The sequence below is a fragment of the Rhinolophus hipposideros genome (assembly GCF_964194185.1).
Source record: "Rhinolophus hipposideros genome assembly, chromosome: 9".
In the NCBI taxonomy this organism is placed as follows: Eukaryota; Metazoa; Chordata; class Mammalia; order Chiroptera; family Rhinolophidae; genus Rhinolophus; species Rhinolophus hipposideros.
Window position 1 is genome coordinate 71,009,439 of NC_138055.1, and position 72,089 is coordinate 71,081,527.

The 72,089-nt window shown below is 37.6% G+C and overlaps 1 protein-coding gene and 1 pseudogene across 12 annotated transcripts; both read right to left on the reverse strand.

Moving 5' to 3' along the window:
- Positions 1 to 11,727: 11,727 nt before the first annotated feature.
- On the reverse strand, positions 11,728 to 43,436 carry NAP1L1 (nucleosome assembly protein 1 like 1). Of its 11 annotated transcripts, XM_081059114.1 has the most exons (17): positions 43,116 to 43,284; positions 33,955 to 33,991; positions 30,118 to 30,304; positions 29,642 to 29,727; positions 27,596 to 27,698; positions 21,416 to 21,557; positions 21,080 to 21,160; positions 20,215 to 20,343; positions 19,346 to 19,417; positions 18,390 to 18,529; positions 17,821 to 17,966; positions 17,710 to 17,729; positions 15,990 to 16,112; positions 15,200 to 15,229; positions 14,644 to 14,691; positions 14,021 to 14,064; positions 11,728 to 13,305 (listed from the first exon to the last, which is right to left on the reverse strand). In XM_081059114.1, the coding sequence occupies exons 5-16, from the start codon at positions 27,676 to 27,678 to the stop codon at positions 14,029 to 14,031; spliced, it is 1,050 nt and encodes a 349-aa protein (XP_080915240.1). In that variant the 5' UTR covers positions 27,679 to 27,698; positions 29,642 to 29,727; positions 30,118 to 30,304; positions 33,955 to 33,991; positions 43,116 to 43,284; the 3' UTR covers positions 11,728 to 13,305; positions 14,021 to 14,028. The 11 variants fall into 11 exon arrangements, 8 of the variants coding, with proteins under 8 accessions (XP_080915240.1, XP_080915237.1, XP_080915238.1 ...); XR_013993981.1 differs by having other exon boundaries at positions 11,728 to 14,064; positions 14,644 to 14,967; XM_081059111.1 differs by lacking the exon at positions 30,118 to 30,304 and having other exon boundaries at positions 43,116 to 43,306.
- A 3,527-nt stretch (positions 43,437 to 46,963) lies between these two features.
- LOC308501929 (small ribosomal subunit protein uS5-like) lies at positions 46,964 to 47,815 on the reverse strand (annotated as a pseudogene). The gene has a single exon. The product of its transcript is annotated as a small ribosomal subunit protein uS5-like (transcript).
- Positions 47,816 to 72,089: the final 24,274 nt, after the last annotated feature.

The following is a 72,089-nucleotide window of genomic DNA, read 5'->3' on the forward strand; positions in this document are numbered from 1 at the left end:
TTCACTTTGAGTATTGCCATAGCTGAGAAACATCCAAGCCTTTGTCCTCCACTAAGAGCCCCAAAGCACGGAATAGCTTTCCCTAAGTCCTCTTCTACTCCAACAAGGTAAATGCTCCTGCTGTTTGCAACTCAAGTATCTTATGGATAGCCACTTGGGCAAATCTCTCCACTTAACGGACTTGATTCCAAGGGCAACGCTCTCTTTTGCAGTCTTCTGTTACAACATAGCACGCAGTATGAGAACAGACTATTCAATTTGGTCATTATTGATATCTGTAAAAGAAAAAAATTCAGTAAATGAGCAAAGGCCTTTTTCTAGGCATTAGAGGAAGAAAAGTAGCAGTGAACATGGATAATTATTTTCAAAAGTTTGAGGACGGGGCGGCGGGATGGTTCAGTTGGTTAGAGCGCGAGCTCCCAACAAGGTTGCCAGTTCAATTCCCACATGGGATGGTGGGCTGGCTGCGCCCCCTGCAACTAAAGATTGAAAACGGCGACTGGACGTGGAGCTGAGCCATGCCCTCCACAACTAGATTGAAGGACAACTTGACTTGGAGCTGATGGGTCCTGGAAAAACACAGTTCCCCAACATTCCCCAATAATAATAATAATAATAATAATAATAATAATAATAATACTCAAGGATGCTATAACAAATTTGTAAATGGTAAGTTTACGGTAGAAAAGGACCTCAGGTTTGTTGGCCAAGGACTGGAGTATGGTTGTTGCTTCAGATTAGAGAATGTCAGAGCACCAAAGAGTGAAAGGGATGAAAGAATTCTGTACGGGAGCCAGCCCCAGAAAGGTAGAGGGATGCTTGTACCAAAGATAGAACTCAGGAAATCTTCTGACAAGCTGCCACACTGGTTCTCAAAAACCTATTGGAAAAGGCAAAACCCCATGTTAGAGACAACAAAATCACCACACAGTTCTTAACAACTACCTGACTCAAATAAATCATTGTTATTAGAATAACTTAGCACCCCTTAACAGCTCAGAAACTAGAACCTGTTGCAATTGCTTCTAACGAGATTCCAGTTACACCTTTAAGTCATTGTCCCAACCTCATTAGTGTATGCATGGTTCTAGGAAAGGTAACACACAAGACAAAGTGAAAAGCCTTGAGGACTCCAGTCAGAATGCACCTTTTGGGCTGCATTCCTTAATTACCGTTCCGGGGCCCATTTACCTACTTTTGAAATAGTTCTTTGCCTCATGTGTTCCAGGAAATTCTCCATCAAATAATCCTTTTGTAAACCTGAAGTTCTTCATTATATGTGGCCAACGTGCTTGCCAACCCAACCTCCACTATCCAATTCCAAACAAATTCAACTTTGGCTCTAGATGTCCAGGTCTCCATCCACCAGGCAGCCTTTTGGGTGCTGTAAGCATACATCATAGGCTCTTCCTTAAAGATGGTTGGATGCCAGGACTCTTTTGCCTCTTTCTGCCCCATGCACTGCCTAGATAGAACCTGGACATGGCAGTGAAGAGCCGCAGCAGCCATTTCAGACAATAAAGCAACTTTAACTGGAAGAAGCCATATGCCGAGGACAGCAAAGCAGGGGATGGAAGCCTCTTTCTCTAACTCTAAAATGAAGTCCAGTTTAATTCTGGTCTCTAAAAGATATGATATTCTGAAATCTCTAGCTTCAAGAAAGTGCCTATTTAACCACTATTTGTGCACGTAGGAATATCTGCAAGGAAGCCAGGGCGGGGGCCTCTCAGAGCAAGTAGGATAGGCAGAGGCCAAAGAAATACTGACTCCAACTTGTGGCCTTGTTATTTAACTTCTATCCTTACATATAGAGAGGGAATTACCATCCTCAAAGTAAGAAGATTAAATAGAGGATAATCCCTATTATCTTAAATGGTTAAATGCCCACATGGGTCCTTCAAAAATGTTTATTAAAATACATAACGCTATAGGAGCGGGGGCAGTGACATGGCGACTTGGACACGTTTGTCGCGCGGCTGTGCACCGCCCACACGATACAGCATTTCACAATCTAAACTGGCATTCAAGAGCAAGGCTCCTGACTACAGGTTCAAGATGGCAGAGGAAGATCCCAGGCTCAGCTCTTCTCATTGACACCAGAACTACACCTTCATATAGAACAGTTCTCTCTCGGAGAATGACCTTGACTAGCAGATTTCCTACAACTAAGGATATAAAGAAACCACACTGAGATGGGTAAGAGGGGTAGACTCAATCCAGTCAGGACCCACCCTGCCCTGACACCCCACGTAGTGACCCACAAGCGGGAGGGATATCACAAACCAAGTCCCACCCCCCAAAGAGCAACAGGTCCCAGACCCAGCCCGGGGGACCTGCAATGCATGGGGAAGAGGAGCCCCTTAACATCTAGCTTTGAAAAACACTGGGGCTTATGTCTGGGAGTCAAACAATTGCAGGAAACCAAGGTTGCACTCTTTCTAGGTCCCAGGGCAGAGGCAGCAGTTTAAAAAGAACCTGGGTTATACGTGAAAGTGACACAATGATTAATCTCAGTGTGTTGGAGGAGCAGGGATCTGTTCACTTTCTCCAGGGACAGAAGTGCTGGTGGGTGCCATGTTTTTTTCCTTTCTTTGCTCTCCTTCCACCTACCTGATCTGACACTGGCAGGCACCATTTCTCACACTCCTCACTAACCTTGCGAACACTGTTCACCCCACACTGGCAATTCCCTAAGGACCCACCCCAACGAGCACCCCTCCAAAATGGCTCCTGCCCTGCCGCATCCAGTGCGCAGCCTCAGCCGTCACTGGTATCCTCAAAGCAGCCTCGCCACACCTGATGGGCAGCCTGTCAGCACCAGCGCACAGCAATGTGTCTGCAACCACTGAAGTTGGGCCTCACAGCCAACCACACCAGAGGTCCGTCCTGCACACCAGAATGCCAGCAGCAGCAGCAGTCAAACCCACCAGCCAGCTGCACCAGGGGGGCTGCGCTGCACAGAAGCGCACCCACAGCAGTTGTGGTTGAGCCTCACAGCCAGGGACCAGCCTCGCTGGCCAGTGCGTCGACAGCAGTTGTGGCCCACCTACAACAGGCCACACTAGTCCACACAGGGAACATGTCTGGACCACCTGGTTCTGGTGACTGGACAAAGGGTTTGGGGGGGAGGGGGGGATTGCACCGCTGTGCCCCACAGGACACCTACTACATTAGGCCACTTTTTCAAGACCAGGAGATCTACCTAATACACAGAAACAAACAGGGAAAATGAGTGAGGAGACAAAATAATGTTCCAACCAAAAAAGTAAGACAAAACCCCAGAAAAAGAACTAGACGCTGGTAAGCTGTCTACCAGCTAGACTTCAAAGTAAGTCATAAAGATGCTCATCAAACTCTGCAGAACAGTGGGTCAATGCATTGAGAACTTCAAGTGATAAATAATGTAAAAAAGAACCAATTAGAAGCGAAGAATATAACTGAAGTGAAAAATACTCTAGAGGGAATCAACAGATCAGATGACGCAGAAGAATGTATCAGCTGTCAGGAAGACAGGATAGTGGAAATTACCCAATTGGAAGAGCAAAGTGAAAAAAGAATTTAAAAGAATAAGGATAGCACAAGGGAACTCTGGGACATCATCAAGCATACTAACATTCATATCATAGTTGTCCTGGAAGGAGAAAAGATCAAGAGATAGTAACCTATTTGAAGAAATAATAGCTGAAAACTTCCCTAACCCGGTGAAGGAAACAGACATCCAAGTCCAGGAAGCACAGAGAGTCCCAAACAAGATGAACCCAAAGAGGCCCACACCAAGGCACAGTATAATTAAAATGTCAAAAGTTAAAGAGAGAATCTTAAAAGCAGCAAGAGAACAACTAGTCATGTACAAGACTATTGGCTGATTTTTCAACAGAAAATTTGCAGGCCAGAGGGAGTGACAATATATTCAATGTGATGAAAGGGAAAAACATACAGCCAAAAATTCTCTACCCAGCAAGGTTATTGTTCAGAATTGAAGGAGAGATAAAGAACTTCCCAGACAAGCAAAAGCTAAAAGAGTTCATCACCACTAAACTGGCATTACAAGAACTTTTAAAGGGAATTCTTTAAGTGGAGAAGAAAAGGCCATAACTAGAATACATGAAAGAAAAATATTCTTACTAGTAAAGGCAAACACATATAAAGGTAGTAGGCAAACCATTTGTAAAGCCAGTATGTACAGAAAATGACAAAAGTACACATGTACCAATAATTCCTTTAAATGTAAATGGACTGAGAGCTCCATTCAAAAGACAGGGTGGTTGAATGGGTTAAAAAAAAAGACTTACCTATACGCAGCCTACAAGAGACTCATTGCAGATCTAAATACGCACAGACTGAATAAGATAGTCTATGCAAACAAATGAAAACTGGGGTAGCAATACTTGGACAAAAGAGACTTTAAAACAAAGACTGTAACAAGAGACAAGGGTAAGACAATGATAAAAGGTTCAATCCAACAAGATTACACTTGTAAACATCTCTGCACCTAACATAGGAGCACCTAAATACATATAGCAGATGTTAACAGACATAAATGGAGAGATTGACAGTAACACAGTAATAGCAGGGGATTTAAATACCCCACTTACATCAATGGATAGATTATCCAGGCAAAATCAACAAAAAAACATTGGCTGTGACATATTAGACTAGATGGACTTAATAGATATGTACAGAGCATTCTCTGCAAAAACAGTACAATACGTCTTCTTTTCAAGTGCATGCGAACATTCTCCAGAATGCATCACATTAGGCCACAAAATAAATGTCAATAAATTTAAGACTGAAAAATATGAAGCATCATTTATGAACACAATAGTATGAAACTAGAAGTCATAAGAACACTGGAATAAAACGTGGGAGGCTTTACAACATGCCACTAAACAACTAATGGGTCATGAGGAAATAAAAACTATCTTGAGACACATGAAAATGGAAATGTTACAAAATCTATGGGACACAGCAAAAGCCTTTGTAAGGGGGAAGTTTATAGCAATAAATGTTTATAGCAATAGAAGCCTACCTACCTCAAGAAACCAGAAAAATCTCAAATCTAAGCCTAACACCTAAAGAACAAAGCAAGCCCAAATATTAGTAGAAGGAAAGAAATAATAAAGACCAGAGAAGTAAATGAAATTAAGTTGGTGACCTCACTCTGCCTTTACTACAAAGCTTTAGTAATCAAAACAATATGGAACTGACGCGTGCGCGCGCACACACGCACGCACGCGCGCGCACACACACACACACACACACATACACACACTCAATGGAACAGACTAGAGCCCAGAAATAAACCCATGCTTTCACAATCAATTAAATTTACAACAAAGGAGGCAAGAATATGCCATGGAGAAAAGTCTTCAGTAAACGGTGTGGAAAAACTGGACCACTCTTACACCATATACAAAAATAAACTCTAAATGGATTAAAGTCTTAAAAATTTAAGACCTGAAACCATAAAAGTTCAAGAAAACATAGGCAGTGTGCGTTCAGTGTTAAAAATATAGTTTGGAATGTGTCTCCTTGGGCAAGGGCAACAAAATAAAAAATAAATGGGAATACATTAGACCAAAAAGTTTTGCACAGCAAAGGAAACCATCAACAAAATGAATGGGGGAAGATATTTGCAAATGATGTATCTGTTAAGGGATTAATATCCAAAATATAAAATCAACTCAACATAAAACAAACCCCAAATAATCCAATTCAAAAACTGGCAAAAGATCTCAATAGACATTTTTCCAAAGACCCATCCACTGCAGACACATGAAAAGGTACGTAACTTCACTAATCAGGGAAATGCAGGTAAAAACCATGACGATATCACTTCACACCAGTCAGAATGGCTGTCATCAAAAAGATAAACAAGTGTGGGCAAGAATGTGGAGAAAAGGGAATCCTTGAGCACTGTTGGTGGGATTGTAAATTGGTGCAGCCAATATGGAAAACAGTATGGAGGTTCCTCAAAAAATTAAAAACTACCATACAATTCAGCAATTTCAGTTCTGGGCCTTGATCCTAACCAAAAAAAAACTGAAAAAAGATATATGCACCCTTATGTTCATCAGAGTATTATTTACAATAGCTATGACATGGAAGAAACCTCAGTGTCCATTGATAGATGAATGGCTGTATTACACACACATATACATACAATGGAATATTACTCAGGCATAAAACAGAATGAAATCTTGCTATTTGTGACAACATGGGTGGACCAAGAGGGTATTATGCTATGTGAAATAAGTCAGAAATACAAATACTATGTCATTTCAGTGGAATCTAAACAAAATAAACAGACTTAGATACAGAGAACAATAAGTTGCCAGAGTGCTGGACAGTGCATGTAATGTACAAAAAAGGTGAAGGGGATTAAGAGGGGCAAACTTATAAAATAAGTCATGCAGGTGTAATGTACAGCTCAGGGAATAGTCAGTATCGCAATAACTTTGTACAGTGAGATGATTACTAGACTTCTCATGGTGATCACTTCGTTAGGTATATATATACACGTGTTAAATCAGTATTGTACACCTGAAATATGTTACCTATAAAGAACTTCATGTTCAAAAAAAAAAGATAATGCTATAAAAGCAAAAGTCTCACAATTTAGAGAAATATTTACTTAATGGTCACTTATACTTACCATTCTAAGGTTTCTTTACTAATAAAACTTGATTATTTTTATGATTCACAATGATGTAATTATGTGTACATTTGGGAATCTCGACTGTGCAGATAAATTCAAATGATAAAATATTCCAAGACGATAAAGTAAAACACTTTTTCTCCACATACAGGCATACAATATATAATTTAACCTTTCTTGATATTTCTGGTCATTCTGGAAGACCATTGCAACTTCCGCTATGTCAACACTATTCCGGCCAACAGTCTTTTCCAAAAAAGACAACTTATTGCCACCAGAAGATTCCAGTTCACTTTTCTAAAATCTTATCCCTCCAGCAAGATGTGGAGTCCCCTCCCATTTAACAACCTCAGTGGGTTTGTGGCTGACTCTATAACCAATAGAATACAGAAGTGATGACTTCCCAGGGTAGGTCATAAAAAGGATACACTTTTGTCTAACTCTTGGAAACTGCCACTGTCCTGTGAGGCAGTGTCTAGGTAGAGTTCTGGCTACATCCCAACTGGTTTCATTTAGCATCAATCACCTGTACAGGAGGAGCCTTCAGTAGAGTGAAAATGAACTATCCAAGCAGTCAGCAAAATACATCTTGTCAGTGGTTGAAGTTTTGGTAGTGGTTTTGTTATGCAGTACTAGGTAACTGCCACAATTACTGATATAGTCCATTCTGATAGTTCCATTGAGTTTATGAAACAATATACAGTCCAGCCGTTTTGGTTTTCCTCAATACAAATGTGTAGAAATGTGACTACAAAGGATCTTGGAGTATCTTGGTTGAGTTAGGAGACTGAACTAATGAGAATCAATCATTTTACTTGCTACAAGGCCCCATACAGTATTATGATTGGTACACTGGGAAGTTGTTCAGATAAATCCTAAGGAATCTACATATACAAAAGCTTGCTATACACCTACCACGTTCCAGGCCCAATACTGGAAGTTAGGAAACACAATAGCAAGCAAGTATCCCTAGGGTCCTTCCTGAACGGGTAGAACCAGTTCAGAACTGAAAAACAAAAGAGTGGGTATTAATTCAATAAAAAAGTGACTATGTTGAACTAGTAAGATGCGCACAAAAGACCAGTGGCAGGAAGTGAAAGAAAAAGCAGCCAAGCAAAGCTGAAAAAGAGCTCAAATGCAGGTTAGATAGGTCAGGTTGTTGATGTTCAAGTTGCTCTAAAAGTTCTAAGTCCACTCACCAAGCCAAATGAACAGCAAGACAATAGATCCAGCCTCTACTTTTGAAACATGTATTGATTAGCCTAGGCCAAGCCTAAAATTACATCTCAGGACACCTCTCCTTGTCTACCCCTAGGCTGTCCTCCAATGTCCAGGGCTCCAGGGAGATGTTAGGGCCGTGCAGAGCAGACTTACTAATGACAAGGTGGGTGTTTTGGAGCATAAGCTAGCTAATTAGACTTCATTTATTTTTACCCTAAATCACTTCTAGATTCAGCCAAAGGAAAAATAAATCAACGTATGAAGTTTTAAAAATGAATCATAAAAAAACTTTAGGTTAAGGACAGCAAATTATTTTCTTCAACTTCCATATGTATGTATATATATTTTACAACATCAAAACCCTTCAAAATGGGGGCATACATTTCTAATTATTATGCAATTTTAGTCTCTGTGGTCTTTTGTAACCAAGTATGGCACTTCCTGGCCACAAGCAATTTTATCTTTAGAACAAAAACCCACCCAATTCTGAAATTAAGTGCCAAAATCAATTTAAAAGGTGACCCCAACTAAATTCTAGTTTTTCTTATGTTAAGCGCGCACACACACGTAATCAGCTTTTAAGTACTCTTCAAGTACTCCAAGTACTAATATTCTCTGCTCACCATCTTTCACAAGATGAATCAAAACATCGAGCTGAATGAACAAGTGGTCAATAGACTCCAAAGCATTTAACCCTCCTACTACCTAATGTTATCAGCTATTTTACTATATTTTATCATATATAGTAAAATATATGATATAGTATATAAAGTAAAATAGTACATAAAATAGTATAAAAGTAAAATAGTTACCAACTATTTTACTTTAATGTTCATTAAAGTCATTTGTTTAGGAATTACAAGGTTTCAGTATAAAATTAGACCTTTCCCATTTTGATTAATTTCTTATTTCTATATAGAGCAACCTCACCTACATTTCTCAATTGGATCAGCTACTAACCCTACCTATTTGAAGGTAGTTGCAAACATGGACTAGGGTAAGACTTCGAATCCTGTGTTGGGTTAACTGAAGTATTCAGAGTGTATTTAGTTTTTGATCTATTTCCTAAGTCTGTCACCTGCAAAGGCCTAGGAACAAGGACATCCCAGAAATAAGCATATCCAGCACCCAGACTTGGTTTCTAAACACCATCCCCAATTAAAAGAACCAGGGATCCTAGGAGAAAAAGCCTAAGAAAAGCCCAGTGTTTCGGCTGAAGTACGGTAAGTGCTCAAACGATGTATACGACACAAAAGTGCAGAGGAACCAGCTTGAAAAGGATACCACTGGTCATATCTGGATGACTTAAGCATCAAAATGAATCATGATCACATCAAGATTTCCTGATTTTGATCCACTGTACTGTGATTCTAAGAATGTCTTCGTGCTGAGATATCACAGCATTGAGGGTAAAGGCACGATGCCAGAAACTTTGTCAAAGTTTTAAAAAAACACTGTGTGCATGTTCGTATAATATAAATATAGCAAAACCAATAAATGGGAATTTAAGTATAGATCTCAACTATTACAATTTCAGAGAAATTGTTAACACCAATAAAGTTACTACCCACTACCCCAAATCATGGAATTTGACTTGAAGAGGATTCCGAGTACATAACCCTGAATCCACTGAAAAAGATTCACCCCTTACTTTTGACAAGGTAGATAGACTACTTCAGACCTAGCCTTTAAATAGCCCTGAGCATAAATGCTATTACCTTCAAATGGCTCTTGTTAGTTTAGCATGTCTTAGTTTTAAAATTACCTTCATGGAAAGGTCATCCTCACTTGAATTACTCTGAACAGGTGGTTTTCCGTTTTAAAGCCTTTAAAAGGATTTCTATGGCTATGTCTTCATAGCTTGGCCCCTTGTATTTCCACCCATTCTTTCAACACCCTGAATTGCCCTAATTAAGGACCCTCATTTGTTTCCTCCATTTGTTGCTCTCTGCTCAGAGGCTCCATTCCATCCCTCACTACACAAACTCCTACTCATTCTTGAAATTCCAGTTAAAAGTTGACACAAACTGAGTATACTGGCACAAACTATTTTACCACTCCATGGAAAGTTAAGATCCACACCGCCTAACTTTAGTATGACCGACACAATTATGACTGTCAATACCATTAACTCTTGCTGAGATACGTTAACTTCTGGCACTATTTTTGATCACTTGTCCCCAGTTCCTCCTTGCTTTTAAGTTTAAAATACGTGAAGAACTAAAAAGTACTGCTTTTATTTTAAGCAACATTTTATCCTGAGTTTCAAAATCAAACAAGTGGATTAGGACTTATTTCCTTCAGTCAATTTATTATTTCTAAATTGTTACACTGTTTCTCATTTCATACTTAAGAAAATTAGTCAGTAACTTTTTTTTTAATCTAAAAAACCTAACAGCATGGTATGTCAAACAGAAGAAACACAAGATACAAAGCATGCTGTATTTTTTGAAAATATAATTAACTGAATACATCAATTAGAATTTCTCATGGATAAACACTTATCCTTAAATAATTTCACATTCCAACAAAGATGTTTGCATTTCTCTGAAGTGGTCCTTAACCAGTTCAATAAGTTGTTTTTTTATCCAAGTTATAGTTTAATACCTGGATTTTAAAACCAGTACACAAAATCACTATACAATGATTAAGTTAAATTCACTGTTATTTACATTTTCAGCTATTAGAGACTTAGGGCTTTAAGTAGCAAATTACCTAAATTATGAACACATTATTTTCAAAACAAAATCCAGTTTATAATTACCAAATATATATACAGTGCAGATTTGTTAAAAAACTAAATTTGCCATGTGAATTTTCCTTTCTAAGTTCCTATAAAGAATGTAAGCTATCCGTTTATTCTGTACACTTAAAATAACATCTCACTTGATTTAAAGTAAAAAATATAAAGGCTAATATTTTTATGAGACTAACCCACAAAAATGGACTCGAATTCTAATTCAAGCCCTGAAACCATTCAAAGTATATTTGAACATTAAATTGTTTAATATTTCTGCATGGTACAATAAGGTTTTCACAAACAATAATTCCAAGTTTTACTTTGTCAATAGAAATGGTCTACAGCTCAGATAAACCCACTATTACAAGCAACAGTAGTATAAAGTTAATTCAGTTATCTTGGGGACTTATTGTATACCAATCAATGTCATTAACCTAGTCACAGAATGAAAATATTTCTATCAAAGCCATTGTCTCCTTTTCAGGTTTATCTGTTATTAAATGAACTAAAAAAGGAAAGAGGTAGAATTCCTGCTCAATTCCATACAGTTACTTTTTTCACAAACACTAATACTGCTTCAGTGAACCAGATAAATTTATGTAATTTCTCAGAATTCTTTTAACTTCCAGACACCCATATTAAACTACAAAATAACAATTTATGGAACTGTTCTGTTTACTTACCAAAGTTGACTGACCATAAAATGTCAAAAATGTTTTCAGTGTTACTTTTTAGGTGATCATATTGGATTTTACCATTTCTAGAGGGAAAAAATGAGAGAACTTCTTGGTAGCCAGTGCCAGGACTAGAGAAAACTATAAACTGAGAATGTAATATAAAGATCAAATTTGAAACATCTCAAAAATGTCTATGGTTAGGCTCAAGTAAAATTTGTAGAACTGCGGAATTCCTTTCTAGTTTCCCAGTAACAAACTCCATTTAGCAAGATTTGGGAGGTTGTTCATAATTCGAAATTATGCAAATTTACAGGCCACCATGGTCTAACTGAAGAATAGTCTATTCTAAACATCTCTACTCTTTGTTCTTCCAAAAAACCACATATAGAAATTTTTTTTTTAAAAAAACCACCCAAAATATCACCAGTACATTTTATAAAATTAAATGCAAATTTTATTAAGGATTTCAAATTACATATTTCAAATTTCTAAAATGGAATAGAACCATTTTGGAACTGGAGAGATGGCATAGATGAACACTGATAACCCTTGAAACTCCAACTTTATTAAGAGAACAATTCCTCTGCAAACCACATCACCTTTATAACAAGACGAAACAGTATCTACTCCTTAACTTTGGCAATAGCTATTTCCTAAAGGAATGAAAAAAACAAAAGTAGTGGCTTTGCTACTTTAAGGTCATTAAAAATGGAATTCTATCTTTAGATTTAAAAAAACTTTTAAAAAAATTTCAGCTGTGTTCAAATGAGCTATAGGTCCCAAAAAAAAAAAAATCTACACAGAATGTCTAATCAAAGCAACCAAAATCATTTTGAAAATGAAGAGGAAAAACATAAGGTGCTTTCATAGCATTTTTACCCGCGACAAACTATTTCAATTGGTTAAGGATTTCCAGTAGTTAATTAAAATCTCAGGAGCAGAATGGATAGTACTATAGAAATGGCAAAATATGTTCACATTCCAAGATCGTAATACTAAATTTTCAAAATGGAAGCTCTATTACCTCTAAAAATGAATCTAATGTAATTTTACTGAGTGCAGAAACTCTAAGCTGTCCTCTAATTACAATCCAATTAGTCCACTCTCACTGTCAAAGCTTTAAGTTCACCACAAAAAATTAACAGTAATTAGCCTGAGGTATTTTAAATGTGGCTCCAGTCTCAAACTTAATGGCATTTTTTCCCCTAAAAATGGTCTTATTTCTATTTTAGTCCCATAATTCTAGAATATGCTTGTAACTAAAATACCTAAAAACAATCCTTGGACCTTTTGAAATAGTTGGTTATCCATCTAACTTGTATTAAAATAGGAGCCACACAAAGGCCAAGAGTGTTGTCTGACCAGATCCAGAATAAAGTACTTATTTCCCAGTTTATTTATCAAACCCTGGTATGAATAAAATGGTGAATATCATACTTATGATGCAAATAGGTCCAAATTGTTACGGTTGAGAAACATTTCATAAAATTTAACTTAATGTGCCTAACACATCTGTGAGGTAGTTAAGTAAACAGTACTACCCATTTTAATACACAGTAAACAGAAGCATGGGTAAATAACATGCTTACACTTGAAGCACTAAGAACGGGAATTAACCATTGAGGCCTGGGGCCCTCTCTCATTCTCACCAAAGGAAATAAAACTTAACTATTTTTAATTTTTTTAAAAAAAACATTAACATCATTGAAGATTTTGTCTCTCTTTTTTACTTTCTTATTAGGAGATGCAGTACACCTCTTTCCAAAGTTGGCACCCTTTTCTTCAACATGGTAAGCTGGGTACAATGCTTAATTCAAGCTAGGACTTTGCTTCTACCTGAATTAGTACAAAATTAAGACATTACCTTGTGAGAACTAAAATTATATTTGACATTTTTATTTTAGGCTGCAAAAACAAAAACAAGCAAACAAACAAACAACAAAAAAAACTTGAAATACGCTTGTCAAATGATGAAAATTCATCCTTTCCAGGGAAGCAGAAGGTAGACCCTACCACAAAGAAAAGATGCTTAGTTAATGGAAGTTAAATTTAAAAGTATGGTTAAAATAATGAAGCTTTACTTCTGAAAATACTACGTTTTATTCACCTCTCTGTGGCAACGAGTAACCATACTACTGAGTTAGGGTTCTTTAGTTAACTATGTCACCTAAAATACCAAAAATCCATTAATAATCTAAGTTAGTGGGTATGGGCTTACTGGAAATTCTTAACCATATACTTGTCTCGACAAGCTTTGTTTTTGTTTTTTGTTTTTTAAATGATGAATTGTCTTAGTATGAGCACTGCATTTCTAAAACTAATGAAAGGCAAAGCTAGTGCAAGCAAACAAACCCATTTCATTACCAGCTGAAAAAATACTTTGGTTCTTCAGGAAAAAAATTAGCAAAACAAAAAATGTTTCATTTAACAGTTGTGTTTATTTTCATAGCTGTAATCTAATAGTTACAGGATAAAAATACTCCAGAAGAACCAAATTATGTAGCAATGAATGAAAATGTGTAAATTTCTACATTCAACATATCTGGCAGAAAAACTAAAATTAAAATGCTAGTTAGAACAAACTGGTCTTTGAAATATCAATTCCCTTCCTTTAAAAAAAAATTCATTACTGAGTCTACCCAGAAAAGACAAACACATAGGCTGTAAGTAAATCACAGTTGTGTTTAGGCGATTACAGTGCAGGTTATCCTGAAGGCCACATACATCCTGCTTCACTGCTGCTTGCACTCTGCTGGCTTTTGATCCTTCTGTTAAAGGAAAACAACAAGTCAATCTACCTTTTTCTACCTGCTTCAGTTAACTTTTCAATAGTAATTAACTTTATTCAAAGATTAGCAAGTCACAAAAATGCTAAAATAAAGCCCAAATTTTACATTGTAGACTGAGACTCCGAGATGGAGAACAGAGGTCGTTGTTCCCAAGCACGCCTGCATGCCGATGATTTAAAAACTGAACTTTGTTTATAAGAAAGGTTGTTTTCTCTCCAAAGGAAAACTAAGACCACAAGCTGTAAAGTAATTTAAAATGCTTCTAAAAAACCATTAAAAATGTCCAAGATGACGTGCCATTAAAATAGAATCCTAGGGTTTACTTAGCCTGAAACTATGAAAAATACCAGGTCAGAAGCAAAAATAAGTTTCTTAGAAGAGGTGCACTGAAATTACATGTATGCTGAAATGCCACTGAAAGTTAATATATATATAATCTCCAGTCGATGGGCTTATTAAAGACTTTACTGGACAAACATAAAACTGTATATTCAGAAACAGCAACTCTTATTTACACCTGCCTTAAATCTAATAGAAAGCGGGACCAATTCTGCTCACCTTTGAGTCATAATCTGGATCATTTTCCTCATCTTCTTCTTCCCCTTCCTATATCAAAGTTCAAAATGCATCCATGAAGTAGGTACACAGTAGCAAGAAACGGCTCATAATGTAGGGAGAATTTAATACAAGTTACTCTATAGGTCAACAGATTTTCATGATTACAGAGTTTGGTGACAATGCAATTTAATCTGAAAGCTTCTAATATGAAAAATTTCCCAACACAACTTGAGACATCCAGACAGCTTTTATTGAAAAGATTTACTGCAGCCAACGTTGAAAAAGTTTACTGCAGCTTTTGACTTCTTCAAAGAGCTGATAACCCTGCAGCAGAACAGAATTATTTGAAATAAAAAAAATGTTCTGAGTTTCGCAATTTATTTATTGAAACCTTATACATACATTGTTTGGCTGTAGAATTCTAAAACCATAATGTTTCCAAAAATGCTTTTATTCCGTATCACAGAATAATGATTATAGCAAAGGAATACATAAGTCATTCAATTTGCTTCTCAATGTGTTAAACAGAATTATTTGCTCATTTGGTAAACATTACCTCATCCGCTTCTTCACCTTCTTCATCATACTAAAAAAAGGAAAAAGGATCAAGTTTGAATGAAGCTAACAAACATTTGAGAACAGCACATCCATCACTGTATCCACTAATATCTAAAAAAGAGGAGAAATACTTCCCCTAAGGTGACTGATTATAAGTTAAAACAAGAACAATAGCTGTAGGAATCACTCAGCTCAGCGCCATTATTATAAACCTGACAATCTGTAAAATTAGAGCACAGTAAAATTCTGAATAAAGTATGATCAGACAACCATTAGTGTAAATAATTTACTTGCCTATACTTATGTGTGGAACACAATGCACAAAAAGCACCTAAAGCCTAACTGAATAACTGCCATTTAGCAGTACATATCCAAAAAATTTGAATTTGAGGGCAGCCTAATTTTACCTTAATCACTACTTAACATTCCTCCAGATAAAAATTCTATGCTTCCTAATAAATATTGTAATTTTAAGTACTAAAAAAGTCCTAGGCATGTTTTATTTGGTCCAAGACAAGAACATAACAGATCTATAACAGTAAGCAAACACAGTATAAGTTTCATTAATTTAGAGTAGTCTTCTTATTAGCAGCAAGATAAAAACAAATGAACCCAGAAGACCTATTTAAAACAATTCAGGAAAATTACCTACAGGACATCAGTAATTATCTTAATTGCATTATCTGTCTTGCTTTCTAAAAAATACATCTATTCATTAAACCCCTCACCAATTCTGACCATCACAACCCTCATCAAATGATTTTATTGTAGGACTCAGATTCACTCACATCATCATCATCATCTTCAATAGCTTCTCCAGTAAAGTATAACACTGATCTTGGGATTATACGCTCACGTAAAAAGTGACCAATTTCAAAGTCTGCAGCAAGGATAGCTTCAGCATCATCATCCTGTTTAAGAAAAAGAAAAGCACAAAATTTAATAACTTTGTTATTTATTTTGGCATATGTGAGTCTTGGGTGTAAATCACAAAGAAACTCTCAACTTCACTTTTACCTTCCCATCACTTTTAAACTAGCTTATGTGGATGTGATCAAATAGTCATCTACATATGCCCTAGGTTTACAATACAGGTTTTTAATAAAGTTAGCAGGTCAGTGTACATACTCAGAGAAACTTTGGGAAATAAAAATCAGAACTGGTTATTATTGCTTTTGTTTTCTGGCTTAAAAGACATTTAAAAAAAGCAACTCTGTTATATGATTGCAGTTTTCCTTTAAAAATATTAGTTACTGAAAACATCAAACAGAATTAACAAGAATCGCATGCATGCTTTTGTACATAACATTAAGTATATGACACATAATAAAAGACTACAAGAGGATCATTTCACACTTTCTACAAGAAAGCACCCAAGCAGCTGTATAATGCTAAAAGAGGAGACAGAGTCCTACTTGATAAAGACTAAGCCTATCTAGGATTTCTATTTAACGGCAAAGTACAGCACAGAAAAGCACAGCGCAGAAACAGCAGTGACATTATTCAAAATAAAAATAACCCCATTTAAGTTGTATGACATTAAAACTGACTACACATTCTGTGAATTCCATATTTATTTTGATTCATCAACAAAATCTACTAATAAAGCAACAAAAACACAAAAGGGGGATGCAGACTTTAAAGGAAAGAATTACATTATAATCAAAGGTAGAAGTATTCTACCAATAACTACTCAAGATTGTTTTGTTACCATCGATATTTGGTAAAAGACTTAAATTCTAACCCATCAGCTGACATAAAATAGTGCAGAACTTAATAAAGGCTTGTTAAGTAGTCCTTTTGACCTAAAATACACATGCTGCTTTATATTCCCCATTTTTGTCCTATAAAAGACATTTTGAGCCAAGCTAGTTACTGCTCTTTACAACATACAGAAATATTTGCCTTTTGTAGATCTAGTCTAAGTCTTAGCTAAAACTATTCCAAATCAAAAGTATTCACAAACATCATTTCTAATTCCATATATGTATAAAACTATTTAAAAACCTGGCCATCAGAAAACCAAATTCAAAACATACCTAGCCTACCCTGCATGGATAGACTTCTTTGAGGTTGTTCCTCATTCCAGGCTGTATGCCAGGCACATCGTAGGTCCTGGCTATATAGCCATATATATAAAACTGTATTTCCATTGGAATAATAAACAGAAAAAGAGTTCTAACTAGAATGTGGTTAGACAAGTTTAGTAAATAACATACATAATTTAATACATTTTTGTTTCAATAAGGAAGAGAACTATTGTCTTGAAAACTTGTATCCCTCACAGCAATACTTGTCTCAAAAGAAAATCTTTAGCTTTTCTTTAGCATTTCCCAGTGGAGGGTCTATGAACATTTTGAATGCAGTAACTTTACAAATGCGTAATTTCTTCCCCATGCATTGCACGCCTCAGCACAAAATGCTAGTAGCAATTACCTTACCCCACTCCCCACTTTTGAGAACCAGACCTTATAGTGAACAGTTCAACAAATAAACAATTTAGCTTACCAGATCTCCACTCTCAGGAACTGTAAAATTAAGAAGAGAAATTCAAATGAATAAAAAAATTAAAGTTTATAATAAAACAATCATCGATACCCACACTAAAACACTATTTACCTTCAGGAGGGGCAAAAAAGTTAAAGAAAGAATCATTGGAAACTGTTTTGGTCACAGTACGAACTGTTCCACGTCCCTTGTGTTTCTGCTTCTTTTTAATGGTTTTCAAAGTGACATTCTTCCCCTTTTTCCAATCTATCTGACACCTTCCAAAACAAAGGGGGGAAAAAAAATCACAATTAACACATTACTTTCCATTTCGAGGAGCACTAAGATTTTTTCTAATTAAATGGTATATTAACTTCAAATTTTAGAGAGCAAAATTGATTCAAATGTTTTATGGAGCAGTGTAAAGAGAAAATATTTCTAAACAATATTTTTCTAAATAAATATATTCGCAATTACCACAAACTCACAGTATAATTTAAATGTACATTTCCTTTGGAGACACATCTATCATAGTCTACAGGCCAAGGAGAATTCTAGGAAAATCGATAAGCTCTTCTCAGAAAACATTTTACTCCAACTATGTATATGTTATCAAGAACACACTAGGAAATACCAACTGTCACAAATCATGAGTAAAACAAAAACATAGTATTCTACTATAGTAGTAAAATTAAACTCACCCTGTACAACCCATAATTTCTGGTCCATCAAAAGAAAAGGGATCAGAATCATCTGGTTCTGATCTCATCCTGTATGTCTTTGTCAACACTTCATTTGTGAAATATTCATTGGGTTCAAAGTGAAATTCTAAGACAAAACTCTTTTAAAAAAAAGTATAAGAACAAATTAAATTCCTACATCATCAATTTTGATACTTTAGTAAGTAAAGCTTAAAGTGATTTTATAAACATAAAATTCTAAGTGATCATATTTTTCCTACTCTGGGAAACGACCAGATAAATCCTAAATTATGTTAAAAGCAAAATGAGGCACAAAATAAACGGAATAAAATTCAGCTTACACCACTATTTAGTAACATGTTTTCGAAATAGGTTAGGCACACCTGAATAAAGTGACCAAGTCCCTCTTCCTCACAAAGAGGACTTTAAATCTTACACTAGAACCTGAGTTTGACAGAAAAAAAGCCCAATCTCATTACATGCAATACATGAAGCTACACCTGTAGTATAGCTCTACCGATACTTTACATTATACTGATAGTTCTGGAGAGAAGCTGTTGATCTTTCATAATGGGGAAGTGGGCCCTTAACAGCTTGTTTTATGTAATTCCCAGACATATGCCTTTTAATACAGAATTAAATATTTTCTTGCTTTTAAAAATTCATTTTTAATTCAGGATGAAGGATAGACTATACTTTGAAAATAGTTATGTTCAGCGGGAGGAAAAGGAATAAATGTTGCACCACATTTATTCCATAGTGTGTGTTGCACCACACACTATCAACATCCAAACATTTTTTTCCTACCAACAATTAAGTATACCAAGTATCAGTTTCAATTTCCTTTTACCCCCATCTCTAACCCTTGCATATCACACCTCTTTTTAAAAAGTTCCATTTATCTACCTGCTAACATCTAACGTTACAAAACTAAAAGTATTTCAAAGTTCTTTTACCATTGGCTGGCCAGCATCTGAGAACTTCACTTTAATATCTTTCAAGTGCTTCAGAATAGGTTCATCATGTTCCTTCAAATGAAAAAAATATTAAAGTAAGTATCTAATATGGCATTTTAGGATTTGTGCTGTTATTGGATAATAAACCTTTGGCTGACTGATATTTTATAGTGAAGTTTTATGTAACAATGACTACGTCATTATACAGACTGAATGGACTGACAAAAACAGAACCAAATCTAAGAAAGGCATACCTGCTTTTAAAAACATTTCCTGACTGTTACTGCCTTTAGCTGTTCTTGTTCCTTTCCTTCTGCCTGATGCTTTCCTACTTTGCTAAAGTAGAAATTCAACAAGCAATCATTGTTTTGAGATAGTTTTTCTTGCTGTTAAACTTCCATCACAAGTACTACAATGTAGATGCTAGTGACTCAAGAAATGCTTAGGAAAGGCAGTTTCTAGAGAAAGTAACAATCATAAGAGTTAAAGATATTTATAGTATTCTTTTAAAATGCAAATGTCCCTTGGAACAGTTGTTTCAGACTGAAAAGGTCTTTTGGATAAGACAACTGAAAGTGCTAAGTCTCTGTCATCCTATCTCCACACTAAGCATGTAAAGACAAGGCTATGAGAAAGCACCAGGCAATAATGAGCCATTATCAAAAGGACCATTTCATTACCTAATTTTTGAAAATGAATTATAATTTATTTGATTATATTAATCAAAGCTGCAATTTTCCCTATACAGATAACAGCTATTTCAAAAGAAAGCAATCATTGTACAAAGGTCAACAATGAAGAGACTAGTCATTACAGAATTTAAATTTCAAAGGTTTACTGGGGTAAACTGGTGCTTTAATGAATATTACCTGAACCATATCACTGAGCAAGTCAACATTCTTAAAAACAGTCAACCAAAATTCAGGAATTCCCTTGGGGTCTTCTTTTTCTTCATCTTTTTTCTCATCTTCAATCTTGGCCTTTTCTTTCAGCTCCTCCTTGTTAAATGACAGCATACATTATTGAATACCTAGATCAGACCTCTTGATATAATCTTATACATGCCTGTAACTTAAATGCAGTGGCAGTTTAGAAACCAACAAACCCTTAATCACTAATTAGGTGGTAAAGGGGTTCAGAAGTTCAGCCCAAATAGTTCTAGTCTAATTGTGCAAACACTGCTGTTATCCATACCAAACTTACTTGTGTAAATATTACTACTATGCTACCCCTTCCCAAAAAGAACCACTATAATAATGAGCTGTAGGAAGGCAGTTTTAGGGGGGAAAGAAATTTTAACTTCATGAAAAATAGAGACTTTTAAACATCGTAAACAGGAAAAGTGAAAGAAATGTATAAACCCTGTCCAATGCCTCATTCCTTGTTTTATTTGTTTACATATTATATTAATTTAATTACATTAAAATAGCAATTGTGGAGAGACAGGTTCATGCAACAAGCACTGGATTTATGTCACGGCTCTGCCATTTATTAGTTCTGGGCAAGTCACTTAGAAGCTTCCATTATTTCACTTAAAAAGGGAACAATCCTTTGTATGTCCATCATGAAGTTCAAAGAAGTTTATGTAACTCTATATACATTAAAGACTATAAAAATGTAAGGAAAGTCAATCTGGACATAGATGATGGTGCCAAGTTGAACACTGGCTCATTTGCACTCTTATAATAAAGAAAATATTTCCAAGGTATAAAACATATTAAAGTTAATACCAACCGAAATTTCATCTTCCTCATCTAGTTTCCATTGACATTCTTCTTCTGTAGGTTCATAAATTGCATTAATGATCTCAAATCGCTAAAATGATTTAAGAAAAAAAAAAAAGCTTGCATAAAAACACTGGCATCCAAGCTAAAAACCAGCTACTTCTCATTAAGAACTCAGAGATTTAATTAATGCATACCACAACTTGAATTGCTATTACTGACAGTTTCCCCAAATACATCTAATACTGGTAACCACTTTGCTGAGAGGTTTAAAGCAAGTTTATGTTTCCAGAGCTTTATGTTCTCTAACTTTAGATAAATAAAACAAAGTAATAGAAAGCATTACCTTATCAAATAAAGGCTGATAGAGAACAGCATACTTTCTTTCAAGATCATGAACTTCCTCATAGAACTTGGCTTCTATGTGTGCACATTTAACTTGAAGGTTTTTGAGAGCATTCACTCGTCTTTTAACTACCCTAGGCAAGCTGAAAGGTTAAAAAGCACGAGTTATATAGCATCACAGTACAAGTCACACTTCTTTTATCATATTGAAATCGAAGCATAAAAGTTAGTGAATGATAGGTTTCCTATTTAAAGCAAAAGATACACAAGGCAGAATAATAAAAATTCAAGAGATATTAGTACATGAACCTCTGGACTGTAAGAGTTCTAAAGCAGAAATTTAACCAGATACATACAGTGAACTAGTAGGAAAGTATAAATCATATCATCAACCCAAATTGTCCACTGTACTGAAGTTCAGCTTTGTTCTTATCAGTGCTGGCATCTAAGCTAAATGTAAAATGTAGTCTTATAAAGCTAAGAAGTCATGGAATGATGATTCTAACCTGAATTTTTAAAAAACATAAGTATCTCACCTGTAACCAATTAGTACTAGAGAAAAGGAAGGGAACATATGTATATTGCAAAAAGGACAGTACCGTACAGCATTATTTCCTATTTTAGTCTCTAATTTGGAATTTGAAACCATATTAAATAAGAACGTAATGTTTTATTAAGAGGGGACTTTTTTTTTTTAAACAACAGCTTGAGATATAAATCATAGAATACAATTACTATTGGGTATAGACTTTTGAAGGGTTATACACACGTAGTCTGTAAGCCCCTTAAAGAATGTTTAAACGTATGACCCCTCTATCAACAAAATATGTTCACACGCAAAATTTACCTAACTTCAGGGAATCTGTGCAACAGATCCAGAATCTAAGTTAGAATTTCCTGCCATAGACAGATACTGTAAATCAAGTAACTATCTTACTTAACCAAAACTTAAGATAATCAGAAGTAAAAAACAAATACCTAAAGATATCAACTTTTTTATTTCTTACAATTAAAAATAAAAAGCTTAATGTTGGAGCCGGCCCGGTGGCTGAGGTGGTTGGAGCTCCGTGCTCCTAACTCCGAAGGCTGCCGGTTCGATTCCCACATGGGCCAGTGGGCTCTCAACCACAAGGTTGCTGGTTCGACTCCCACAAGGGATGGTGGGCTGTGCCCCCTGCAACTAGAAACGGCAACTGGACCTGGAGCTGAGATGCGCCCTCCACAACTAAGACTGAATGGACGACAACTTGATTTGGAAAAAAGGCCTGGAAGTACACACTGTTCCCCAATAAAGTCCTGTTCCCCTTCCCCAATAAAATCTATAAACAAAAAAGAAAAAAAGAAGAAAAAAAAAGCTTAATGTTCTGTAAAGGTCAAACAGCATGGGTTGCAGGGCTCTCCTCCCACCCTCATTTAAAAAAATAACCAACCCTAGAAACTTTAGAACCAAGAAGGAAACTATTTCAGTGTACATGTACATACACGTACATATGCACAAACACACCATGAGCAACTTCTCAACAAGACTGAAGCTGTCTAACTGGGACAGGGTGAGCTACCACCTAGGGAGAGAACGGGATGGTCAGAGTGGGCAGCAGTGAGGATAGTTTGGAAGAAAGTTTTTTACGTTCTGTGTTTGCATTGCAACACTCACCCCTGTCCCCTTCACCCTTCGCAAAGCCCAGTGCCAGTGTTACTAGGGTAACATGAAATAGATGAAAGCTGGACTGGCTCAGAGTCCACACTCACTCCTCTAGCCCTCCAATCCAGGTACTATGGATTACAACCAAAGAATACTTTAGCATACTTTAGCCCAGATTATTCAGCATACTTTGAATCTGAGGTGACTGGAGCTCGCCTTAGCTTAGACTCATCTTATCCCCTTCTTAAACTCCACAGGACTTCATAAACCTGAGTCTGATTTTCATTCCTCCCTCAATACTCATTACAGAGCTCAGTATTCCTGAGCTCTAAGCCAAAATAACTAGACACTTGAGGAGTACAATTTCTATGACAGAATGAAATACTTATTATCTGAAGGAGCATTATTAGACTAAGACTTTCAGCAGAATGTAAACATATGTAAAGAGATGAGGGAAAAAGAGACAAGACCAAGAAATCTAAAACAGGGTGGGAATATTATGAAAAATACAGTAACTAAAATAACCAACAAACAGGATAAACAAGGTTGAACTGAAGAAAAAGTCCGTAAGACTAAAAAGCTCTCCAGAAAGACAGCAGGAAAGACGGACAGAAAAAATATGATATGGATGACAAATTTACCAACAGCTGAAAAACAAAGGGAGGTGGATAGCTGAAGAAATGAGAATTTCTTAAAGCAATATGAAAATCCTTACTTGAACCCCAGACATGTTGCGATTTATCTCTATCTAAAAGAAAATTCTAAGAGTCCAATGAAGAAAGCAAAAAAACCTACAAAAGAAAAGGAATCAGACTTCAAAAGAAAACACTATATACAAGAAACGAAGTAAAATTTAAAGATAATTAAGAACCTCGAACTTACAATTTTATAGGCAAATTATTATTCTGATCTGAAGGCAAAATAAAAATTGTCTGAGGTATATCAGGCTTCAGAAAGTATGTCAGATACTCATTATACTCACTAAAAATAATTTTTAAATTAAAAAAAAAAATCCAGGAGATTCTATATATAAGGAATGGGTAGTCAAACATCTTGGTAAAGTTTACTGTTGCCTTGAAGAAACAGTAAACTAGAGAAGTTCTTTATAAACAATACAGATAGGGGTAAATTTAAAAAATCACAATAGGGTTAAATAAACTTAGGTATTAGGTTATAAGCCACTTTACCATAACAACGGCAAAAAAGGAATGCCTTAACTTTAAAACCAGCCGAAGATGGACAACTCTATCTACTTAATGGAAACCAGAGAAGGACAAAAACCAAAGTACAATAAATTTAAAAATTCAAGCTGGGGTAGCTATCTTAATAACAGACAAAACAGAATTCATGAGACAACCCAGAACTGATAGAATGACATGGAGAAACAAATAAATTAAGTAGAGATTTAAAAACTTCCCAGCACTGTTAGATAAAGCAAAAACTCAATCAATAAGCAGAAATAAAGAGAACCTGAACAATACAGTTACTAAGCTTGAGCTATTAATTTCTACATATAGCTCTTCACACTTACACTCACAGAACAGAGTACTAAGGCTACAAAATATACAAATTAAATGAACTAAGCAGTCACTTAAATAAAATAGAAAGAGGAATAGAGCAAATACAGATTAAGAAAATAACATTAAATCCAGAAAGAAAGCAGCAATAACAAAAAAAAACAATATGGAAATGGAAAAATCACAAGCTGGTTCTAGAAAACATTAACATTAAGATACCTGGCAAAATTAATGAAGATTCAAAATACAGAATATAAAAGGAAAACAATTGGATTTTTTTAATATCATGAATTGTATACTAATCAATTTGAAACCTAGATAAAATGCACACATTTTTAAAAGAATATAAAACTCCAAAATTGGCATGAGAGAACTTGAAGAGCTCAATATCCATGTTTTCAAAAAAAAAAGGACTGCTGTGAGCAGTTCAATGACCGAGTTCAATACCTCAGCCAGGGGGAGCGCAAGGTTCCTAATACCAGCATGGGCCAGGGGGCTGTGTCCTACACAACTAGACAGAAACAACGGCTTGAACGGGAGTGGGGAGGCAGGCGGAAGGGGGGAAAAAAAGGGAAAAATTCCCCAAGACCTCTAGTTCCCAAATCCTAAAGGCCCAAGCTAATTTTAAGGAGTTCTAACAACTATTCAAGGAACAGATAATTCCAATCTCAACACAAGTTGTTCCAGAAAACAAGGAAAAAGGTGAAAGCAACCATGTTCATTTCATTAGGCAGTTGAAATCTTGACTCCAAAACCAGGGGATACAATTACCATCCCTGAAAGCTTTTTTATTGTACACATATACATGCACACATGTATATGCTCATTTCACTAATAAATAAGGACCCTGAATAGACATTAGCTACCCAACTCAATGGTGTTAATAATACATCATGATTAAGCTTATTTCAGGAATGCAAGGCTAGTTTGATATCCAATATATGTACTTCCAAAAAAATATATACTTAATAGGTTCAAGAAAAAGTCAAAAGACCAACTGAATTGATACAGTAAAAAAGGGTCATAAAAATCATAAAGACACAAAATTTAATGGAGATTTTATATTTATCCCTAGTTAAGATTGGAAATAAGACAAAAATGCCCACTTTAACACTGTTTACATAATACTGGAAGTCCTGGCCAATGTTATAAAGAAAGAAAAGTAAACATGCAGCGTAGTGTAATATGGAAGATGAGAGCCAAAACTGCCATTATTTGCAAATAGGATCTTTTTCCAATGGGAGAAAAAAAACATAACAAATCACTGTTAAATGTAGCAAGACTTCTGGATACAAAAATTAACTTAAAAAATATCAACAGCCTTCCTTCTCTACATCAAGAACAGATAAGCAGAAAACACACTAAAAAATAAAATACCAATCACAATAGCAACACAACTAACGTATACAGGGATTAACCTAGAATAGATTATGAAGAAAATTCGTAATAAAAGATACAGAATATGATCTGAATAAATACAAGAATATGGATAATCTAATATTAAAAAGGATTTCTACCATGTTAATCTATATTGAATGTAATTGCTATCAAAATTTCAGTTTAGAAAACCCCGATAAACATATTGTTAACCAAGTGTTCAATAAATGTCTACAGACAGTTAGGTCAACCATGGGAGGTTAGGGTGGTGAAAGAAAGCAACTCACCCTGCCAGATATGAAAACATACTATAAAGCTATGTGTGACATGGCAATGACAATGACAAAAGAGACAAAGATCAATGAAACAGAAGAGGGCTGCTCAAAGACAAACACAGGTGTGTATAAGAAAATGATATGCAATAAAGGTGGTACCATAAATAAAGAAGGAAGAATGAAGTATTTAGTGAAGTGTTATAAAAACTAGCTCACTAAAAAAGAAAAAAGGAACTGATGCCTATTTACATCAAATACAAAGATGGATTCTAGAGGGATGAAAGACCTAAAGGTGAAAGGTAAAACTAGTCAATAGGAAATGGAGAAGGAACATATATAAGAAGGACTTAACTTCAAAGAACAAACCATAGGTCAAAAAATTTAATGAAAATAAAAACTAACAATTTGTTTAATGAAGGATGCTATGGATAAAGTTAATAGAAATGACACAATAGATTATTTACAATGTCTAAAACCGGTAAAGGATTGATGCCTAGAATATATAAGAACTTCTGCAAAACAAGAAAAAGACAGTAAACTCCAATAGGTAACAACAGGCAAAGGTTACAAATGAGCATAATCATTATGAAGAGAAGCTCAAAACTCATTAGAAATCAGAAAATAACAAATAAGCCTGCACCTGGTAAAAAAAAAAAAAAACCAAAAAGCTATAAAGCTGAATGATGCCAATTATTGGAAATGACACATGGATAAAGCAACCTCCATGTACCAGATAGATACAGTCATTCTTGAAAGCAAGCTGGAAGTACTTAAGGCTGGCAAACCCCATTAACTAGCAATCCCAGATAAGTACATATCCCAAAGAAATACTTACAGTTCCTTAACAGGACATGTACAAGGATGACCATTATAATAGATTTTGTGTTGATGGACTAATCTTGGTGTCCACCCAAGAAAAAGCATATAATAACATCAGAGAGTTAGGCCAACAGGCTAGAAGCTACTAGAGATACATACAGATAGCAACATGAATGGATCTTAAAATCATAAAGCTATGAAAAAAAATTATAAGCAGAAGATACTTGCATTGTTAATGATTTATATCACCAATGAAATAAGAAATCTGTATTTATAATTCAGTGCATTTCAAATAAACCTCTAAACAAATCTGAGAAATGGTAAAACTCAATCTACTTCCCGTGGAGATGAACCAAAATAAATTTTAAAAGACCAACTCTAAATTGGTGGTACTTAGCAAAACTTTCAACTCCAAATAATCCTATACTAGATACTAACAAACATTAGCTTCCCACTATTATATACGTAAGTCGTAGACGGTCTTAAAAATAGACAGACCTGCAATGTTAATTATAGGAAGATAGGTAAGGGCTATGAAAAAGAACTTGTACCTTTCAATGTATCCTGTTGGTGTTTCTACCAGACCATCAAGTCTTTCTTGGAGGGCTGCAAGAATCTGAGGATTTTGCATCATCTGAACAGTCAGCTGACGCGCTTTGAAAGGAAAAAAAAAAAGGGCATCGAAAGAAGGATTTTATGAAAATGTATTATGCTTATTTAAAAGGACAATCCAATCTTGAGGTTTTCCTGACTAGCCCATAAATGACTTGTATGAGTAGAGATGAGCAGCAAGCTAAAGAAAATTCTCTAGGAAAACCCAATGTACAGGATACGTTCAGATTCCTAATGATCTCTAAATGCATGCCATTTCCACAACTATCAACAATCTTTCCTCTTCCTACTATCTTGTGTTTCACTTATCTTGCATTTTGGGAAGCTCAAAGCTTCACCCAGATGCCTACCTATGACTCTTGACAATCCTTGGAAGGCAAACAATGCATTCAGAAAACTGCAAATATGGTTTCAAGCTTGGAAGACAATGGAATGAGTGACCTGAATGTTTACTTGATGATTGTATAATGTGTCTGTATCTCAACAGGGAAAGTAAAAGCTGAAATAGTCAAAGGTTATACTAAAGCCAAAAAAAAAAAAAAACCTGGTTATTAATGGTGTCTAAAAATTATAGTCACTCCAAAAATAAGCTTGATTTATGCAAAACAAATTATTTTTTCATCTTCAACAGACATTACACAAAATTGCCATTAAATTTTCCCAGTTGTTTTAAAGTTCAATTTACTTCTAATACTAACTAATTTGATTATTAGATGATGTGCAGTTGTAGCAACAAACATGCCTTTAGAAACATCAATATTGGCCACTAAGGATACAGCCTTTACCCTTTAGGAAAATGTTCCAAGATGAAAGCTAAATCTGTAAGTTCAGTAGTCTTTTAACAATTACTGTATTTTGCCATGTATAATGCGCACCCACGTTTTTGGCCCAAACTTTCTTTGGTTTTAATGTCTTAATTCAAAATTTTATTTATTTACATTTAGGTACTTGTTTTTTGTATTATAAAGGAATTTCAGCATTTTTAAAAACATTATGTTACAAAAAACTTTATGTAACAAATACTTACAAAACACAAGAGCAGATACAAGATATTTTAAGAAATTTTATGTACCAGAACAAATTTACGATCTTTACACATTAAGAAGGCCAAGAACTCTTCATTGTTGCAAGTTCATCATAAGTTCAATAAAACCAATTATTGTATTCCAGGGTATTATTTTGCATACGGATATCATTATTGATTTCTAGAGTTACACTTTTAACGCATAAACATAAATGGAAGAATTAAAAACATTTTTATAGATACAGAACTAGTACTACCCATGTATAATGTGCATCCTTATTTTTCCCCTGCACAAATTTAGCCCCAAAAGTGCGCATTATACATGGCAAAATACAGTAATCTCATCCTGGTTTAAAAATGAAGAGTCATCTGGTACACCTTCATTTTCTTGGCCCATATCTACAAGGCATTACCTAAAGCAGTGTAATTCCCACCACCATCACTAACCCCCTTTAAAATTATCTGCTTAAAGAAAAATTGGAATGATTTTGTCTACACTTAATGTCTCTATTTTGTTGTTTGGTTGGAATGGATTTAAAAAGACACACACACACTACATATTAAATACTAAACATTTTCAAATAAGTCTAAGCTAGTGGTATTTGTCTAGAGGCACCACCAAAAACAACCCCCACCAACACCTGTAACATTTCTAAATTCAGATAAAACTCATGGGTAGCTGTTTGACACAGCTACGCCATGTCACTCTCTCAGTAAAGGCTACACAGTGACTTCTGAGGGGTCACTATATCCATACCTTCCTCCCTTACTACCTACCACTTCATCTCCAGCTCCCTCTGCCCATCCCCACTTCCCCAACACACACAAACTGTTAACTGAACGGAGAAATGGGCCACTGGAGAAAGTAGGCAAGGATCCAAAAAGAGATTGGTATTTATTACTTCCCTCTAGAAGACATGTGCCAGCAATCACTGGCTCCTGAAGAAATTTAAAATAATACCTTTGATTTTTGTTTCTTCACCAGTTTCTTCTTCTTCTACTTCTTCAACATCATCCAAATCTTGATCAAGTTCAGACTGTTCTTTGCTACAATATCATAGTATCACACCAAGGTTCAAATGTACCAAATTACCAAAATATTTTAATTAAAAAATATATATAAACTTGAATTTATTTCCTAGGTTAATATGCCTTTCAAAATTAGGAACTCCAACGGTAATTCATTTCTTTCTAATTTCATATGTAAACAAGTACAAATAGGAAGTACTTAAAATTTCATTTAAAAATCAAGTGGTCAAATTAAAGTTTAAACTTCAAGCTTTAAAAACGTGGTTTCATAGGTTTTGGTTCAGAGAATGAGATGTCAGGAAATACGCATTTTCTATTCAATATCTATTGACCATTTTTTTTAGTAACAGCATGCTGATTTTGAGATGGCAATACACCAAGCTAAAAAGCCTGTATCTCCCAGCCTACCTTTTAGTTAGACGTGGCTATGTGACTATGTTTTGGCAGTGAGGTAAAAAATAGTAGCGTAGAACTTAGAGGAAGCTTCCTTTATAGGGATGGTGAACAGCTGGGAGGCCTTTTTGTTCATGCTTCCTCTCTGGAATAGGGATGTGATGGCTAGAGCTCTGGCAGCCACATTGGACAATGAGGCATCCTAGAAAATGAAGTCACCAGCTAAGAATGAAGGAGGAGCTTGACAAAACAGAAGGATCCTGCATGGCTGTGGAGTAACCACTAACTGTACTATCTTTGTGGACTTTCTTCCCTTTTTTTCACTTCATAGTGAAGAAGGGGAAGAATAGTAAAAGCTAAGGAGAAGGCCTGAGTCTACTTCATGCTTAAAGCAAAGCCAGGAGGATGGCACCACTGAAGAAGGTAAAAAGTAGTAAGATAACGTTCTTCCCATTTCATCCTAAAAATCTAGTTTTTGAACATGAGATTACAACCAGCATTAAAAAGGGGAATAAGAATTTTATAAATCAATATACAGGTCATCATACAATTCCCTCTGTGATTTTACCTTTAACATTTGGTTTAGCGATGTTGGTTTGCATGTATAGAGACAGCATTTGAAAATTTGTCATATGTGGATAAATACTATTTGATTTTCACATAGGGCAAGTACAGAAAAGGCCAACTGTACTCTGCTAGCAAAATTTTTGTTCCTGTCAACTAAGGGAAAAAAAAATCAGCCTTCTCATCATAAATGATGCAAGTTATACCTGGAATACCTCTGACTTAATATAAACTTAAGCATACTCAGAGTTGAGGGTAACTAAAGATAACATAACATAGAACAGCTCTTTATTCAATCATTTATTAAACATCTAAATCTTAAAGCTTTAAAACAAGTCAACCAACTATGTCAAATGGCCAAATCCAGCCTACTCCTATTTTTGTAAGTCGTTTTATTGGAACGTAGCCACGTTAATTCATTTACATATTGTCTATGGTTGCTTTCACACTACAACAGCAGAGCTGGGTAGTTGCAAGTTGCCACATGGCCCTAAATGCCTAAAATATTTAAGGTCAGGTCCTTTCCAGAGAAAGTTTACTAACTCTTGCTTTAAAGAACAAGAATCCTCTCTTCCAGGGCTCAAACATCCAAAATTAAATAATGAAATAAGGAATCTATTTTTTTCAAAATTCAAAACAAAATGAAGGCTAAGACGGCAGACTGCACGTACTCATCCGATCTTAATCCTTCCAGAATCACCACTAAAATTACAATAAAGGTGTTTTTAAACAAACACTGAAGGACAAAGATACAAGAGCAGCAACTTCACTGAGAACTGAAATCTAAGCAGTGGGGAAAGCTGAGAACCAGTCCAAAACCAGAATCTTAAAAAGGATACTTCTATAACTATGGCTGGGACAAATGTGGATAAAAAGAGAGGACTAAGCAAAATCTGACAAGCAGTTAAATCCTTAGGTCCTTTTCCTCACTCAAGCAGAAGTATGGCAATGTATTTTCTGGAAAGGGTTAAACTGAGAACTTAGACTACAGGACCAGACACAGCTAAAGAGTATCTAAGATAGGACAACATACACATTAGAATGCTGAGAAGGGAGAGACCCTCCCTAGCCACCTTCTCCCAATGTGTCTCCCAAAAACACTGGAAGTCAGATATTTACACTCTTCGCTGAGAGTTATCTGACCAGCCCAGAAAAAAAGACCATTCTGACACTGGGGCTTTTCACAAATGCCCACCCTGACGACCTCACATTAAAATCCCAAATAGAAAAGCATCCTCCTCCACACACTCAAATTTTCCACTCAATTTTTAAATTTTTAAAAAACATCCTTCAACATCCCCTCCCCACCCGAATCTCCATGAGCAGACAATCAAGTATTACCTCCTTTTGAGGAAAGCTTCTTACATTGAGACCAAACAGAGGAAAGAAAAATTTAAGAACACACAGACTATACAGGACAAAAAAACATGCAGAGAAATTATGTTACAATCCATGAAACAAGAACAAGATGCTATAAAAACAGGAACAGAGCAAAGGAGCGCTTGAAAACTAAGAAAACAAATTCAGAAACTCAATACAAGAGTTGAAAGATAAAGTTTCTTTAGTTTTGCCTAAAAAGAGCAGAGACAAAGATGGAAAATAGTACAAAAGGTAATTAGAAGAAGCAATCCAAAACATAACAGGAGCTAGAAAGAGAAAACAGAAACAAGACAACCAACAAAGAATGTTCCCCAGTACTGAAAGCCATTCAATTGCCACATGAAAGGGGCCACCACTGAATGCCTAATACAAGAGATTAAAAAACAGACCTAATGTGAAAGTTTCTGAACTCTGAAGACAGAGTATCTTCCAGAAATGAAGATATATGTTGTGTATGTTAAAAAAAAGTGCCATATACAAACGATCAAGAATTGTAATGACTTTGAGCTTCAACACAGCAGCAGTGGACGCCATATGACAATGGAACAAATGCCTTCAAAATTCTGAAGAAAATGACTCCTAAATTAGAATTCTACACCCAAACTATCAAGAGTAAGAGTAGAAAAGTAATTTTCATTCACGCCATCTCAAAATAATCGACTTCCCTTGTACTCAAGGGAAGAAGGTACGAAAAACCAAAAAAGAAAACATGGGCTACAGCAAACGGCAATCCCAAGAAAGAAGCAAGTAAAGGAAGTAGAATAGATGCACAATGACAACTGTGTAACCAAGGCTAAGAAATCCAGATCAGAAGATTGTGACTCAGGAGACAATCACTTGAGAGTCATTATCACTAAATGCCTGCTGCCACTGTCTTTCTATGAAGGCAGCATGCACGGGAGATTAGCCAGATTTTTCTGTGTACAGTACCTGAATGTGCTGTCCTTGTACTGAAATTTCCTGCCCTTCCACCTCCATGTTCTGCTTCCCACAACAATTGCACGTAATTCCCTCCGACCCCACTTTTGTTTGAACCTGCCCCACTAAGTTGGCAGGCTACTATAAAATTACAAGCAACAAATAGAGCCGCGCATCCCATTTTCCCTGATCATATTTCTGCAAACACCCATCCATAAGACAACCCTGCCAGATGCCGATTTCATTAAACCTGTTTCCAGGATGCATGACCTTGCCCAATGACTTCTCCAAAATAAGCCCTTGAGAAGCCTCAGGAAAGGTGAAGCCAGACTATGATCTACATCGTTCCTTTTGCTTTATTTTCCGACCTAAGAGCCATCAACTAATAGTGGTAGCACTGCCTCTTTCTTTACGTATCTAAAGTTTGTTACTGCTATTCAGATTTTCAAAATTAAACACTAAAAATCTGTCAGTGGTAAAACTAAAGAAAAACAAATGAATTAGACAAAAACCAAGATAGTGCTTCCACTTCCTCTGGAGAGGAAAGGTGGAGGGTGCAATTGAGAAGGGGGCACACAGGACTTCTAATCGTAATGTTCCATTTTTAAACGTATATACAAGTGTATTATTCTTTAAACTCTACATATATATTTTTATACGCTTTTTATCTTGTATATATACATCACAATGTTAGTAAAAATCTTTGGGAAACATGGTAAAAATGGATTCTGCACAAGTATTTGATTCATTGGTGTGCTCAGCACTTTCCTAAGAATAAACACTGACAAATGGCTTACTATGTTTATGACAGTGATTATGTATACTATGATTTTGTCTTAGATACACTGTACACAACTTTTATAATAGCAGGTACTAACCATAAGTCATTACTATACATTTTCACAAACATAATTAGTACTGCTGTTAACTTTATCACAGTATAAAATGATGACAAATCTCTGAAAAAAGAACCAACTGTCTGTCACTTACTTGTCAATGTCTGCCATGTTTTAAGAACGCCAAATATCTATGGAGAAAAACATCAATGTTAAAAAAAAAAAGCACACTATTTAAAACCAACAAAAACATTTAAAACCAAAACCCCTTCAATCACAGTATGTTGAAAACTATCCCAAAAAGAAATGGATACTCCCATTAAAAAAGGATCAGTATCAGGAAAAACCATGGAACACAGACACTTGCAAACTAATCAAAGTAATTTTTTCAGAGGATATTGCTTAAAACAAGCAATTTACTAGTGGGCAGTTAGAATCTATCACGTAAGGACTTTCACAGTAGCACTGATAGTTATGTTAGAGTGACAGAAAAGAACAATACAAAAGGTCTTTATTCAAATTCCTATAACAACCATGAATCGTCAAGTTTTGCTTATATTTTTAGGTACTTATATTTAAGTACCTCACAAAAACAAACCCACTTCATTTTTAACAGCATTAATTTTTCACTCAATTCATGTTAAAAAGCCAAAATCTGCCACCTACTTACTATACTCATTATGTCTCTCTGACGATCTTTTTAAAAAAAGTTTAATAATCCCCATATCAAATGTCAGCCTTTTAACCCATGTCAAGCAAACCTTCAAATGTACTTCATGTCACATCACTGATAACCACACCACCTACCTACCCTGGAATATGCTGGCACATTGTCAACTATGCTCTTGGTTAGCAGATCTGAATACTGTTAGAACTGATCAGAGCACATCTAAGTTCTTTCTCACTGTTAATTTAAGACTAGTGTTAACTAAAAGAATACTGCTTTTAGAAAACCAAAACTTAAAATGTTATATTCAGGCAGAAAAACTGGCTGAATACCACAGGTAATGCAGATTACTTTAAAAATAAAGAACTTTTCAGGCAGCCAGATGGCTCAGTTGGTTAGAGCGCGAGCTCTTACCAAAAGGTTGCCGGTTCAATTCCCACATGGGATGGTGGGCTGCGCCCCCTGCAACTCAAGATTGAAAAAGGTGACTGGACTTGGAGCTGAGCTCAGCTGCGCCCTCCACAACTAGAGTGAAGGACAACTACTTGGAGCTGATGGGCCCTAGAGAAACACATTGCCCCACAATATTCCCCAATAAAATTAAAAGAAAAAGAGTTTTTAAAATCAAGCTTAGAATCCCACATTAAAATCAAGTTTTTATCTTCTAAAAATTAAAACATTAGTCTTTAACTCACAAAATGCTACAAGACGTGATTCCTTATACCGACATGCTTAATACACTTATTACATGGATTTAAGAAGTTACTGATTCTAGCAGCCCAGCGCTAATATTTGGAGTACTACTCCTACACTGCTAACCCTCAGTGTCCACTTTGTGGCATTACACTCAGAATTCAACCTCTTGCAACGAAATTATTCTGATTCTTTATTAAAGAGGATTCAAGACAGAACAGGATGGCATTTACTTTTTCAGAGATGCCTTCTCCAATATGCCCATTCTGGATAAATTAGATTTCTTGGTTATACATACTTTTTTAAAAAAGTATTCCCAATTTTGTAGTCAGATCATTTGGGTTGACACCAATCTTGCTTTGGGAAACTTCTAGCTTTATTTGATCAACAAAATTAGGAAAAAAACTGTTCTCTCATTGATCTTATTAAGAAGCACATTCATGTAAAAGACTTAAATTTGCTGGGATGATGGTTAAAAACAGATTCTTTTAGTTCTGACAAATGTACAGACTGACCAGTAATGGACCACAGTAAGGCATTAACATTAGGGGAAACAGGGTAAGGGGTAAATGGGAACTCTCTAAACTCTCTCTACAACTTCTCTGTAAATCTAAAACTACAAGTAAGTTTATTTAAAAAAGAGATACCCATACCAGGACTCTGAGCCAATAGGTCTGATGGAACAGACACAAAAATCTGCATTCTAAGTAAGAAGCTTAGCTTCTGAAGTAGGTAATCTCAGAAAATCAGATTACACTGAGAAACACAAGTTTAGGTTAACACCTACATTAATTATTTTACTGCAATCAACATTGAATAAAATCAATGAGAATTTTATTAATCAAACATAAAATTGCTAAGAGATCTGAAGAATTTCAATTCCTGGTAGTGACAAGCTAGATTATGCAGACCAATTCTACCAATAAAAAATAACTGAAAGTACACACAAAAATATCTGTTAAAATCTTAAAAGCGTGGAGAATGCTAATAAGGTAGTAAGAAATTATTAACCCCAAACTGAAGGCAAAACAGGAAGCAAAATGATAAGCAGAAGGAACTCACTTTTGCCCTGAGGGCAACTGCCAACCTCAAATTTAAACTACTGTGGGGTGGTATCAAATGCACTGGACCCATCCAAGGTGAGGTATCTTTACTGCAACCCTCCCAAATTAAGCAGGAGCCACAAAGTGCTAAATTCTCCTGGGTAATAAACCAATTCTAGACCGAAGCCCAAATTCGAAGCCCAAATTCACCTCGTAACTGTTGCCCTCAAAACACCTTAAGCAATGAGCTTCACTGGTCTTCCTACGTGCCTTCACCCCTGGCCTCAAAGGATTCAGAAAGGAATTTTCAAGAGCAATAGGGGCAACAGAATACAACAGAAACCAGTCTTATGAAAACTTAAATATTGTCAAAAAGATTACAAACAAACTTGTAACTACAAACTAAGGCAACAATAACCGTGCTTACTAAGTTTGAAAATACAATGTTTGCAGCCTCATCTACAAGGAAAAGTCATCTATTAAAAGGTGATACAGCAAATGTAGCAAAGGACTAAACAGAACTTCTAGAAATAAAAATATAATGAAAATCAAACTAAATAGTCAGGTTTAACAGCAGACGAAACACAGCTGGAGAGAGAATTAAGTGACCGGGAAGCAAGTTTAGAAGAAATCTCAAAATATGGCAGAAAGTAGAGGATGGAAAATACTGAAATTAAAAGGCATTTTAGTATACAATAAAGTCTTGAAAAGATTTACAAGTTCTAGGAGAGAATGGAAAGAATATTTGAAGAAATTAATAGCTAAGAAATTTCTAGAACTAATGGAAGATAGCCCCACAAATCCCAATCAGGGTAAATAAAAGACACCCACACTTAGATAATATCAGTGAAAAGGCAAGGCACTAAAAACAGAAGTCACCTCAAAAACACACAGAAGACTTAAATTAACTTCAAAAACACACAGAAGACTTAAATTAACTTCAAAGGTACAAGACAGCTGTTTTCTCTTCAGTAAGAGACACCAAAAGACAACCGAATGTACTGTTGTGCTTAACGTGCCTGAAAATAACTGAGAATTTTAGAATATTATACCCAACCGAAACATCCTTCAAGAATGAAGGCAAAACTGGCAGCCAGTTTGCTCAGTGGTTAGAACGCAGTGCTCATAACACCGACGTCGCCAGTTCGATTTCCACATGGGCCAGTGAGCTGCGCCCTCCACAACAAATTGAAAACAAGAGCTTGACATGGAGCTGATGGATCCTGGAACAACACTGTTCCCCAATAAATAAATTTTTTTTAAAAATTGAAAAAAAAGTAAAGGCAAAACAGATGCTTTCAGGCAAAACTATCTTTAGCACCAATAAATTCTGTAAGTATATTCTTCAGGAAGAAGGCACATGATCCCAAATGGAAGGTCTAATATAAAAGAGGGACAAAAGGGATATCCACATATATCTAAGTAGTTTAAATATTTTAAATGTAAGTATTTTAAATAAATATTTTGAAAGAAATAGTATCACACTGTGTATATAGTGTGTTAAAAATTTTAAACTACCACAACATGAAGTCAGTGGTGAGAACAAGATAGGGAATGGATTCAAGTATTCTAACGTTCTTCTTTATGTATGCGTGTTGTAATTTATAGAGTGATCCCCAAAAGATTAGAAACAGAACATGTAAGTTCTAAAGTAGAAGAAAACAATTAAAATATATGTAGTTTTATATCAACTTAAAAGAAAAATAGGATGGACAAACAGCACAAAAAATCAGATTTATACATAAACACCATAGTAATTACAATAAATATAAATTACCTAAAGGCTCCCATTAAATATTATCAGCGAAATACAATCCTAACCAAAAGAGAGCTGGTATTACTGTACTAGCATCAAAAAAAAGACTTTAAGGAAAAGCATTACTAGAGATAAAAAGGTGAAAGGTTCAACTCACTACCTAATATCTTATAGGAAATCTCAATGTAAAGACATGGTTCTAATAACATCACTGAAGGCACATTTTAACCCAAGAACTTGAACACAAAGAAAATATTTTAGTGCAGAAAAAGAGGGGGAACAAGTTACTGAATCAAACTATAAACTGATTTTGTGATCTTGTTGTAGCTAGATGTCCTATCAAATAACTTACCATTTTAGTAAACCTGTTCTGAATAAGTTCTTTACTTTTAATGGGAACGAAAAAAAGCTAACATTTATAGAGCCTACTCTGTAAGGGACTATCAGACTTTCCTCTTATTTGCAGATAAAATATTAAGCAACTTGCTCAGCAATAAAAGTGAAGAAACTAGAAATTAAGAAATCGGACTTCCAAAACCAATGCCCAGTCCATTATTCCAAACACCAAGGGGCCTTCCCTAGCAGCCTACTACTGCTCCATAAGATTAAGTACATGGTAACAAACTGGTTACTACTGTTCCTTTATGGAAAATTACTACTTCATGGTAAAACAGTCAATCAGTAAAAACTACAAACGTTTAAAGCAAGAGTTCAAGAGAACCAGTAATAAACATCCCAAGGATAATAAAATTTCCCTTTACCTCAGACCTCATATCTCATTCCAAATGCACTGTAACAAATCTTTTAGACATTGTTGTTCCATTAACATTTTCCATGGTCCAGGGTCTCAGTACTTTATTTGGCTCCAACACAACCTTATAATCAGAATATCATATTCTTTATGCTCACTTTTTCAGTTAACTTACAACTGACTTTTTTATTAGAATCCCAAACAAAATAGACTCTTGTTTGAGAACACTATCTTTTGTTCAAGGGATCTCATTATCTAGAATATTATTTGATCCAATGGCAAAGAAACATACTGGGATGAACTGGTATCTGAAAATTCACCCAGCATAAACAAACAAAAAAACCACAATTTATTCAAGTGGAATATATGACATGTTTGGAAAACGACTTTATAACCATTAACTGTTGTAGCTTTGCCTTGGAACACAGGAGAACCCAAGCAAGAGTGCTTTTGAAATCCAAACTGATGTACAGCATAACAATTTAAGTCAAGGGAACTCCCTATAAAACCAATACAAAATCCTCATAAATCGTCATTGCTCAGTTATGTAACCTTGAGTAAATTCTTTACTCTGGACCTCAGTTTCCTCATTAGAATGTTCATAGTATCTACCTCCAGGAGCACTAAATCAGTTAATAATATACGTAGAATAATTTTAAATATTGCCTGAATAACCACCCAGTAAGTGCTATTACATTATCCACCCATTGTTCTCTTCTGTATCTTCTTTATCTTAGAAAATAATACAAAATAATTAATACTCTTAAAGATTACAATCCCCTTTCTCAATAAAAATCAAAACCCACAAAGGTTCTGAACAAATAAAAATGTATCAAACTATGTAGCAGTAAAAGGCAGAGTTGGTAACCACAAGTACACAGACTACTACCTTCAGTGGCAATCCCAATAATGTGACTTAGTGGTCTACTGTCAATGTACTAAACAATTTAAAAGGACGAATAACAGCACTCACCTTCTAACTCCTACTCTGCACAAGGAAAGAACATATTCAGATGAAATCAGTATGAAATGGGACTTAATATCACAATTACAGATTTGATTAGACTTGAAGGATCTCAATAGACTAGTGTTCTCAATTGATCAGGATTCATTCCCTCTAATTCTACCTTTCATTAATATTTCAAATTTACAACCAAGCAAACAAAGAACAAAATAAGCAAAGTAGCATTTTGACATTGTTAAACAGAAAACCACAAGTCCAATATGTCATCACTCATGCTAAAAGCCCATGATAACAAACCTAGATTTAATATCTGATCTAACTGCAGTTTTAACCTCTCCCAGAAACATAATCAGTCTGGAATGCTCTAGTCAACACCAAAGAGGTAATTTGTCACATGGACCCTCTACCCCCACCCCATAGAAAGAGGCAAATGCATGATAAAAACATCCCTGCAGAAAACAATCCTTTCTTTTCTTTCCTCAATAGCAACCCTGCCCTACTCTTCTTCCTTGTAAAAACCTTCCATTGGCTACAAACCCTCAAAGGGCCTTTCTGGTTGCTGGATGGGAAGTTGTCCATCACTTAAAAAAGCCAATTAGATCTTCAAATTTACTCAATTTTGTTTAATATCTTCATTACCTTGAAGCTGAACAGATTCTGCCTCTTTTAGCCCCCTTTCCTACAAAAAGACTGTATATTTAACAAATTTTGGGATGTTTAGAATCAAATCAGTCACGTGGATACTATGGGCAAGTCAAGTAAGTAATGAAACAAGCAACAGCATTTTGGATTAAATTAGTTCTGGTGCAAATGGTTATTTTTTCATTTTGTTTTTTTAGTCTCTAGGACAGACAAACACCCTATTTAGTATTGGCTTAATAACGTTCTCTGTTAATAGACCCAACATCAAAAATGGATACTTTGCAACACGTAAAATTTATCGCTTTTCAAACACATAGTGAATTTTTAAAAACTATTTACAAAATAAATATAACATTGACCTGAAAAGACAATGAAGTCAAGCTTTTTATATTATATGTCCAAAGAGACCTACCAATGTTTTAATTCCACCCACCCTCTAAGCTTTCTTAAAAAGTGAATCGCACGTTTTAGATTTGGCCCATTTGAACTCGGACAACTTTGAACAAGCGTTTGAGACTTAGTACTCCCAGATCACTGTAAACCTCTTTTACCTCCTATCAATTTTAAATAAGTTATTCTACATACAACAGGTTTTCAAGTATCATGGTTTCATTCAATGTCAAAGTTGATTAGATACTGTGACAACTTAACCCTCGTTGATAACCACTAGCCTACCTAACACTGGTTTCCTTATACATCGTTTCGCTTAAAGTGGAAGAATCTATCCATGACATTGAAGATTTACAGTATAAAGTTTTCCCCTTATTCAAAGATAATGTGGGGTTGGCCCGGTGGTTCAGGCGGTGAGAGCTCCATGCTCCTAACTCCGAAGGCTGCCGGTTCGATTCCCACATGGGCCAGTGGGCTCTCAACCACAAGGTTGCCAGTTCAATTCCTGGAGTCTGGCAAGGGATGGTGGGCTCTGCCCCCTGCAACTAAGATTGAACACGGCACCTTGAGCTGAGCTGCCGCTGAGTTCCCAGATGGCTCAGATGGTTGGAGCGCATCCTCTCAACCACAAGGTTGCCGGGTTCGACTCCAGCAAGGGATAGTGGGCTGTGCCCCCTGCAACTAGAAAAAAAACGGCAACTGGACCTGAAGCTGAGCTGCGCCCTCCAAACTAAGACTGAAAGGACAACTTGACTTGGGGAAACAAAAGGCCCGAAGTACACACTGTCCCCAATAAAGTCCTATTCCCCTTCCCCAATAAAAATCCTTAAAAAAAAAGATAATGTATATTATTTCCTAAGTAAAATAAGTATAGAAGTAGTATTAATTCAAGTTGACAAGAAAATAAGACCTAAATACTAATTTGAAACGTTATTTTGATGCTAAATTCAAAAATGGCAAATTTCATTTTAAAGCTCAGCTCTCCACAAACCAGGCAAGCGGTGTTTTCGTTACAAAAGTAACTAATCAGACAGTGATAGTCTAAAACACGAGCTCCTTGAGGACATTCTGCACTCAGTTCATTTTTTGTATTATGAAACCCTAGCATTCCCAGATGGGACCCCCTTTCCCATCCCCCTTCACTGCCTTCTTTTTTAAGGAAAAAGTGGGGTCACTGATAAAGCAGCAGGTTACAAACTTGGATAATAAGTTTACATTAACTATTCATTCCATTCTCTAGTTCCTCCACCATACCCCACTCATCTTGAAAGAGTAGTATCTCATTCTGGTTACTACAATAAAAGAACTAATTTGTAAGAAAATATTAGTCCTTGAAAAATTAAAGACACTGCAGACTAAATTCTCTAGCAGTGCCATCTTAGAACCCTTTAGAGGATTACACTGCTTAGGATCAATTCTCCCCAATAAAAAAGCCTGGTAGAGACACCGATCCAAATTCTAACTGGGCTTGAGCTACACAAAAAAAATCTTTTGTTAAGAACAACTAGCATAAGCATTAATTCTTTGAAACATCTAGCAATGATGGCCCTGCTTCATTATCCACCACCTAACATTCGTACTTTCCTCCAGTACCAATAAAAAGGTGAAGAGCAAAGAGAAGCAGGGATGAGTCTGAAACCCAGCGGCTGAACCTCACCATGGGCTCACTACTCCTTTTCACATCCCACCGTCTCTACAGCTTTCAGGAAGGACCACAGACACAGGGGTCGCCGACCTGTCCCAGGCGGCGGCCACGTGTCGAAGGAGGCGGCCGGGGTTTCCCCGCCCAGCACGGTCGCCGCCTCCCATGGGCGGGGAGCCCCGCAGCCCCGCAGCCTCCCCGCCCCCTCCCCGCCTCGGGGCCCCGTCCCTGCACCGCCCCTCCCTCCCATCGGAATCCGCAGCCTCCACCTTTCTTTCCATTCCCCAGCGGCCTCCCTCCGGGTATTCATTTTGAGAAAGCTGGGACGGCGAGGCGGCAGGAAACAGGGCACTCGCGCCCGCCCCGCACCCCGGGACCTCCCGGCCCCTAGCGGCGCGGCCGTCGCCCCTGCAGGGCGCCTTGGGCGACGCCGCGGCCTCGCCCCCGTCCGCGCGGAGAGGCCGGCGGAGCTCGGGGCACCTCCGCGCAGACTGGCTCGGCCCCCGACCCTCCCGGGCGCACCGACCCCCCGCATCCCTTAGCCCGCTCCCGAAAACTGCGCCGGCCGATGCCAGCGGCCTCCCAGGCTACGGGGTCGGCGCCCCGCGGGCGGCTCCGGCTCTGACCTCTCAGGACGGGCCGAGAGGCCCGGGGCGGCCAGCGGCCGCCGCTCTCGGTTCCCTGCCCCCACGCCCGGCCCTCCCCTCCGCGCCGGCCAGCCGGCCGACATTACGTTCCTCCTGCCCTTTCAGGCCCCCATCCGTTACCGGTGGCCAGCACGGGGAACCAGGCGGCCGGAGCTGCGCAGACAGTGACTCAGGGAAGCGGCAGGAGGAGCAGGAGGCGGCGCCGCGAGCAGATGGCGCTAAAAAGACCCGAGAGCCCGCTGCTCGCGCTCATATACAATTAGCGTCAGCACGTAGGGCCCGCTCAGCCGCCCTCCCCCGGCCTCGCCGTCTCCTAGCAACGCGAGCGGGAGGCGGGCCTAGGGCGGGTTGCATAGCAACAGAACTGTCCTTCTTCCCTGGCGACCTCCCACCCTCTGCGCCTTGCTTAGATTCCTCGGGTTCCTGCCGCCGCCCCCTACTACGTACCCGCCATCTCTTCCCCGACTTCCCCTTGGAAGGAAATCTCAACCCCTCCCGTTCTGGGAAGGGCCCTGACCCGCGCGCCTCCACCGGTCCACCTCGCCCGCCTAAGTGTGGTGCAGGGAGGGGTGAAGGTGGGGGCCAGCCGCCCCCTGTGGGCTTGCCGCGTCCTTAGGGCGAGTGCTCTTTAGTTCCCGTCCTCTTCCCCACCTAATTCCTGCAACTCCCCTTCCCTGTAACCATTTTCTCTCCCTGCCCACTTTTTCCCTTTGGCGGAGTCTTCTACCGGTTTTGCTTCTCCTGACTCAGTGGACCTCCATGGCTTCCGGGGGTGCTCCTCATTCCTACTCCAACATCTTTTTACTTGTGCGATCCCTCGTTTCCGCGGGGATGTTTTATGGCATTTTTGTGTATTCTCGGGATGCTTTATAATGAGGACAGTCGTTTCATATTCCTGAAAAAGGAAACCCTATGTAAGTCCTCAGGACTGTGAAATTGCTTGGCTAGTTTTCAACTGATGCTGGATTGACTAATATCCACTTTAATAAGGACTAATATTAAAACAGTGGTTCTCAAAGTGTGGTCCGAGGGTTCTCGGACTCTTTCACAGGTGAAAGTCAAAAGTATTTCCTAATATCTACTAAAACGTTATTTGCCTTTTGCACGCTCATTCTCTCACAGTGGCGTTTTCCAGAGGCTACGTGACATGTGATATGGAAACATGGAAAACAGAAGCAGATATTAGGATCCAGCTATCTGCTGTTACACCAGAGAGAGATTTGCAAAAATATAAAACAATGCCATTGCAACTTTTTTTGTTTTAAAAAATAGTTACTTTGGTCAAACCATGGTCTTGGCGCCAATTCAATGACAACAGGAACCCCCAATTTGGGGTAAACTGCATATAGCTCAATCCTAATACAGCCTAGTTATACAGCAGTTTAATTATGTAGGAAATAGCAGGACTGTGAGGCTGCCTGAGCGGAGTCCCCTCGCCAGTAGATAGCTCTGTTCTGCTCTGCTCCACTTAGGTTCACTCTGTTCTGCTCTGCTTCTCCCAGGTCCACAAGCCTCTTCAGTATTTCAGGTCCAGCCAGCCAAGCACAGTCTTTAATGGAAAGGAAAAGTGCTTTCTCTTGACCCAATGGGGAGGTGACTTATACAGAGAGAGGTACCCACTCCTGGTCCCTGATTGGACCATCTTCATGCAAATGAGGACTTCAGATCCTCACAGTTTGATTGGTCCAAAAAGCACTGTCCTCCTTGGGCTTATAGAGCTGTGCAGCTTTGATTGGATGGGGAAAGTCAATCCTATTGGTTGAAATGGGATTCCAGAGACTCCTTTAAAAGGCTTGACATTTATCATATTATGATATGAGGTAGGCAGGAGGCAAACGGCTTAATGTGGGAGCTAGGCAGCTTAGTGCAGACTTAGTACAGGCTTCTCCCTGAAGCATATGTGAGAAATATTTAGCAAATGGTTGCGAAACTCTGGTTTTAAATTTGAGCCCTTCTTAGTGGGTATCTTCTGTTTTGGGGTCAACATTTTTCGTATAAAATATTCTTTATGTTAACATTTAATTGGCTTGTTGTTTTTAAATAAGATAATAACAACTCTTAAAATCTACTCTTAAAATTTCTTAATTTTAATTCTAATGTGACAAATATCAGTAATGCACATAAAAGTTCTTTGTAATCCTCAGTTTTTTAAAAGTGTAAAAGTGTAAAGGAGACCAAAAAATTTGAGAACCTTTTCTCTAAATGTTTCATTCTTTGAAACTTCAAACTGCCTGGAGTCATCTTTTGTAATCCTCACTCCCATATCTCATTGAAATGCTACAGATACTCAATTTATCCATTCATTTTTGTTCTTCATATGTGATTCTTTTGTATTTCTCAACCTTATTTCTTCATGTACATCATACTTGACAATGATGTAAGGCTAACAAGGATTATAACAACATCAGTGATGATTCCTCATGAAGAATCCACAAAACATAAACTAGGTAGACCAGTGTCCAATATGTACATACACTTGGCACTAATTTAAGTGGAGGCCTCAAGAGCACTCTGCATTTTATTCAAAGCTATACATAATGCAAGATAATTAACATATTAAAAATGAACTAAATAGCTTTCTCCTTTCCATAAACATTTTCAGTGGTAGAATTTATGAGACTGAATTGAGAAGTTAGCTTTCATGATGGTTTCTGTCCCACTCCAGGGACACCCACAAATTTCAGGCACTGACCAAAGTCTCCAAATTTGTGACGTTTCAACCCCCACTCCCATATTTACCAGTTTATATACATTATTTTCCCCTTTTCTACAGCACCCTCCTCCAGCTCTTTCCTCCAGCTTCCTCCTCCCTTTCTTTTAATGTATCCTAGCCAACCTAAAAATGAAATACTAATAAAGTGTTAATAATGCATATCTTGTAATGTGATCTTTTCAATCATAGTTTGTAAGCCTAAACCTTGGCTACTTAAGTCCAGAGAAGGCCAATCATTTATGCATTCATTCAACAAATATTTACATGTTGGAAACAACTTGAGACACCGGAAATACAGTATTGAACAAGATAGACAAGGTTCTCGATTTTATTGAACTTATGTTCTAGTGAGGTGGGGCAAGTGACAGACGAGAAATGAAATTATTGTAGATATTAGTAAGTGAAAGTGCTATGAAGAAAATAAAATGAGACAAAGGGGTAGAAAATGACTGACCTAAAGAAACCATTGAGCTTTGCACGTTGACCCCTCAAGTTACACAATGTAGCTAACTCATCTAATTACTATAAATTGTGGCCTTGGTCACTGACCTTGGACCATGCTAAACTTTCGGTTAAACTTCCTTTTTGCTTCATCTCCCATTATTTTCAGTTGGTAGATTTTTATAGCATTGTAAAAGCCTGGTGGTTTAGAAGTGTGGCTATTTAGGAGTCAAACAGCCCAGGTTTTGTCCCTATTTTGTTGTGAAATTTTAAGCAATGTGTAAATTGCATAGCATGGTACCTGACATTTAGTAAACACTCAACAAAAGTTAAACATTGTAAACCTCTTACATCGTAAATTTTTGTTTTTGTTTTTGTTTTAATTAATGGTTGGAGAAACTTCCCTTAAGTCTTCTAATAGTATCTAACACATTTTTGTGAACTATTTTATCAAAAGCTATCTTGTCACAAATTTTTAAACATGTTTTCCTGAGCTGAAATAATCCACACTGATTATCACAAAAGTACAATATCCCATATTTCTAAGTACTGAATACAGACACTGTAGAGATCAACCAGATAAGACAGTGACAGAGATGATATTTTAAATGTGCGTGTGTCTGTATTTCAGCCCCTAAGTAGTGGGAAAATGCATAGGCTTGAAAGTCAGACAGGTGTAGATTCAACCAAATCTCTGACCTCCCACATGTGTTTGCACACTCTGACCCTTAGGTTTTCCCCTTCTGTAAAGTGCATTAATGATGCTTTTTTTTTTTTCCTTTTTAACAGGATCATTTTATTTTTCTTGTATGAATTATGTGGTAACCACAGCTGGAGCCTGGGTTCTCTACACAGAACCTCTGGTGTGGGGCTTTACAAGATGGTCAGTGAAGGGAGACTTGGTGAACACGGTCTCTGTCCAGAGGTCAGGAGTGAAAGAGCTGTAGGTCTTTGACTTATAAAAAGTGGCTTTGGAGAAGTTGCCCAGGGTAGTAGTGCAGCCCCTCGCTGAGGTATAACAGTTTACGATATCAGCCATCATCAACAGCTTCTTGGGCACAGGAGCTGAGAGATGCCAGTGCCTCTGGGGGCAGGGATGAGGTGCACAGCACAGAGCCACAGCTGCAGGTCACCTTACAAAGGACAGTGTGGGGCTTGCCCATCTTGTTCCCTGGTAGCCTCGCTGCACATAGACAATGGAGAGCTTGGCCAGGATGATGGCCCCACGGATGACAGTGGCTACCTCCTTGAAGCACTTAACACCCAAACCCACATGTCCTTTGTAGTCCCGGATGGCGGACAAATGCCTTGAACTGGGGCCTCTGGCCTGCACAGGTCTGCTTTTGCACCGGCATAATCTTCAAAACCTCGTTCTTGAGGGATGCCCCCAGGAAAAAAAATCAATGACTTCAGATTCCTTGATGGGCAGGGAGAGCTAGATCTCCTCCAGAGACTTGACCTCCACTTCCTTGACCAGGCGGCCCAGCTTGGTGACGACGATCCACCCCTGGTCCTCAGCCTTGCCTCTGCGAGCTCCCCCGTGTCCCGCACGACCTTGGCCAGAGACCCCGCTGCCGCTGCCGAATCGTCCAGGTCCCCTCCCCCACCCCATTCCAGGTCTCTGAGCCCTCCTGGTGCACCGTGTCATCCCGGTGTCATCAGTCATTTGGTGTTTTCTCAGAGAAGTAATAGCTCTAATAACACCTGCCTCTTCATTAGCATGAAACAGAGAAATAGATGTAAGCCCTCAGATCAATGACCTGCACTTGAAGTACTCAATAAATGTTTATTTTTTCCCTTCGCAATTAATCAGTATGTAAAATGTCTAATGGCACCAATAATAATCTAAAACTGTACAAGTTACATTTAAATAACTGTTTTCTTAGTTTTGAATCTGGTTGGTTTTAATTTTTTTCCAAATTGTTATATAAATGCAATATAAAATCAATCTAAATTCTAGTGGAGAATTGTGGACAAGTTGCCTTAAATTCTTCCCTCTACATCTGAAAAAAAGGGGGGGAGGAATTAATAGAAAATATCTTTATTTTGCCATCATTTCAATTGAAACGTTTATTGAAATGATTGTAGAGCCATACGCAATTGCACAAAACAACACAGAGAGATCGTGTAAACTTTATCCAGTTTACGACAATGGTACGAACAATCCATAATCTTATTGAGACTTCCCCAGTTTCACTTGGATCCACTTCAGTGTGCCTGTGTATTTAGTTCTACACACTGCTATCACATGCGTAAGTTTGTGTGTCACCACAAGCAAGATACAGAACAGTTCTATCAACACCACAAGGATCCCTGATGTTGCCCTTTTATGATGATTGTGGTTTGTTTTCCTAATTTACATGCCAAATATAGGCCTACCTTCCCAGATTTACTTTTTCCCTTTGTTTCTCATAAATAGACCACTCAGGCAGAAAATAGGCCATTCCTTAGTGTGGGTTTTCAATATTTCTTACCTGAACTATGTGCAATAGCCTTGCCATTAATCTCCCTAATATCTTATTCCTCTCTGGTCTACATTGCCAAAGCTATGGTTATAAAATACAAGTCTAATCAAATACACTTTGTCATAAAATGTTCGATGGCACTTTATGTCTACATGACAAAATAAGGCCTCCAAAGCCCATTCCAATCCGAAGGCATCCTATTTTTCTAGCATACTCCACACTATCCATAGTCATGAACCCCATACTTTGTGACTGAACTACTCACCAGACTTTCCACATGTCAAGTGTTTTTATGCTTTCTGCGCTTCCCTTCTACTTATCCTTCAACTTCTAGTTCAAATTTTTATCTTCTCTGGGAAACCTTTCCTAACTCACTTGCTCACTCTTTACCTCTGTAAAGACCATCTCCCAATAAGATCACGTCAAAAGACCATCTTCCAATAAGATCACATCATGCGGTGCTGGGGGCTAGGACTTTGGGAGAACACAATTCAACCCATGGGGTCAAACAAATAAGTAAATAATTGTAGCTAATGGGAGCCAGGTCTCTCATTATCAGAGAAAAAGTCACAAATAATCAAGGAAAGAAGGCTGAAATGAGCCCTGTGATGCTAGATTAGGGGTCGCGATACCAGTATGAACTCATGTTTACAGACAGATGGATGTGTACATATACAGGTTTGTATATACACATATATTTCCTAGCTCTGTCCAGGGCAATAAGTATGCCAGCACCCAGGTTTTTATTTCTATATACAATTTACCTACAATGTACTAATTAAATACAAATAGATACATATTAAACACATTGCAATGAGAGTAGGACATGAGAGTGGAGTACAGAAATAAAAGGGAATCAATTTATTTATCTAGAAGGATCTTACCAGGGAGTGGCGAGGAGTTACAGGATAAGTTATTTAAAAGAATGGAATGTGACTGCACGCTTTGCCAATACTAGACATTCAATATCTTTCATTTCTCAATATACTATCTTACAAGATCAAATTGTGATTCATATTTTGAAAGGTTAGTTCTGAAAATAGAAGACAGGGAGAGCAGTAAAATCAGGTTTGTCATCAGTTGTAGCAGAGTAAATCTGAGCAATTGAAGGAAACCAGAAATAAGATATGGAAGTAAAATTTTTAAAAATCAAGTCAACAGCAGGATCATAATAATCACTAATATTTAATTAAATGTCTTCCATGTGCCAGACACTGTTCTATAGAGTTTTACAAATATTAGCTCATTTAATCCTCACAAAAACCCTAGAGATTATTATCCCTATGTTTTAGATGAAGAAATTGAAATTCAGAGAGATCCGGGACCTGTCCCTAGGCCACATAGCCCATAAATGGCAGAGTCAAGATTTGAATCCAGGCAGCCTGGCATCAGAGCCTGAACCTGTAGTTATACCCATTCTACTTAAATGCATACAATGTCCCAGAATTCACGGAATTCACTCCAAGAGAAATACATGTAAACAAGCAGTTACAACTCAACGTAAGCGCTAATAATAGAGAAGAGGGTATCAGGAAAGATGTCACAGAAGTGACACTGAGAGCACATCTTGAAAGGGATGTAAGAACCTGCTGTGTGACGAGAGCATGGCAGCACTCTTGACAAGAGAATAGCCATATGGACGAAGTTTTGGCTTAGTTGTTCAAGGTCATGCAGGAAACACATGTGGAATACAAAACTGTTCAAACAATGACTTCTGCTTTGTGCTAGGCACGGATTTCGTGTACAGAAAAACTCTAGTCAAGTCATGAAATTTGTTGGTATCAAGTGTTTGCCATTTCATCGTGGGCCTATCATTCTCACTACTTTTAGTTGTCAAACTGAACCTCTATTTAATTCCAGAAATATCGATTCTTAGTAATGAAAAAAAATGCATTTACATAGTTTCACACAATCCAGGTTATATTCTTTACAGGTCACAAACCAGATTAAATCTATATTCCAACCATTTCTTTTAGAAAAAGTTTTGAGAACTATGTTACAAAAATCCAGAAGAGAATAACAAACAGCAGGGGCTGAGGCAGCCAACACTAGGCTTTATGATGTGTTTGTTGGGCTTTGCTCTAAGTTGCCTGTGTGTTTTAGCTCAGTTAACTCTCACAACAACCCTGTGAGGTAGCTAATTTCATTATCACTGTTTTATAGATGAGGTCACTGAGGTCCAGAGAGGTTAAGTAACTTATGCAAAATTGTAATGAGTTTAGTAACTGGTGGAGCCAAGATTCAATAAAATCAGGCAATTCCAGCCTGAATAGGAAAAGGTGATGTCATTTGGTTCTTCACTTTATGTTTTACTTCAGCAGGTGGTCTAGTATGGCCTAAGTCAATGGTCACAAACTCAGACATCTACAGGTGCCCGACAGAGAACATACTGTGTGAAGTCAGCCAGGTACAGGACATGGGGTGGTGAGGACTGAGAGCAACAGGGGACCATGGGTTTCATTTACAGGGGCAGTTGCTCCTCAGCTCCAGCCAGGTGTCGTCCCATACCTAGCTGATCATTCAGTATTATCAGATTTTCCAATTTTTCGAGAGAAGCTGACTTTGATGTGAAATCTTCCCAACTTGGGAGACATGTACAAAATGAGTTGCGTTCTGACCTGCTGTGTTTAGCAGCAGGTGTGGTTAGATAGCTGGGACACCTTCAGCAGTTAGAAATTTGAATGTGCAGTTTCAGGAGAATAATTTTGGGGGCAAGTGTGGATTTAGAAATCTTAAGTGCAAGGAGTGTAGAGGAGGAAGCCCATGGAAAAGGAAGAAGGAACTAAGAGGACCAGGAATTCCAGCGTTTAAAGAGTTGGCCGAAGAGTCAGCAAGCGAGAGCTGGAATGGCACAAAAGGCAGGAAAGGGTAGCGTCTGAGTTGCCTGAGGAGGAAGGAGAATGGGCAGGTTCTATCAGTCTATTTTTGCTAAGAGTTGATGTACTGATTCCCTTGGGTGGAAGAGATCCCAGACCTCAGTAAGAAGAGCTATTACAAGTTCAAAGAATAAATGTTGAAGTCCAAGCAGGCTATGACTTTCCTGTATCCAAAACTAGCACTAGAGGAGGAACCCAGCACTTTCCCACTGCCAAATCACTTAGATGGCTCTAATTTGAAAGGCAGAAGTATTTTACTTCCACTTTTCTAATTTTTGTTGATATTTTATTAGCATCATTATTATTGTCCACTTCATCGGGTGTTCTTTTTGTATATTTGGGTGGCTCCAGTGATGTTTTGAAACTTCTCAAATACCAAATTTCACCAGAACCACCAATAACAAACACTGTGATTCTCTGGGGAAAGCAATACCCATTTAGAGTTATAATGCCACAAAGACGCTTTTCACACCTACAAGTTAAAACTTGGTTCACACATCCAAAATTATTTATCCCTTTGTTCAGATACAATTTTACAGTGAATTTAGGACACCTTCTTTTATGAATAAGGCAAATAAAAAGAATGCATTTATTTGTTGGGTTCTGGGGATCCAGTAAATAAAAGCAATTTTCCCTGCCTACGTTTAGAATCAATTGAAAGAGAGACGCAGGAGGCAGGCAAATGGAGATCAAAATAACGCCTTTCTTCCAGATAAGCCAGGTTGGAAAACACGGTTCTGTATCTGCAGTGGCTTCACCTCTGACTAACACTGGCCTCTGTGCAGACACAGCCCCCTTCACAGCCACAGCAAGGCAGAAGGCAGACCTCGACCGATGAGTTCTGAAGAAAAGGAAACCCAAGACGGGAATGGGCTTTGCTTGCCCAGTTCTTTCTCCCAAATAGCCCAATCTGACACATCACTCCTTCTGTCCTGAGGATAAGCAATCCAGACTGGCAAGGGTAAAGCAGATTTTTCCAGTGGAGGTTCTTCCACACTGAAGCCTGAGGCCAGGGAAATGGAGGCCCCTCTGTAACGTTCCCTATTGCTTCATCCCCTCTCAAGCTCTTCCCACAAGGTGGGTCCTATTATCCCCACAAAACTAAACCTGGACTCAGACCCAGGTCATAGGATTTCAGAACAGTGACTTCCATGCAACCCCAGGAGGCTATGCCCGAGGTCTGTGGTTAAATGGAATAATTCCATTTAAATTCATTGGGTGGGCAGTTAGGGAACAGGCAGGAACGAAATAGCCATTTCTGGAAATTCGGGAGCCCTAGAACATGGTTGCAACAATGTTACCAACTGGTTGCTCAGCAATGGTCAAGTTATTAAATCCTTTGTTACTTAGTTTCTTCCTCTGTAAAACCAGTTTAGCAAGTCTTGCCATTCTACTAACTGTTACTAGAGGATCAAATGAGATATTTCATAAAAGCACTTTGGACCAGCATCATGCTGTAGTAAAAAAAGACTTATTATTTGGAACAAAACTATTATTTCAATAATCTTAAATAAAATAGAGAAATCAGACTTTTTTCTGAATGTTTACATTTTGAAAGCAGATGCATTAGAGGCTAGCAGAGGTGAATTTAAAACTCACTACTTGAGTAAACCTGGACAAGTAATTTAATCTTTCTGAACTTTGAAGAGGATCAGAATATGCCACCCTAAAATATGCCACTTTGGCATAGAGACTATTTTGAGGTGAAGGCAATTGGAAGTCAACAGATGCAGGAAGGGTTCTCTGCCCTCCCTTCATTGCCTAAAAGCAGGACATAGATTTCCCATTGAGTAAGGTACCCACCCTGTACCAGGGAGAGAAGAGCAACTCCTATCATCAAAGATGGAACGTCAATACTGAGATGAGTTTGGGTAAACAGGCCTTACTAAAACAGCCTTAGTTTCTATTAGTTTTCCCCATAGAATTCGTAGTCATTTCCCCACAATTTATCATCCTTATGAAGCCCAAATTCTCTTCCTTATTTAAGAAGGGCATAAAGCACCTAAGTATAACTACTTCTTTGAGATTTATCTTCTGTAAACTCCTGTGCATGTAAATATGTTAGAATTGCGTACCTTTTCTCCTGTTAACCTGTCTTTTGTAAACGTAATTTACAGGCCATCACGCACTGAACCTAAGAGAACAGAGGAAAAGCTTCTCCTCCCCATAACATCCTTCTGAATTTGTGAATAGTTGTATGTTCTTTACCTAACAGGGTTTTGTGAGGATTATATAAAGGGCCTATCACACAATTAACTCAGTATTAGTTTTCTTCCTTTTTCTTGTTCTAATCTAAGGATCGAACCTATGTACAGAAGGCATTACCTTCTTATCAAGTGGTTTTTATGTGTATAAACCATTTGTGTATAGTCATTTGATTGAATGATTAAAAAGTTGAATTTTTTGACTAGTTTGACTGTATTTTTGTAAATTCTGGGTTAATAGACAGATTAAATAAACATGATTCCATGACTCAGCATTATAGAAGAAATTAGCAGCCATTTCTGATCCCCCTTAATAGCTGTCTTGAGTACCTGAATCTTAAAACATTAGTTCTTATCAAAATAATTAAGCTAATATGCAGCAAGTAGTCTGCTTCTATTAATTTGTAGCATCAGCACCTAAATGTTTATCATTAATTCAGTCATTCAATTAGCATAGTTTTATTAATCAATTGCTATGTTTAGATGTTGAATTTTATAATGTTGTGGGCACAATTTTATGATCTGATTGAAGACATATCCCAAATAAACATAAGAAAAAGAAGAATGTACTATAACAAGGAAAAATATTCTCTGATTTATATAACCTAAGGCCTCAATTTCCTCACCTGTAAAATGGAAATAACACCTCTGATCCATAGAACTGTTAAAATCATTATATAAAATGATGAAGTTGATATCAGAAGAATGATCCCCCACAGCCCAGTCAACCTTGGTGAAGACTATTATTTACCTACTAAAATTCATTCTCCTTTTCTTCTGAGTACTTGGCTGCCCTCTTAAATTCCTCAGCCTTCTGCACATTGAGGTATGATTTTGTGATAAGTATTTTCCTAGAACATGAGCAGAAATGACATGTGCTGCTTCTAGACTTGGGTTTTAAGACATTTGATATGCCTTCTCCATGATCTCATTGACTTTCTAGATACAGAGCCTGGCTTGATGGCTACGGCTCTTTGAGGACATGCCCCAGAGGGTGATGGAGAAACCTAACAGCTGCCTTGCTGACCTGGAACACCCTCTTCAAAATGGTTACATGACAGAGAAATAGACTCTGTGTTCTTTAAGCTGCCGTAGTGCTGGATGTCTGTTACAGCAGTGTGGTCTCATCCAAACCCATGCAGCCTTGGTCTAAGAATTCAGCTAGGCTTTTACAAGTTTCCACATGTGTCTCAATGTAACTGGGAGACTGGCCATAAGAAGTAATGGCTCAGTGATGAGTCTGCTTCTTATTTCTGGCAGGTCTAAGCAGATAAAACTGGGAACTGAGAGATAAAAAGATGAAGGAAAGGAACTAATAGTACTCTTTAAGCTATTGTGAAGTATTCATTCCAAAGTAAATGAGCAGCATTACAGATTATGGGACAATTAGGGGGGAAAATGTTTCTCTTCCTCCTTACAAATTTACTAGATGGTACAGTTTTGAGAACAAATATTTTTCCGTGTGTGTGTGTGTGTGTGTGTGTGTGTGTGTGTGTGTGTGTGTGGCGGGGGGTCACCAGTGTTTGGATATCAGAGGGGAGTAGACAGACAAAGATGGAGACATGGAAGCACAGAGACCCAGCAAGGCCAAAACAGAGAAAGACAGAGAGACAGAAAGATTTCAGAACCAATAGTTACTCTCTGAATAACTGGACAAAAAGTTAAAAAAGATAATTTAAAACTCATTCTGATGGGGAAACCTCAAAAGGTACGCATTTGGAGTGTGCACATATATTTTGGCTGCCCTTCAGAACCTGGATCGCTCGGTTATTCTCTGCAATCATTGGGACACCACTTTAGACTGAATGTCTGTGGCCTCCATCCCAATTCATAATTTAAACGTAACCTCCAACGTGATGGTGTTAAGAGGTGGGGGCTTTGGGGAAATGATTAGATCCTGAGGGTGGAGCCCTCACGAATGGGGTTAATGCCCTTATGAAGGAGACCCCAGAGAGTTCCCTCACCCCCCGCCATGTGAGGACAACAAGAAGATGGCAAGTCTATGAATCAGGAAGCTGGCCCTTACCAGACACCAAATCACCAGCACCTTATCTTAGACTTTTCAGTCTCCAGAGCTCTCATGAGAAATAAGCATTTGTTGTTTAAGTCACGCCGTATGTGGCATTTTTGTTCCAGGAGCCTAAACAGACTAAGACAGACACAACCAACCACACCACACAGACACATACTTATGGGACCTAGAATGACGAAGGTCATCATTGGTAGCCAAAGGCAGTTTCTGAATGCTATGCTGCGCTGAACATCTCAAAGTCAGGGCAAGGAATAAGGGTCCTGGGCCAAGCTCTGTGGGTAGAGGATGAGTATGCAGGTGGGTAGACCTAAGAAGAGGGGAAGTAGATGAAGAACTAGAGATACCTGCAGAGTCTGCAGCTGCTCCATCCAACGCAGTAGCCACTGCCTACAGGTAGCTATTGAGCACTTGAAATGTGGTTAGTCTGCATTGAGATGTGCTATGAATGTCAAATTCCACATCAGATTCCACAGACAGCACAAAGAACGAATTTAAGATATTTCATTAATATTTTTAATGTTAATTTCATGTTGAAATGAGAATATTTTGGACTAAATAAAACATATTATTAAAATTAATTTTACCTGTTTTCCTTTCCTTTTCTTTCTTTCTTGCTTTCTTTTTTTTTTTGAATTTGGCTGCTAAAATCTTTAAATCACATTTGTGGCTTGCATTACATTTTTATGGTATAGCACCGGTCTAGACCAAGGGTCAGCAAAATTTAGCCCACCGGCCAAACCCAGCTTAATGCTTATTTTTGTAAATAAAGTTTTATTGGAACACAGCCAAGTCCCTTTGTTTGTATATTGTCTATGGCTGTTTTTCCTTCAATAGCAAAGTTGAATTGTTGCACAAGAGGCAAACTATTCAAAGCCTAAATTATTTACTATATGGTCATTTACAGAAAAAGTTTGCCAAACGCTGTTACATTTAGCACACAGTTTAAAATTATTTTCCCTTGAATCCTATCATTTCTTTTAGTGACCCCAACTTTAGAGAAATCCTGAAAAAACTACATAGGCTGCAATAGGATGTAGGGGACAATAAAGTCAAGACAATAGAAAATGTGCGAAGGCATTTGTGGAGAGGCAGCTGCATCCTGTCAAGTAATGTTAGGTGGAGACCTAACATTAGTGTGTGTGTGCGTGTGTGTGTGTGTGTGTGTGTGTGTGTGTGTGTGAAGAAATGTGAGTCCTGCTTGAACCAAAATGCTAGGGAGGGACCCCAAGCTGACAGAGTTCAAAATGAAAATCTTCAAAAGAAAACTTTCAATTCTTTATAGTAGAGGGCCTCAGTGTGGCTTGTAATTGAGGGTGGGGGTGGCAGAGTCACCCATCACTAACAGAGGACACACTATACACAGGACAGAACCGTGTCCTGCTTAAAGAGTGGAGAGGTGTCCTGCCACTAACTAGCAATCCTGCTCAAGAGTTGTGAAGATGAAATGAAATCCTGCTTAAATGCCTTGCACAGTGCCTGGAACATACCCAGCATTTAGAAGCTTATTATTGTTTTCTTTTATACACAAAATACAGTTCAATTTAGAGTGAAAGAAATAGAAACAGTCTTAATTTTTCAAAAGAATAGCAGTTTTGTTGAAAACTGCAAGGGCAATGAGGAGAAATGTCATTTGATTTTTGTTCTTAAATCCTACCTGACTTAATCATATACACGACTGTGTGATAATAAATGGTTCCTTTGCTATTGTCTATTTTTGTTTTTTATCTCTCTCTCTGTCCTTCTGCCTGTGACATCTAGGTCTGAGAAGGAATAGTATGACGAGAATAGCCCTACATGAAAATGAAATGCTGCTTTGGGTCTTCCAAAAGGCTCCCACTTTCTGAAATTCTCCCTCTCCTCCCCTAGTTTCCTGTGAGAGGTTATTCCATTTCTATTGGGCCTGAAATCCACCTCCCCTTCCCCACAGAATTATTCTAAGAGTTAGACAGTATAATGGACTCCACAAGGTCACTGCTACAATACATCTGAGAAGAAGGAAAGGAGGAGGCCTAGATATTTATTTTGAGTGTGTTTGGGGTGGAGGTGGGGGTGGGGGTTGGTGGTTATTACCTTGCTATTGAAACTTGATTTGTTTCCTATTTCTAATTAAATGGTTCTTCTTGAGGCTTGGGCTATTGCACGCGCGTGTGTGTGTGTGTGTGTGTGTGTGTGTGTGTGTGTGTGTGAGAGAGAGAGAGAGAGAGAGAGAGAGAGAGAGAGAGAGAGAGAGAGAGAGAGGATCACTGTTAGAACTGTGCACCAGCAGGCATAGTTTGTTTCAACCTTCTTTCTAGGTATAAAATGCAGATCTGTCTTGAGTTGCAAAGGGGCACTCAGCTTTGACATTCTGCATTTCTGCCCTAGTTCATGGAAAATATTGCCTCGGAAACCCATCAGGTTCCTTGTGTTTATAAATTCTGAATCTTGCCTCTCAGCAGTCCATGAGAAAGGCTCTCCTAGACCCTTCTGAGATTCAGAACTGCAAAATCAATGACCCTAAACAAGGTCTGCATTTGACAGCAGTCCTCACATGGCCCCTTATCTGACAATATTCTTTCCACTCAAAGTTTCCTATCCTCTGTCCTTTTCTTGCTTTCTCTAAAAAGAAGTTTAAGTGAAAATAAACTCTGTCTAGGCTTTGGATAAACCTCCTGAGCTCTGAGGATATTCTGCTTTTTTTCCTCAGGCTTTTTGGAGAAGTTTCTCCTTTTGTGATACCTCAGTAGACTGGCTGAAGCCAGCCACCTTTGTGGGGTATGGAGATGAGGGAAGGCCTGGTCATCCATCTCTTTGTCTGATATCTTGAAAAGCAGGTACCATTTAAAAAAGTGTTTTCCAGACTTTTATAAATAATTACATTAGCAATTGAAACTACCAAAAGTTCTTTCTCAACCTCTTTTTTAAAACACTGAATTAGATAATAATGGCAAAGATTTATTGAACTCTTACACATGACCAAGTGCTGTTCCAAATGTTTCACATACGCCTAATTTCACAACACTTGGAGGTGGCTACTACTGTTATCATTCCCATTTTATAGATGAGGAAACCGAGGCACAAAGGGGTCAAATTGTTTGTTCACGGTCACACAATTAGTAAGTGTGGGAGTCTAGGTCAAGAAGCTAAAGTGGCTCAAAAAACGTCTAAGTATTACCTTGTCTTGTACACCTGAAACTAATAAAAAAATAAAATAAAATAAAAAAATAAAGTGGCTCAAAAATAGGAAGCATTGTAACGATTTTCTCTAGTAGAGCGTCTGCTGAATAGTGAATGCATAGGGCTTTGGAATTAGACAGCATAGGATTTAAATTCTTATCATCCCCTTACCAACTGAATGATTTGGGACAAGTAAATTCATCACAGTGACATTTACTCATCTGTTTTTTGAAAATAATAATACCTCCCTCATGGAAGGTATTACTGTGTAGATTTAATGACAAAACCCAGGCTTTGTAGAGACCCTGGTAACAGCATTAGTTTTGGAATGAGAAATGGTTCTCAGCTGTCAGGACAGAATTACATATGGCATGACATTTGTAAGAGGAATCAAAAATTATAAATTTCCATTGATAGTTGGACAAATTATTCCCTTAATTCTACCACCTTAGAATGATCTCAGTACTTTATAAGGTTCTAGGAAACATCCCACATTGGCAGCCAGTGATTTTAGTCATTCCAGTACAATACTGTTCAATAAAACTTTCTGCAATGATTGAACTGGTCTATATCTGCACTGTTCAATATGGTAGCCACTAACCACTTAATGGCTCTTGAAATGTGGCTAGTAGAATTGAAGAACTGATGTTTTAATTATAATTTTAAATTAATTTTAAATTATTTTAAATTAATTATTTAATTAATTTAAATAATTAAAATTATTTTAATTAATTTTAAATTACCAGCCATGTGGCTGGTAGCTACTGAATTAGACAGCTCTAAATGATCGAATCAATTAATACCTGAAGAAAAAAAAACCCTAGAAAAATCTTTAGGCATTAGAAAATTTAATTTCCTGTCCTAAATGCAGGACAGAAAATAAAGTTGCTTAACTATTTACTCTAATGAACCATATAGGTATAGCTTAGATGGATCAAGGGGGATCTATTCTCACCCTTAAGTTGTAGACCAATCAATGTTTTGAAGTAGCTTTCTTCCATAATTCTTTTGCACGTTCTGGAAACATTTATTCCTTTATTATCACTATGATGCCTTAGTCCATCACATGGAGAATACAGCTAGGAATAAAAACTATATCATATATCCATTTCATTTTAATGACTAATAGATGATTAGAATAAATTCTTTTCTGCTGTAAAAAAAGAGGAAGATGAGCACACCTTACCATTTCTTGTATCAAAAGTCGTCCTAAGAAACCATGAGATCTATTGGATGATTGATGTCACAGATCTTGGTAGTCATTACACCTGAGCTCAGAGAGTTGTATGTGTAGGCAGTTTGTGACATTTGAACAGAGCCCTTTAACATTACCTAAGGCAGGTGGGAGCTGCAGCTTTTACCTGATTCATCTGGCAATCCAGGATGACAGTGTTCTGTCCTTTCTTTTTATGTGGTACGGAACTTGGGAACCTCACTCAAGTACGTATCTAAATGTTTGATAAAAGAGTTTGATTATATTTACAAGCATTCTGGCTATCAGCACTTCCGAACAACTGAGTGGAAATTCTGTGTGGGTCAGAATGTGAGTTGGAATCTTTTTCTTTCTTAGCAGAACAAATTTGCCCCCAACTACCTAGTATCTAAAAATGACTCTCTCTTTAACAATTAACCATCAAATTTCTTCATTTCCCACACTTACTGGAACAATTTAATCAGGAATTGATTGAGTAATGCTTACTTAAACCTCCGAGATAGGGAGAAACTGTTTTTATCGTTATAGTCACATTGATTCCTTTAGATCCCACTAGTTTTTCTTCAGTACTGTTAGCTAATAATACTTCCCTCATTTATTGAGCACCTACTCTTTGTCAGAGGATTATATACATTATTTTTTATTCACACAGCACACTAATGAATAGGGACTAGTGTTACATTTTACAAGTTGAAAACCGAGGCTCAGAGGGTGAGTAAATTGCCCAGATCATACAGCTTGTAAGGGTACAGCCAGCATCAAACCCAGATCTTTCTGAATCAAAAATTTGAACAGTTAAACACCAAACTATGTTTTGTCTTGGTTAACTGATATCAGCGTACTTGGGCCATGTAATCTGTTATCTATAAACACATTGTTGTTGGTTAAATGTAATCTTAACTTTGAAGGAGTGTCTGTGAAATAAATCATTAGAATAGCATTTGGTTGTTCTGCAAAAACACAAATGTGGTCATTTCTGTTCCTGGTTGTCTCTGAGTTTAGTTCAAGGAATATCGTCTCTTTATGTGCATGCTATTTTCAGCTAGAACAAAAGCCCAATATGTTTTGCTTGAGCCTTAACTGCCAAGAAACGTTTGCCAAATTCATTGCTCAATTATCACAATGAACTTATCACAGGTGCCTTGATATATCATTTGTTTACTCGATGTATGATAATTGTATGTATGAGGCCTTTACTCATCCTGAGAATGCCAGGGGCGTTCATCATACTGGGAATGCAAATCACGGAAGTTCCTGAGGCAGCCCACAGTCAAATAGGGAAAAAAGAGATCATATAAATGGCAACACAAATGATTAACTATAATTGTGACAAGAGTCATAAAAAGTAAATGAAGGGTGGCATAAGCTGACCAGGCAATAGGCCTAGCTTAAGGGCCTAGTTACTAAGAAGAATCTCTGAAGGTAAACTTTGTTATCATTAGTCAGCAATTCTATTGTGCACGGATATTGCATTGTATACAATTTGATAATTAGTACATCAGAAAAAACACCAACATAAATAGGAGGCATAAATATCTCTTTTACTTATCAGGAAACACCTAATAATTCATTCTTATGTTTTTCTTTCGGTTCTTATTCAGAACTCCAATTTTAAAAATTCTTCTGGAAAGTATACAAAGCAGTTTTACTGTAATAAATATGGAAATTGAGTTGGAATGATGTCATTGCTTGGGACATCTGTATTATTAATTTGGAGAAGACAGAGACTAATAGCGTCTTGGCCTTCTGTTTAGAAGTTAAGGATGACAGGAAAAGATCATACCTTTGTGAAACAATTCTTACTTCAGAAAGTTGTACGCAAAAGATGACTAAAAAACCAGCATGTCCTGCTTTGGAAAGCTTTAGTCCACCATCACCATTAAGAACTGAGATTAAAAAAAAAAAATCATCATAGGTTAAGAGTTCTAGAAATTAATTTAAGACTTTTCTTTTCTCCTTAGAGCTTGCCTGAATGGGGGTAAATGTAAATTAATTTTTACATGGGTCAGCCAATGATCAGGTACAGGTGTTAGCACATTAACAGCAATAACAGGAAACCTGGACCTAAAGAAGACTCCCATATATTTTCTTCACAATATCACTTTCCCTGCCCTTGCCTTGGTATGTTCTGTAGAATTTAAGAGAAGCTGAGTGTGCTAATTTATCTTTGCTGGTATTCTTCCCCTGTGTTTTTCTCATGTTCAGACGTAGAGAAGAGATGATGCTTTAAAAAAGAGAAACAGCTCTGAGCTGTGGCCTCCACACCTCAGAAGGCCCAACCCTTCCACCAAGTAACCTGGAACCCCTGCATGCCTACTCCTCATTGCTAGACCCACTTGACTGAAATATCACCAGATACACATTTGATTTATGAGATATCCTCTTTGCACATGAAAGCATCTCTGGAAAGTTTCTTCCTAGCACCTAAAATCAGCTACACAGAAGTAATGAGAATTTTGATGAGTAGGGGTTGGAGAATAGAGGATTTTAGAGCATGGAACACCCAGGAATATCAATCTAGCCAGAGCAAAAGCCAGAGCAGAGAGCACAAAACAATCCATGTGCCCTGGTAATGTGGAGAGAGGACAAATAAAAGTCAGAAAAGAGTACAGAAGGAAGATGGCTGGCAACACAAACCGAAATATGTCTCCTTAAATGAGTTACTTTATATAAAGCATTTAGAATAGTGCCTAGCCCAAAATAATAAGAAAACAACTTTTTAATAAAGGCATATGCACGTAGAACAGGAATCAGGGACCTGCCTATGTAAATGGAACAGGCTACCAAAATGTCATCACCCACAAAGGTTTTTCAATCAGAGAATCAACACTTAACAAGTTATATTCCAAAGAAAATTCACTGCAGCTACCAAGAATTTTTCCTTTCAGATTCTGCATGGTACTCAAGAGAAATGACTGCCTTCAAAATAAGATCCCAAGGCACAATTAACCCATTTGTATTGGTGAATATAACTACTAGTTTGGTTCATGACACAACTGATTCAACTATAGCAATTGCCTTCAACATGAAGACAGCATAAATGAATAGGTCAATCATGCCCCAGTCCAGCTTGCTAGCCACAGGACGCTAAAAATAAACGTCATGGAGGAGAGCTTTAGAGAGAAATGTTATCTACTAAAAAGGATATATTAGCCCTTTGTGTTTTTCCAAAGTCATTACTGAATGACTAGGCCAATTCATATGCCTCAGAACTGTACTGTTTGTGTTTTGATCCCTCAGCAGAATTTGGGTTTAGTATTTCTTCTTGAAAGGCAGTGTTAGGAAGCAGCTTGCTTTGGAGTTTCCCAAAGTGTGCATGCTTTTCAGTTGCACACAAGAGGAAATGTATTCTATTCCTGTAGGTAGGCCTCTCAGGTCAAGCTTGGAGACCTACGCGCCTTCAAATGTATTTGATAAGCAGCCTTCAGGTCTCAGAGAGAAGAATTGAGGCAGGGTGGGAAATAAGGGTTGACCAAGACCTCATAGGGTGACTAGAGACAGAAAGAAAAGCCCTTTAAACATCACAATGAAGTGGAAACAGGTCAGGATGAGCTGACAGACAAGCATTTTACCCGTGGAGACTTTTTATAGTTACTTTCTGGTAATGATCCAAGAAACAGAATTTCCATTTATGGTAGTATATAGTTTCCTTTTTAGAGAAATATTTGAAATTTAAAAAGTGAGTTGATTTAAGGTAAAATGCTTATTAATATGGCATTCGGATATAACCAAGTGTCTGAAGCTGATACTGAAGCAAAGAGCTGGCATGTAGAAGATGGCAGCTTAGAGGAGAGCGCTGGGGTTAGAACCACTTCCTCACTGCCCTGTGGAACCTCAGCGATTCACTTACTTTCTCTGAGTCACATGATCCTCAACTACATAAAACTCTTGGATGCAAAACACGAACCTCTTGGGGTGATTATGAGGAATAAGTAATAGGTGCTCAATGAATGCTTACTTCTTTTCTTTTCCTTGGTGAAGTGTGGGAAAAGTAGCAAAATTCTCTCTTTGCATGGAACCCTCCTGTCCAGACTATAGAAAATAAAGTGTAGGCAGTGATTTTTCAAATAACCAGATAATCTTTTATACAAACCAACATAGGCTATATTTGTAGCCCACTGTAGTAGATTTGCAGAGAAGGCAGAAAAATTAAGTATCAGTGCAACACTTCTTGTCATCGAGCAGTATATTCTGGGGGCTGTGCCCCACTTCTTTTTTTTTAATTTATTTTTTTAATATATTTTTTTTAATTGTGGTAGGGGAACAGGACTTTATTGGGGAACAGTGTGTACTTCCAGGACTTTTTTTTTTTCCCAAGTCAAGTTGTTGTCCTTTCAATCTTCTTTGTGCAGGGTGCTGTTCAGCTTCAAGTTGTTGTCCTTTCAGTTTTTTAGCTGTGGAGGGCACAGCTCAACTCCAGATCCAGATGCCATTGCTAGTTGCAGGGGGCGCAGCCCACCATCCCTTGTGGGATTCAAGGAATCCAACCGGCAACCTTGTGGTTGAGAGCACACTGGCCCCACTGGCCCATGTGGGAGTCCAACCGGCAGCCTTCGGAGTTAGGAGCTCGGAGCTCCAACCACCTGAGCCACGGGGCCGGCCCTGTGCCCCACTTCCTGTTTGCATCCCCAGTGATGAGCATAGCCCAGAAGACACTTAAAACGTGTTTGAAGAAATAGTAAAGTGATCTCAATTCTATTCTTTCTGTTTTTTAATGCTGCACGCTGCATCTTGGAGTGGATGCCTATTATTAAAAGATTTTCTGTATTGTGGATTTAAGGTGACCACACGCAGGGATGAAACAATGAGTGGACAGGGACTGCCTTTTCCTCTCTGCAAGGCGGCATTTTAGCGACTTAAAATTCCAATACTAAGTAATTTCCTTCTTAACATTTCTCTAGAGAGATTCACTTCCCTGAACAATTAGTCATCTCTGAGGATAATTCCCCTTTCCTTCCTCTCTTTAACCAAACTACAGTGACTGAAACATGCTGCTGCTGAAAAGCCCAGATAAAGGTCTTTCTAAAATATTTGGATCTGGAGTCCATAATAACTCTGTTTTTAATTTATGATTGTGTGTGTGTTTATTCATTAATTTACCACATGTGACTGCTTTTGTATGAGTGGTAAAAATTCAGAAAAAAAATTTTTAATAAATGTAAATAATTTTAAACCATGTAGTAATTATTGCGTGAGCTGTGGGAAACTGGACAGACTGACAAATTTTCAAACAAAAGGACCAGATGTAGATTTTGAGCTGTCTCTGAATAACATTTATTCTTACCCATAAGTATTCACGACCTACAAATAGCACAAAGGTAGATTTAAGAAAAAAAACAACCCACAGTTAACCCTTGAACAATTTACTGGGGGGTGATTAGGGGTGTTGACTCCATCTCACTGTGCAGGAGAAAATTTGTGTATAAATTTTTATTCCCCTAAAATTTTACTAATATCCTATTGTTGACTGGTAGCCTGACTGATAACATAAACAGTCGATTAACACATATTTTATATATTTTATACTATATTCTTAAAATAAAGAAAGCCAAAGCAAAGAAAATGCTGTTAAGAAAATTATAAGTGAAAATACATTTACATTACTCCATGTATTTATGGAAAAAAACCCACATATAAGTGGACCCATGCAGTTCAAACAAAAGCTGTTCTACTGTAACAAAAATAGCAAGGAAGGCTAAAAATTTTAGGTACTTTCTTTGTGCCAGGAACTGAGATTTGCAAGCATTTTGACTTACCATTCTTGCAATGAACTCGACAAAATTATATGTTCTCTGCAATCCTCTCAGCTCTGTTTCAGGCAGTACTCACCTTGCTGCTGGTCACTTCTTGGCACTCCTAGGCAACGTTTCTCCCACTGGATGCTTCTGTTTCTCTGCAGGTGGGTTAGGTTCACCTTCTCCTTTACTGCCCTGTAACTTTAGAATCCTCAGCACCAACATACAAAATGGTGTGGACTTCCACGGTTTTCTTCATGTTGGGGTAACTGAAGAAAATTACATACCAGGAGAGGGACAGTTGAAGCTATTGGCTCAAAATGGCTCTTTAGAATACCAAAGGAAAAGGATGTGACCATTTGAAACGTTTACTGTGACCCCCTTTGGATACCCCACTGTCCCTAAATTGCTTCTTTGGTCTTCAAATTTGCATCCTTCTCCCCAAAGCCTTCCTTTCCCCCCACCTCTAAAAAAAACCCCACATGCTAAACCCAGTTATTGACACTGCATGTCCTCCTTCCCAACAGGTCTCTCCACTCTCTCTGTAGCCATAAGTTTTCCTGAGTCCAACTCACTCAGTCTGGGATAACGTCCTGGGAGGTAGCCTGTTACTAGTACAATCAGTGTCCGTCCGCCTCCCACAGACTGCATTTTGGAGCAACCGGGGATCATAAAGATTTAGCACTCAGTCATCCATTAAAGAGGTATTATGCCAGGCATAGTGGTAGTTTGAGGGAACAGTGAGAGGAACAGGAATATAAAGATGAATAAGACATTGTCGTTGCTTTCAAGAAGCTCACTAACTCATGGTCTAGTGGGAGAGACATACTGAAATGCTGTGGGAAGGAAAGATGGAAGATGATTAACTGGGGTGGGGCTGGTCAAGAAGACTTCTTATAGGCATTAAAATTTGAGCTATGTCTTAAATGGTGAAAAATAGCTAGTCAGGAAAGTGGATTCAGTGCAAAAAGAACAGTAGAATCATGGCAAGAAGGCAGGATTAAACATGGTTTGTTGGAATAAAAGGAACAGCTGAATAAGATGCACTAGGAGAGTATCAGGACTGAGAACAGAGTGTGGGCTGGGGCCAGATCATGGACTTTCCTGAAAGGTTTTTAAGCAGTGTGTCACGATTATATTTGAGTCTGAGACTATACATTCTAGTTAACTTTATTTGGCTCCATGAATACAGGAAAACTTAATATGCACATAGACTTTTAGTTTCGTGGATCTATGAGTATGACAAAATTTAACATTTTTGGATTCCGTGTTGTTGACTAATAGTTGCCAAGACATGATATCCCTTAGATGGAGTTCAAAACTATATCAGAGAGATCTAAAGCATAAATGTCTAATTCTTATGAGCAATGATGTCAGTGACAAGTAGCTTGGTCAAAATTTCAAATTTTCAGAACTGAGCAAAAATTAGTATTGTTGCATACTGGTACTTTTTGACCTGTGGTCCACTCACCTAATTCCTCCACCTCAAATAGACTTGTCTGGTTTCTTACATAGTACTTAAAATCAGGATCATACAGCGGATATGCTACTATACAAAAATTCCTTAGGTTTCTATATTCACAGCATTAATTTGCAACGTAAGACTAAATAAATTATGTTTCATAAATTCTACCCAGTGGATCCTGAAACAATATTTTGGGTATACTGTAAGTACATTACATGTACGTAGCATGTAATATTGCCAAAAAATTACACCTATGTAGGTTTTTAGCTTTTTGAAAGTAAATTAGTACAAGATTATGTTTAATTTTGAGCTAGTTTTCTTTAGCAAGAAATTAATCATTTAAGTATTTAAAAATGTACTTCTATTATTATGATCTATCACCTAGGCTAAGAATAAAATTAAATAAAATCTATATAAAAGGCAATACTAAATTAATTTACCAGGCTTTATATGCATTTCTAACCTTGTCTAAAACAAATGCTTTCCTTAATTTTTTAATCTCTACAGCTGATAAAAACATGCCTTATTTATGAATTAATATGCATCCTCAAATGATGATGATGAAAGGATATACCATACTTACGCAGCCATAGCAGACTGAAAATGAAAATATAATTATCAATTTATGTAAATTCTTGCCCACAACATGTCTAACCTGATTCCTTCGTTGCCTTGTTTAAGATTCATGCTAATAATTACACCATAGAGGCAGAGAAACTGGTAATCACTACCTACCCTCTATGAACGTCCCAAAGTAATTTTGTCTTCTTGGTCAGTTTTTAAATAATTTACCCTCTAAATCAAATTTGCAAATTAAAAAATGAGTGAGGTATGTATATTTGAGTGTGTGTGTGTGTGTGTGTGTGTGTGTATGTGTATTTAGAAATTCTCCCTCAGGTTAATTATGACCTCCCAAAATACACTATTGGATCATGAAAGCAAAATTTTCAGAAAGTGTAAAAGCACATTAATAAAAGTATCGGGCAAGCCCGGTGGCTCAGGTGGTTGGAGTGCCGAGCTCCTAACATCGAGGTCGCTGTTTCAATTCCCATAGGGGCCAGTGAGCTGTGCCCTCTACAGCTAAAGTTGTGAACAACGGCTCTCCCTGAATCTGGGCTGCCGTGAGCAGCCGGAGATGGGCATGAGCTGTCATGGGCTGCCGCAGGCTGCTCTGTGTTGCCGCGGGCTACCGTGTGCTGCCAGGAGTGGCCGGTGGCCAGTGTGAGTGGCCGGCAGCTGGCGAGAGCTGCCGTGAGCTGCTGTGAGCGGCCGACCGATGACTGGCGACGCACTGCCTCAGCCGAGGGGAGTGCAAGGCTCATAATACCAGCATGGGCCAGGGAGCTGTGTCCTACACAACTAGACTGAGAAACAACAGCTTGAACTGGAGTGGGGTGAGAGGCAGAAAAAGGGGAAGAAAAATAAATAAATAAATGTAAGTATCACATGCCAGGAAAAGAATGTTGTTTCTGATATGTAAAGCTCAGGGGAGGGAGAGGAACTTTTCATTTGTCATTCCTTCAAATTCTGAGGCAAGGGACCCTGCCATCAACAGCAGAAAATATTACCTTGTTCTTCCTGAATTTCCATCACCATCACAGAGAAGCCGTAGGCTAAAATTGTCCTTTTTGTCTCCTATCCTCAGATAAAATAATCTAAATTAAATACAAAAGGATGTTAAACACAGGTGTCTACATCCCCAAGTCCACTATAATATGACTTGCTAAAAAAGTTATCCTATACTGGTCATAATCCTCCAAATGAGGTTTATGCTCCTCCTTCTGCTGAGGAATGCACTCACTTCGGGGTGGGCTGCAACCATCAATCTTTGTATCACAGAGCACTGGGCTGCCATTAATCATTAAAATAATCATTCAAAGTGATTCCTGGTAGGCATGCATTTTAAATGCACTGAAAAAATTTAAAGATTTAAGTTACAAAAATATAGAATTGTTTTGATCTGGTTAACTTCATTTATGAATTATTAATGATATCTAAAAATGTTTTCCTCTTGAGAGCCCAAAGCACTAAGCAGTCAAATTCCAATTGCTTCTTAGAATGCCTGACTCAACATATAGAGAGAAGATATTAAAGTGTGCCCATCTCCCACACAGAGAACTCAAGGCACTTGTACATATCTCTTTCTTTATCAATATTTGAACCGCTAAAATGCTATTTGAAAATTCAGTATGATCAGAATATTTTCAGAAGAAACTTTACAAAATATGGATGCCTAGGCAACCACCCACCGTCCAATCACGTGTTCAGACATGGTGGAGATGAAGATGTGTGGTAAAGATGGGGTTGAGCTTATTCTTTGGTCTTTGTGGGTTTATTATGTTTGGATTGGCCCACGTTCTCAGCATTCTTTGGAACATTAAGCTTAAATCTCTTGGAACTTCAGATATGTTATAATATTGAACTCAGTGTACCTATTCTCCTGGTTATATGCCCTAGAGAGAAATTTCCAAAGATGTTAGGTCTAAAGAATAACATCAGAGAAAAAAGGAGGTTGTTTAGTGGACATTCATTAACAACCATTTATTAACTTTTTACTGTATATTCTAGATTATCCTATTTCATAGGTAGTATGAAAAATGGAGGGGAAGTCAGATTATTACTTACCTTTAAATAACTACAATTATAAAATAAGATAATAAAAAACTAGAACACTTCAAGCTTCTTGATTTCTGTATTACTAAGTGGAAACCTAGTAGAAGGTCTATTTTGTTTAAGAAAATATCTTCATGGATTTTTTTGGTGGAGTACTGAGTGGGAAAGACTGATATAGCAGGTCTAAACTGCACTGTTTATTCAGATATTGGGAAGGTTTTGTTTTCTCAGGACTCATTCATAATATATGAGTGTGGGAGGAAGTAACTCCCTAAAAAATCTAGAATGCTGACACACACACACACACACACACACACACACACACACACTGAGGAAACGCAGACTGTATAGGCCAAAACACAGATATCCACAAATCTCCAAATGACAGTGGTGTTAGCGGACAAGTACAATAATGATGCAAAAGGTTTTATGTACCACAAATACATAAAGAATAGGATTGGACCCACAGTGTGGTAGAAGGCACTTTATAATGGCATCACCTAGCCATCTATTTTATGATAATTAATCTTCTCCTAAAGAGAAAACGCATCAATATGCCATTACTATATAGCCAATTATATCCATCAGATGATTTTTTTCCCCTAGGTTTCTTAGTATTTCCTATTTTGTGTCTCACTTTTGTATTTATTTTTACTTATACTATTCTAGTACTATACTATTCATGTTTCCCTGAAAATAAGGCTGGGTCTTGTATTAATTTTTGCTCCAAAAGATGCTTAGAGCTTATTTTATATTACGAGCATCCTGAAAAATCATGCTACTGTTTATTTTCTGGTTAGGTCTTATTTTCAGGGAAAGACAGTAGGAAGATCTTTTAAAACTGTCTCTCCAAATGAAGCATAAATATTTTTAGAGGAAGGTAAAAGAATTTTCTCCAATTGAACCATGGATTCTTTTCTTTTTTAACCCTTCTTCTCTTCACTCCTCATATCTCCATCTATTCTCCTAAGATATATTCAATGTGTGGAAAGAAAGCAATTGTGGAAAAAAGACAACCGGTACCGTAGGCATCATGGTGGAAGGTTCTGTGACATGATAGACTCTTAAGCACCTTAGATCCAGAAGCCACAGGCAGTGGGTAGAATTTAAGGGCAGGAGAACATTGGGTGTTTGGAACATCTACTGTTTTCTCCTGTGATGGCATAGCTCTCTGTGCATTTGCTAGGAATTACTTGTTGTGTCGTTATATTGAAAACAGTATATGCTTCAATATTTTAATTCCAGTATTGTGGAAAGAAATCCTCTGTCTTTGGAATTCTTCAGGAATCAGAATTCAAAGAGAACAAAGAGACGTGAACAAGGAAGTAACTAACCGGAGCTGATGGGCTCTTGAGCTCAGGGCTGGCCAGTGTCTCTAGTTTGTTAAAAGGAGCGGTGCCAGATGAAGACCTTACAGAGGAAAATGAGAGAAAAGCCTCAAGAGGAGAGAGAGCTTTCAAATCCATCCAGTGAAACTACTTCTGATAGTCCAGGCAGTTAGGTGAAGGCTGAGGTGAGGTTGAGCTTCACTAATGGTTCGGAAACCATCAGAATCACCTGGGGAACACATAAAAAGCAGGCTCTTGGTTCCACCCCAAGCACAATGAATCAGAATGGGGGTGGCCGGATAGAGGATGGGGTGTTTCCTCTGTGTTCTAGTTACTTTTATTATTTTAGGCACTACATTATAATAGCCACTATCATATGATTTAAATTCATTCAGCCATCTCATTAGTCAGGGATTGGTCCCTTTTTACCAGTGAGGAAGCAGAGGTCAGAGAATTTAAGTAACTGGAAGCAAGTCACAGAGCTGTGATTCAAATCACAGTCTGCTTCTAGAGCCTTCTTTTTTTTTTTTTTAATTTTTAATTTATTTATTGGGGTGACAATTGTTAATGAAATTACATAATTTCAGGTGTACAATTCCGTATTACATCGTCAATAAATCCCATTGTGTGTTCACCACCCAGAGTCAGTTCTTCCATCACCATATATTTGATCCCCCTTACCCTCATCTCCCTCCCCCCACCCCTCTTACCCTCTGGTAACCACTAAACTATGTCTGTGTCTATGAGTTCTTGTTTGTCATTTGTTTGTCTTGTTTTTGGTTTATATACCACATATCAGTGAAATCATAGGGTTCTCTGCTTTTTCTGTCTGACTTATTTCGCTTAGCATTAT

Excerpts from the sequence above, each read along its gene's own strand:
- NAP1L1 (XM_081059109.1), bottom strand. Across the intron at positions 27,699-29,641 it reads TGAAGAAACAAAAATCAAAG|CGCGTCAGCTGACTGTTCAG; the intron begins GTATTATTTTAA and ends TTCCTTTCAAAG. Across the intron at positions 21,161-21,415 it reads ATCAGCCTTTATTTGATAAG|CGATTTGAGATCATTAATGC; the intron begins GTAATGCTTTCT and ends AAATCATTTTAG.